Raw genomic sequence first — 72089 nt, forward strand, 5'->3', positions numbered from 1 at the left:
AATGAGCTGGGCTTCTGTTTTTAAGTTTTTAAGAATTTGGAGATAATAAAACTTAACAACTCTATTTGCAAATCCAACTCTTTGTGGCTAAGACTCAAATAGAAACAAATCCTTAATTTTGCTTCTTTCAAGATTTTTGCAGACTTACATTTACTCCTGCTTTTTATAAAATTGTACTTACATGGTACATTTGGCTTAATTTTAAGGACGTTTAAAATAGTCCTTTAGAAGATCATTCCTAAAAGTAGTATTTATCAAATATTCTTGAAGCAAGTGCATTTTTTAAAAGTTTATTTATTTATTTTGAGAGACAATGCATGTGTGCACACAGGGGAAGGGCAGAGAGAGAGGGAGAAAGAAAATCCCAAGCAGGCTCCACACTCAATGCAAAACTGACTCAGGACTTGATCTCAGGACTGTGAGATCATGACCTGAGCCAAAATCAAGAGTTGGACACTCAACCAACTGAGCCACCCAGGTGCCCCAAAGCATGTGATTTTATTTATTACTCTAGATAATCTTAATTCTTGCACAGACTAACAAAGAGACATGCCTGAACCACAAGATTAAAAGCATTTGTGGAACTGCCCTTGTTTGTGTGTGCTTTTGCATTATGCCAATGAGAAACACTGTGGGAAACAATCTTATGAAGCTCATTGTTAAACTTATTGTAAGGATGCTGTTGCAATTGTTGTTTCTTATGATATGCAATGTCCTGTCTACAGCCATACTATCCTGAATGTGCCCAATCTCGTCTAAAATGCAATGGCCTTTTAAAGAGCACTTTAAAGGAAATTTCCCACTGGTCTCTGTATAATAAATGAGGTTCTCCTAAAAACTGATTGCTTTTATTTTATGGACACTTAATCACAATCCAACTATTTTTACTAATAGAGACTTTCATTCCACTTCTATCAGAAGTACAGAAACTTATGGAATAGTTATGTAATTATATTACTTTCTACTAAGGAAGCAAACTTAAATCTGGGCAGGGATTCCAAGGTCCTGAGTACACAGAGAGTCATACAGAAAGAAGGGCATGGACTCCACATGGGCATGTTCTTTGGCCTGTGGACTCCTTGCATTATGGGTAGGGCATGGCTGAAAGAATTCTCTTTAGTGGGAGCAAAATCTGTCAACAGTCAGCTCCTAGCAGCTAAAGGGAATGAGTGCTTAAATCCTGCAGGATAGATCATCTGACTGGCATTCAAGATCAGGTCAATATCAACATTTCTAAAATATGTCTTCAGTCATTGAGAAAACATATTTCATGGCTAATATCCACACCTAGGAAAACCATGGCAGGATACCATTACTAATTCAATCCCCTTAGTGGAAAATAAACAATTGTTTATCTTAGACAATCTCTAAGAGTTAAGAGTTTCAGAATAGAAACTCAAAGCATTTCACTTCTTTGTAAATCTATTTGGATCCATTGATCTAGGTATTAGAAAAATAACCTTGGTATATGGCTGGAGTATTTGGATATACCCTATGGGAGGTGATTTGTGTTAGAGGTATGGAACAAATTTACAAATTTCAATAAGGTTAGATGGAGGCTAAAGGGTGAGTGTATATATTTAATCCACTGAATGTGAATGCTTACCCTTAGATTAAAAAACTAAGATCAGTGAGAGGAGAGAAATACTCTCTTCTGAATGGAAAATAATTAATATAATTGAGGTACACTAGAAGTGTGTTCATTGAGTTTTTTTCAACTCTAACAAATTTTAGTTGAGTGTCTTACTCTATTAAATAATTCAGACAAAGCAGGAAAGACTAAAGCCATGGATAAGCATTTCCGAGTAGCCCCTGAAAAGAATACAAGGGTCAAGTAAGCCAGTCTCTCCAAAATTTTGAGAATAGAGACTGCATGAGATTTCTGATAAAATTTAAGGTCTCTCTCTCTAACACTAAAATATTTTCATATAATGTGCTGGGAGCGTCTACATCCCTGGAGATACTTCCATGGACTCTACCATTTCGAAAAGGCCAGATTGGAACCTCTGGTCTTCTATTATTTTCCATTTCCAGTATCACCATCCTAATCCAGGCAATTTAATAACCTTATTGCTCTATGTTTTTCTCTCCCAATCTCTACTATTGAGTTAACACTTCCTGTTTAATGTCACTATCAAGTTTAAAATTTTAAATAGTCTTCCCTCTACTACTGAATGAAGTACAAATCCCTCAACCCACTATTCAAATCTCTCAATGATTCAATCACAGTTTATCTTTTCTCCCTATAAATTCTACTGTCCTTCCTGCTTTATTTCTTAGATATACCTAATAGAAGTTTTCTATCCCCTTCCAAGTTGTTTTTCCTTTTAATGCCTTCCTTCTTGTCTCTGCTATCAAGTTGAAGGTTCAACTCAAGCATCAAATGCTCTTTAATGTGGCTCTTATGTCTTTCCATACTCTATATGTCCCCACAAAATTTAGTTTGTCTTTTATATGGTATTTGGTATATATTTATTTATACTATAATCATTTGCAGACATGATTTATCTCCTTTTAAGACAGTTAATGCTTTGGGTTTAGGATATGTCTTATATGCTTTTTTTTAACCCACATTTATGTATTTAATAAATTTTTATTGATACTAATCATGTGCTTGTTACGCAGTGTACAATCATTAGTAAAGCATACATGCTTCTTGCTATTATGGAACATACAGATTGGCAGAAAAACACTAACAATAAACTGGCAAAGAAATAAATAATCATAAAATGTAAAATTCTATGAAATAAATAGTTTAGTCAAAAAGTAACAGAAAGGAAACCTACTTACAATGATTGGGAAAGGCATCCCCAAGTAGGAGACATTGAACTGAGAACTGCAGAAAGCTGCTGTAAGAACAGCCTAGGGAAGAACATTCCAGATCAAAGGAAAAGCAGGAGCAAAAGCCTTAAGATAACAACAACAACAACAACAACAACAAAAACCTTTAGAATGTTCCAGAAATTGAATGAAGGTTGATGTGACTGAAGCACAGTGAGTGAGAGGAGGAATTGCATCAGATGTGGTTGTAGAGAAAAGCAGGGACCAGATTATTTATGGCTTTATAGTTCATGATAAGAATCTTAAATTTTATGCTACATGTAGGGAACAGAGGGGAGGCATAAGTCATTTTGTGTGTAAAATTCCTTGTAGGCTCTTGTGTGGAGAATGAGCTGAAGGTACAGGAACAGCAAAGAATCTGGAAAACTAGTTAGAAAGCTAACTCTGTAATGAAGTAGTAGAGAGAGATGATGGAAGCAAGGGAGAGAAGAGTTATGAAGGTAAAATTAATAGACCTTAGCAATGGATCTGAAATGGAGATGAGAGAAAGAGAACAAAGGATTATTTCTAAGCAATTGGATGATTAACAATTAATTCTAGTCTTTTGGAGTAGAAATGGATTTGAACAATTAATAATTTAGTTTTTGACTTCATCAATAATCACTAGAAGGTTCTAGGAAGATGATGGCTTGAAGATGACCCTGTTGACCTCCTCCTAACTCTGGTCTAAATACTAACATAAAACCCAAAAAGAAGCAGCGGGGGCCTAACTACAGGTCAGAAAGTGAGAGCCAAATCCAGGACATCGTAGGTCCTACTCGTAGAGCCCATCCCTTCTAGGCTGAGCAAGAACCTTGAACATGGAAGTTCTTGAAAAAGACCAAAATGCTGAAGAAAATTTATAAATGGTCTCCAAAACAAGGGGAAGATTGTTTCTGAGAAGACCTGTGGGTCTACCTGACCTCAACAGAGAGAATCAGTGTTGGCCAGTGTCCTCCTTACCTTCCAGGCTGGGTGGAGAGGAGTGGATGTTAGAAACAGAAACAGCAGTGTCTGCTATAATAATGAATCGTGCAACCCATATATTCCATTTTGAATTAATAATGTGTCATATGCTAAATAATGACTTTTAAATAGAAAAGAATATCTAGAATTACAAGTACAAAGTCACCTCAGTGAAGACCTAATATATCTAGAATTAAAAGTATTAAGCCACTTCGGAAAGACTTCAACAATTGCACTGTTAGTATCCTCATGTTACAGATACAGAAACTAGGCACACAGAGAGTAAATCACTTGACCAATGTCACATAGGTACAAAGCGGTGGAGGTGATTTTTAAATTCAGGCAACCAAAATCTGTCTACAAGTGGTTTATGGTGATAAAGATGCTCCAGGTTTTGCGGTAATAACTGGTGGCCATAGAAAGCAAATCATTTTATTTTATTGAGCCTATGGTTCATTATCTATAAAGTGTGGTGTATGGGTTCGATTACTCTTATGGTCTTTTCTAACTCTAACATTCCATATGAAGCACATACCAATGTCCTTGAATAAATGAACATGATCCACTTGCACTAGATTTTATAAAATTAAAAATGTCCACTTTTATAAAATTAAAAATGTCTTAAATCAGGTTTTTTGTCTTCTCAATGGAAACAAAATTATATATATATATATATGTGTGTGTGTGTGTGTGTATACATATATATACACATATATATATGACATCGAAAAGTTTTCTATCAGTACTGACAATCTTTAAATGAACCAATACAGAGACATTGTAATTTGAGATTAATGAACCAATTCTTTAAATGAACCCATACAGAGACATCTGTAATTTGAGATTAATATAGTTTTTAAAATTAATATCAGGCAAAGTAAAAGATGAACCGATGTGAAGGTTTAGGTAGCTAAATGTACAAAAAAATCGCCTGAATTAATGGAAAAATATATAAATGTATAAATATTTGGTGTTTATCAAATTGCTTGTAATGCTGATACTGGAAATACCTTGAATTTTTGAGTGCTTAACAGGCTAAATAAGCAATTACACTTATAAGAGCAGAAGCAAAGACCAACTGCATGCTAACATAATAACGATGGATGGTGATATCAATAGGCCGTGAAATGAGCAATGAGTATGCATTTTTTGTATTAGTTAACTTCCTCAAGAGTTAGTGCTTTTGAAAAATTTCTTATTTGGGAATAATTATAGATTCATTGGAAGCTGCCTTTCGCCAACTTTTCTCCAATGGTTACATCTTGTACCATTATTATGCTATATCAAAATTAGAAATCTGACATTGGTACAATCTGTGTATGTAGTTACATGTCATGAGTTTGCTTTAAACCTTGAGGAAAAAAATTCTTCATTTCTTCATACTTAAGATGCCTTTCCACCTATACTTGTGGCTGAAATTTTTATTTGGGGATGAAATTTTAACAGCATAAAGCCTGTTCTTGAATAGTGGGTTTACTCCATGCTCTTGTTGCCATGTTTAGCACTGCTTAAGACATTTTCAGAATTAGCTAAATTATATCCTCATTTTTCCAAAAGCCAGATTTTATCCTATCTTTACAGGTAATGTTGCTGCAAAAAGAAGTATTTGAAAAGTCTGTTAAAACCCATTATTTAATGGTGGAATTAGTTCTTGAGAATGTTTTTGTCTGAAGTCAGAACAGGTATTTCAAATTCTATATACTTTAAATTTACAATTTTCATTTCCTCCAGCTGTTCTGTATTCTTATCTGCTTTAGGATTGTTTGCAGTAGTTTTCTCTGTACACCCTAATCTTGTGACAAGTATTATAAGTTCAATTTATCATTATTGTTGGTCTTTGAGTCTGGTGGAAAAGGCAGTCCCTGAGTTCCCTCCAACACATAGAGAGGTTTACTGACCCTCACTCCCTCCACTGTGTGATGTGGAAAGACTAAATTGCAAGAAGGGCAGACTAGAGCTCTAAACCCAACAATAGAATCAGCTAGATTGTGCTTATTTAGGCATTGCTGAACTTCCATTTCTCCATCTCTACAATGTAAGTTATAAATTCAAGGACTTCTGAGATACTTTCTATGTTTAATTCAATAATTCTGTGATTTCTCCAATTCAGCTAGGTCATGCAAATTCAATTTTGCAGCCAGAAGTCCCTAGTATAGAATGTTATCAGCAGGAGCATGGTATTATTTCTTTGAAAGGATATAGTTGATATGCTTGAGGCATCAATGATAGCTTGGATTATGGGCCAACAAATCTTTTAGGCCATGACAGTCTGGCTTGGCCACAGTCTTGACCATTCATTGCACACTCCAGACTAGGAAGCCTTTGCCAGGTTGTGAGCTGTGCCAGGACATGCGCAGGAACAAATTGAAATTCTGCTGCTCGGTTGCCAAAAATCTAGGATAATGGATGATGTATGGTGCAAGAGGAACAGGAGATTTGGAGCCAGTCCTTGGTTTGAATCCCAACCCACTTCTTGCTAGCTGTGTTTATAGCTATATAGGTGGATCAGGACTGAAAGGGACCAGGGTGGGTGAAATCTGGATAGAATTCTAAGAACAAGCACAGAGATAGTTTATCCTCTACCTCATTTCAGACTGTCTTCTGGCAGAGATGCTCCTGGACTCAGAGGTGTGATCTCCAGCCAAGCAGAAGTCAAAAGACTGAGAGTAAATCCTTCCCTTAAAAAGTGAAGTTAAGAGAGGGTAGGATGACCTCATAACAGGTAAGTACAAACCATGAGCATAAATGAAGACTAGAATACCCCCTTCTTCAGATTTGGGGGGAAAAAAAGAGTAATAATGACCTAGCCCTCAATATCCTGCTATACTCTGACCGGGGGTTGTTGACTCTCTGCTTCAAAATCCCCAATTGTGGGTGATTCACCATCTCCCAGAGTAAGCAGTTTAATTTTCTGCCTTCCTAATTCACCCCTTCCTAATTAAGAAATGTCCTTAATTTTCTTATATTTTTCTTATGCAATGTTTTGAACAGGTAGTAAAAGGGAATATGGAAGAAAACAGCAGCTCTTGCTGAACCTTGGGTTAATAGTTCAACAGTATCCCAATTTCACTGGTTTTATTCACAGGAATAATTTAACCGCAGAATCCATGAATTGCTATGGATAAGCAATTTTTGGTGAGCATTGCCTTTGGGCTTATTTTGAATTTTATCACTTAAGAGAGAACTAGTTTACATTTCTCAGAATTTCACATTATTGTGACCAGGTTTTGGGAAAATTCCAGAATGGTTTCTTTTTTGTATCTATTTCAACTACATGGTTTGATGTTTTCCCCAAGCTCTTGCTTGAAGTGCTAAATCGTTCCCAGAGCTCCGGTAAATCTCCTTAAATTTCTCATTAAAAACAAAATACAAAAGGATACTCTATAGAAAAAACTAATTTTAATGAAAATGGCCAATCTTAGATGAAACCAGACCTACAATCGCTGTATCATATTTGTAACCTCCCAAATGGTTAATAGGAGTCATTTTCTTCTTTCCTCAAACTGCAGTGTTCTTTTCTATCCTTCTGTAACACCACTGCCATTATAGTTTAATATCTAATACACAGCAGAAATTTGCTTTTACTACTCAGCTCTTCAGACTTTGCAGTCCAGAAAAAAAACCAAACACTATTAATTTCTCCACATATGCAGGTATTGGAGAAGGTAACAAAGAAGTTGAAATAGTCTAACTCTTAAGGAATCATCCATCTCAGAAATAAAGATAATTGAAGAGGAATATTTATACATACTAAACAGTGAAGATTATCACAAGGTAATAAAAAAGAGATTCCACTTGTTAAATATGATGAACCTTTTCTAATAAAAGTTACTAATTTTGAGGCAAGAGAACAGAGCAGTGTTGAGAGGGAAGGCTCCAGAATCAGACAGTCATGTATTTGAATTCTGGCTTTGTCATTACTGCCAATATGATTCTGAGCAAGTTATTCGTAGTTAAACGTAAACCTATAATTACATGCTTAAAGATAAGGCTAACACAAATATTTCACCTCATTAAATTCTTGTGATGAGCAAATGAGATAACACACAAAAATTACCTCCTATAGAACCTAACTCATAGCAGTGCTTAGTAGATATAAGAACTATTAATTATTGCTTAACCCTGGATTGTAGAAATATTTATTGTATTTGCTATATTCCAGATTCTGTGTGAGGTACTGAGGATATAAGAATTTGAAGCTCCTGGGGCACCTGGGTGACTAAGCTGGTGGAGCGTGGGACTTCTGCTCAGGTCATGATCTCACGGTTCATGTGTTCATGCCCCAAGTCGGGCTCTGTGCTGATAGCTCAGAGCCTGGGGCCTGCTTTGGATTCTGTGTCTCCCTCTTTCTGCCCCTGCCCGACTTATGCTCTGTCTCTCTCGGTCTCTGTCTCTCTCTCTCTCTCTCTCTCTCTGTCTCAAAAACAAACGTTTAAAAACATTTTTAGGGGCGCCTGGGTGGCGCAGTCGGTTAAGCGTCCGACTTCAGCCAGGTCACGATCTCGCGGTCCGTGAGTTCGAGCCCCGCGTCAGGCTCTGTGCTGACGGCTCGGAGCCTGGAGCCTGTTTCCGATTCTGTGTCTCCCTCTCTCTCTGCCCCTCCCCCGTTCATGCTCTGTCTCTCTCTGTCCCAAAAATAAATAAAAAAACGTTGAAAAAAAAAAAATTTAAAAACATTTTTAAAAAGGGGCACCTGGGTGGCTCAGTCAGTTGAGCATCTGACTTCTGCTCAGGTCATGATCTCACAGCTTGTGGGTTCAAGCCCCATGTAGGGCTTTGGGCTGACGGATTGGAGCCTGGAGCCTGCTTCGGATTCTGTGTCCCTCTCTCACTCTGCCCCTTCCCTGCTCATGCTCTCTCTCTCTCAAGAATAAACATTAAAAAAATTTTTTTAATTAAAAAAAAAAAGAATTCAAACCTCTTTCCTTCACTGGCTTTCAAAATCTAGTACAGTAATAGAGAAAGAGAGAGAGAAATAAAAACAAACAACAGTATAATGTGGAAAGTGCAGTGACGCAAAGATGTGGAAACACAGTCCAGAAGAGTCAAGGCAGACATCACAGATAAGACAACATTACATTCTTAGACAGCTTTTATAAATGCAAGCCTTGAATCGATGCAGACTTCTAGAAATGTTTCTTGATCCTTTATCAGTTATACCAGACTCTCCATGGGTAAGTTTTCTAGGAGCAAATCATGTGCTTCTAAAATCTGCCATAATTTGTTTAGGTTTAAGAATGCTGTCCAGGCATTATTCTAGTGATTATCATTAAACAAGAGCACTCAAGGTGTTTCCAGAAGTGCCAGGAAGTTCTATGGGGTCTCTTGGGATCCTTCACAGATGGGAGGGAATATATAATCTTATATTACATAATGGTTTAAGTGTGGCTTCTGGAATCAGGCTCCTGGGATAGACTTCTGACTCTTTCATGAGCCCTGGTTTGCTGTGTGCAAAATGCTCCATTTCCCTAAGCCTCAGGTTTCCACCCTATATAATAAGGAGCATAATAATGTTAATTTTTTGAAATTTTGTGAGAATTAAAGAAGATAATATATGTAAGGCACTTGACAGATGTTAAATGATAAGTGGAACACCTCTATTTGTAATTTAATTGTATTTCCCTGGATAGTGAAGGGTGAAGGATTCTGTGAGTGTCAAATTAGATAAGGGCTGGTTTCCATTTACATTGTTGTGATAGCTCTGTTTTCTCTGTGCTTGTTCATAATGTTCTCATTTAATGTGTAAATATGTTTTAGGTTTCACACAGTGTGCTCCTGCTTTTATGACCAAATCTGTTGCTATGCTGCCCAGGGTTTTATTTTTTATATTTTAATAAGAATCCTTTGGTTTATCTTTTTTATCAGATTCTTACGAGAATCAGTCAGGGCTAAATAGCAACTCTTTGCTCAATATCCAAGACAATAAAGAAAGAAAGGAGCAAGGCCTTGGCAGGAAGATATGTCACCCATAGAAATATGAATAATAGACTCTGGACACAGGAAGTGGTGGGAGTGTCATTTTTACTAAAATAAACATGCTGATTAATTAAAATTTCCTTCACCATGCCTGGCTTGTAGGCACTTCATTGTTAGCTTCACCAGCAGCAAAGCTGTATTGTCATTCTCTGATTTCTAGAGATTATTGTCTGAAATGTTTTATTATAACTGGAAAAAGCAGCTCCAGAATCTCCAGCCACTCCCTACCACATGAAATAAAAAAAATAACACTTCTGGTGGATTCTAGCAGTCATACATATGTATACCATTTCAGCAGTAAACCAAACTTATATGATTTACTCTTTTCAATTCCTAACCTCATATTCTCATTGCATTCAAATTTGATGGTATTTATGTCAGGTTTTCTGCTTAAGCAGGCTTTTTAAAGCTTTTTCAAAATTGTGAGATATAACACACATACAGAAAATTGCATAAAGTTTAATTGGAGAGCATAATGGATAATTAGAAGGAGAACACCCAGAATGATAAATGAAACCTGCAGCCCTCTGGGTTCTCTGCCTCATGTGTCTCTTCCAGATGCCATTCCTTTTCTGTCCCACATGAGGTGACCATTGCCCTGATTTTACAGTAACACATTCTCTATGGTTTCCCCGAACACGTGTGCCTCCCTAAAAATGTAGTTGGGGGTTGGGGGAGCTACATATGGGAGGAATCATACAAAATGTATTATTTTTGTCTAGTTTCATTTATTTAATGTTGTCTGTGGAAGATTTGGAATAGAGCCAAATCTTTTTGGCTATAAAATATTCCAGTATGTAAATCACGGATACATGATTTATCCATTCTACTATCTTTGGACACTTGACTTCTTTCTACTTCTGGATAACTAAGGGCAATGATGCTATAGACATTCTTTTACATGTATAGTATTCAATCCACATGGGCAAGAAATTTTATGAGTTCTATTCTAGGGTTGAAATTGTAGGATGATAGGGTATACATTTCTTCAACTTTACCAGATAATTCCAAATTGTTTTGGAAAGTGGTTGTACCCACTTACACCCTACCAGCAATGTGTGCAATTCACACTATTCCCATTCTGGCTAATTTTATGGGTGTGTAATGGTATTTTATTGTGGTTTTAATCCACCTTTTCTTAATTACTGGTAATATTCAACACCTTTTATATTTAGCACCAATTTGAATTTCATTTTTTGTGACATTCAAATATTTTGCCCATTTTTTTACTGAGGTTTTTTTTCCTTTTTCTTAATAGTATTTTTAAAGAAAGTCTGGATACCAGTACTTTGAAGGTCATTTCCCCAATTTTATTGAGGAAAAATTGAGAAATAAAATTATAAGATATTTAAAGTGTACAATATGATGATTTGATACATGTAAACATTGTGAAAAGCTTCCCCCTTTGAATTAATGAACACATCCATCACCTCACATATTTACCTCTTTTGGGGGGGGTCAAAACATTTAAGTTATACTTTCTTCACAAATTTTAATTATATAATACAGTATTATCAATTATAGCCACCATGTTATGCATTAGATTTTCAGACTTAATTCACCCTATAACTGAAAGCACGTACCCTTTTACTAACCTCTTCCTGAATTTCCCTCATCCCCCAGCTCTTGGCAGTCACTTTTCTACTCTCTGTTTTTATACCTTCTACTTTCTTTTTTAGATTTCACATGTAAGTAATACCATGAAGAATTTGTCTTTCTCTGGCTTATTTCACTTGGCATATAATGCCCTCTAGGTTTATCTGTGTAGTTGCAAATGACAGGATTTTTTTCTTTTTCAGGGATGAATAATATTCCCGTGTGTGTGTGTGTGTGTGTGTGTGTGTGTGTACCACATTTTAAGCATTCAATACTTAGGTTGTGTCCATACTCTGGTTATTATGAATAATGCTGCAATGAATGTGGAAGTGCAGCTATCTCTTCAAGATACTGATTTCATTTCCTTTGGATGTACACCAGAAGTGGGATTGCTGGACAAGATGGTACTTCTATTTTTAATTTTTTGAGGAACCTCCATACTACTTTCCATGGTGGCTGCACCACTTTACATTCCCACCAACAAGGGTTCTCTTTTCTCCACATCTTCACCAACACTTCTTATCTCTAGTCTTTTTGATAATAGCCATTCCAACAGACGTGAGGTGATATCTCATTGGGGTTTTGACTTGAATTTCCCTGATGATTAGTGACATTGAGCACCTTTTCATGTCCCTGTTGGCCATCTGAATGTCTTCTTCGGAAAAATGATCAATTTCATTCTTTTGCATGTAGCTGTCCAGTGTTCCCAATTGGATACCAATACTCTGGTATAAGCTTACAAATATTTTTTTCCATTCTGTAACTTGTATTTTCACTCTATTATAAGTTGTCTTTTAATAAACAGGAGTTCTCATTTTAATGTAGTAAAATTTACTAATTTGTTTCTCGAATATGCTTTTTTGTGTGTCATTTAAGAAGGAAATCTTACCTTAACCCTAAGGTTATGAAGATAGTCACTTACACAGTCTCTTAAAAGCTTTAGAAGAAAAAATTTGTCTTTTACATAGAAGTCTATAATCTACCTGGAGCTGTTGTTCTTTGTATAGTCTGAAGTAGGGGTACAATTTATTTTGGAGGGGGGAGGGTGCCATATTTCTTAGAGGTAACTATATTGAGAGTTACCTCACTGCTCTTTAGAATAACTTTTGTCAACAACAACAATTACTACAATAATGATAAAGAATATGATATATACTCATTTAATAAAAATGTGGATCTCTGTTCCTAGACTCTTTTGTTCCATTGTTTATATCTTTACCTATTTCTGTACCAGTATTATCGTTATTATTGTAACTTTGTATGTGCTTAAAATGTTTTAAGTAATTATACTATAAACACATATTGAGGGTAGTACAAGATAGTAAAAACTAGGTATCTCTTAGTCAAGTTTCATAATTATTAATGGTCAGTTATTAATGGCCTGCATGGTCAGAATCCATGTCAGATGTTTAAATGTAGTTAAGTCAAGAAGTCATTTTAAAAGTATGAAGAATGATTCTTGATGATCTGAGTCTAGTTTAAGGTAATTTATAATAAAAAATCAAATGGGGAAACAGTGGATCTTAACCAGGGGTGCACATCAGAATAAGTTATGGAAGGCTTCAAAATTTACATATGGTTGCTTAGTCCCCAGGAAGTCTGACATACAGGCAAGGCAGGTATATTTTGATTGAAAAATGCGATTCCAATCATCATTCGTGTTGATTATTACTCCAAAGAGTCAAAAGTTGATTTCAAGTCACAGTTCCACCACTTACTAGCTTTATGACCTCATTTTATGTTACCTAAACTTTCAGTTTCCTCAACTGTAAAATGAGGACACCTACATGAGAGGGTTTTTAAAAGACCTGTAGGCATCAGTAAATTCTATCTCTCTTTCTCTTTTAATCTTGGCTTCCTAATATGCAAAGTGGAGCTAATAATTGTTTAGTACAAAAAGTTGTTGAAAACATCTAAAAGAAGCAAATTATATCGAACTGGTTTATGAACTGCAAAACATTATTTAAATATGAAGTATTTTCAGCTAAAAAGCTATCAGATCAAGGAAGGGCTACGCAACAAGAGGTAGTGAATTTACTTAAAACAAGATATGAATGAAAACTTTAAGAGATTTAGTGTCAGGCTCATAAAGCCACTGAAGTCAGGCTCATAAAGACACTGAAAATTGCCTTTGGGCTTTTTCTGGGACACCATCTTCTTGTGTGTGTGTGGTCATTTGTCAGGTAATATAAATAGCTATGGGACGAGTAGCCAATGGTAGTTCTTTAGCCTTAATATCAAGTCAACCATACTACTGGGTCTCCTTAGTGCAGCTCGCTTGTAAGTTACACCCACTTGAACTCCACTTAGTTTACTTGGTTATTATTTGGAAGCTAAAGTGACTTGAAACTTTTGTCAGACAAAAGTTGGGAGAAAGTCAATATAGTTAGAAATAATAACTAGCTGCATACCCACAGGGTTCCCCAAGACAGCCTCTTCATCCTAATGGTTTTGGTTCCCAAAGCTGATTGTTTGGATAAAAACAAATTTCTGCTTAAGGCAAATGTAAGTGCACATGGGTGTCGCATGTACCTATCGCTCTCAGATTTCTAACTTGCACCATAGATATCCACAGTAAAACCACATCTTCTTCAAGCAACCTATATATATTTAACAAACTCTGAGTCTCCAGCACTATCCTAGGTACTCCTCATGTGCCAACAGCTGTATTCAAGGACGAAACATCCTCTAAACAATTGGACTTGGAACCAACAAGTGAAAAAGAATAATTCTTGAATATGTTAATTACTATTCCAACACTATGAACATTAGCTGAGATTTTATTAACACTTATCTTTGATTAATGTTAGCTCCTTTCTCAGCTAAAATATTTGTTCTTACTAAATGTTTAAAAATAACTTTTTTCTTGAATGCATAAATTATGTATAACATGGACAAAGGGAAACAAAAGCAAAAAATTCTAATAGTTGTATTGTAGGCTGTATGACCTGGATAGATTAAGATTCTGTGTGATTCTTCCTGTCATGTGATAGCAGGCCTTAACACAGCTAATGCTCTTACTCACTTTCCAGGCTTGGTTTAGATGTCTTCAAGAAGCTCCCTTCAGTCTGACTGAGTTAAGTGCCTCTCATAAAATTGTAAATATACAGTTAGGGTTACATTCACCACCTGCTATGTGTTGGAATTTTACATTTCTGTACATGTCTTCCATGAATTGAATGTCTGTCAAGAGCAAAGGCAGTCTTCTTTCATTGCCAGAGTCTTCCACAGAACTTGGCACTATCTTGGTTACTCATTAAATGTTAGTTGAAAGGAATTGAACTGATTCTACCCTTTACTGAGAGCCACAGTTTCTAGTATATGAGCTTACTTTATGTTCATCCTGTTTTTCTTATTTGGGTGACTTCTTTGAAGACACTCTAGTAATGATAAGGCATTTAGAGTATTATCATGGCTATTTAATTATAAATTATAATTTCATTCAAGATATGATTTAAAATTGTTAATACATTATTTATTTATACTCAGGTGCAATCTTTCCCTTAAAAAAGTACTTAAATGGGAAAACAATATGTCCTTGAGAAAAAAAAGACTAGTTGTATGGATGTGCTCAAGCTGAAGGGTATGTTTACAATTTTTAAAACTTCCATTTGGCTGCTAGTGGGAAGTATAATAATCCAGTGTTTAAGTAGACACTTTCTGGAATAACTCAGATGTGGGATTAAATTCAGCCTTTGCAAATGACTGTGATTTGGCGGATGCTATGTAATCTTGGTGACCTGCAGCTTCCTTATCTAAAATGACAACACTATCTAACTTATGGCTTTATGGCTGTTGTGGGGTTCTAAATGCTTAGGTAACTATTGGTAAAGCCTCTGTGAAATAATTTGGAGCACTAGTCACTTGATGGCAAAGGATTTCTTTCTCCTTAAGCCCCTTTCCTTCTTCAGAATGAGGTTGTTTTATTGCATTTGTTATTGTTTGTTGTCATTTTGCACTAGTACTTTTTTTTTCTTTTTTGAGAGAGAGAGAGAGCAGAGGAGAGGCAGAGAGAGAGAGAGAGAGAGAGAGAGAGAGAATCTTCAGCAGGCTCCGCGCTGAGCGTGGAGCGTGGAGCGTGGATGACGGGCTCCATCTCACAACCGTGGGATCAAGAGCCAGATGCTCAACCAACTAAACCACCCAGGCACTCCTGCATTAGTCCTTTCTAACTGAATGTTTTCCAATTTAAAACATTTTATTGGAAAGATAGATCACTTGTCTTCCTTGTAACACTTACTAATTGCTGAATGTCACTATTTCCTTGAACCACAGCACAATCTCTGGCCTCTGTGATCCTATGCTCATTAAGGTCCACGTTGCATCTGAATTCCACCTTGCGCACCATCTGTTAGTTGGGCCAATTTGCTTTCCTCTCCCCCCTTTCATTCATACCTAAATATATTTCTAAATATCTTGCTCTGTTCCCAGTTTCAAAATGTCTTTTATATGACCTTTAAAAATAGTGTCCATTTGGGGCACCTGCATGACTCAGTCGGTGAAGCATCTGACTTCGACGCAGGTCATGATCTCACGGTTCGTGAGTTCAAGCACCGTGTTGGGCTCTGTGCTGACAGCTCAGAACCAAGAGCCTGCTTTGGATTCTGGGTCTCCCTCTCTCTCTGCCCCTCCCCCACTCACAGTCTGTCTCTCTGTGTCAAAAATAAATAAACATTAAAAAATTATTTAAAAATATTTTAAAAATTTTTTAAATTTTTAAAATTTTTTTAATTTTTTAAATTACATTAAATTAAATTATTAAAAAATTTAAAAAGTAAAAAATAGATTTAAAAAAATATTGTCCATTTGGAAAATCAGGTGCGTTCCCTTAGTTGGCTCCTCCATGCACCCGACCTCCCCAGTCTACCTCAATCTTACATTCTGTTCCAGCCAAACTTCTTTCCCTTTGGTCATATATTTTAGCTTCTCCATCTTTCCAGTCTGTCCTTATTTATGGCACAGGCTTCTCTCTTACTTTGCTATAAAGTCTTTCCTTATTTTTCAGGATACCTCCACTGACAAGATTGGTTACAGATAGAACATTTTACCTGTAAACAGTCCCTAACCAGGTATCTCCTTTCTATTAACTCATTCCTAGATTTACTTAAATGGAATCACATAATTTTGGAGCTTATATCTATCTTAGATATCAGATAGAATTAGTCTAGACATAGATATATCATATATAAGATGTAGATAAAAGATCTATCTATATGTATATATATATATGTATATATATATATGTGTATATACATATATATATATATACATATTAGATAGGTATTATTTAGTCTAATTTCTTCATTTTATAAATGAGAGTGCTGAGGCCCAGAGAGATTGGTGCGTTACAGGCATTGTTCATTAATATTTATTTATTTTTGAGAGAAAGAGATAGCAAGCAGAGGAGAGGCAGCGACAGAGAGAGGATCCAAAGCAGGCTCTGTGCTGACATCAAGACAGACTGATGTGGGGCTTGAACTCACGAACTACCAGATCATGACCTAAGCCGAAGTCAGATGCTTAAGTGATTGAGCCACCCAGGTGCCCTGCCCTTAAGTCTATTATTATTACCTAGAAAGATTGCATGTGTAGGATAGACACAACAGTCCTCAAAGTAGTCTTTCAAAATGAAATAAACAATAAAACAAAACTGACGGAATGAGAGAAAATGTTTTATATGGGTGCTTACTCATTTCATTAATTTTTTTAAAAGCCATAAAATACTAAGGCTCAAGATAAAAGAGAAAGCAAAAACGTAAGAAACAGAACAACTAGCAAAACTTAATTAAAAAAAAAGAAAAACAAGCACACTTTTTTTTTAGTCAGTTGGAAAAAGCACAATATTTTGCTTGATTGCATTTCCTCACTTTTCAACCAGTAATATGGATTGCATAAAAAATAAACAAAATAAGTAAACTGTACAATTTCATTCCAATATTTGCTGGTGTAGAGGTATGAAAGAACAATCCATGGATTGTTATGTGATTTGCAATCACATAAATCTAGGTTTGATTCCTATCACCTCTTATGGGCATCAGTTTAATCATTATCATGAGTTGATGTAGAAATAAAAGCATCTGGTAAAATATCTTGAGTCAGATACATATTTGAATGCAACATTCCCAAGAGGCAATTTTAATCAACAAATGTTTCTCTTCTGTCTCCCTTAGGAGTATAAGATGTAAATGCAAAGCCTGACATCAATACAAGTCTGTAGATCAGTGACTTTGTCTCTGGTGGATATTTTGTACACATCCAGTGAATCCATATGAACATTTATACAGCAGCTTTCACTGGAAGAAGTTGGAGGACTGCACAGAATTTTCTCATTAATGGCAAACAGTAATCATTTGATTAACTTTTTCTAGAAAAAAATGAGGGAGGTAATCAGATAGACTGGAACTGACATAAGCCTTAGAGTCAAACATACAATTAAATCCTTACTTTGCCCTTTATGGACTCTAGTGAGTTTGGAATGCTTTTTAATCTGTTTGAGCCTGTTTCCTTACTTATGAAATGAGGATGCAAGAAGCCACTTGCAGATATTTTGTGAAGATCAAACGAGACGATAGATATCAAATTTCTGGCACACAGTAAATATATAGCCATTGTCTCCTTTCTAGCCTTCTGGGTCTTTCCTCCCCTTTAGGAATCATTGTGAAAATGAAACTAGATTTTGATAATAATTCAAATACCTCTTTTGTTAGTTTTCCTCTTAGGAACTTACATTTTAAAATTAAATGAAGAAACAGAAAATATTTGCAAAGCATATACCTCATAAGGGACTAGTATCCATAATATATAAAGAACTGTTACAACTCAAAAATAAAAAGAGAAATAACCCAATTTAAAAATATGCAAAGGACCTGAATAGTCACTTCTACGAAGTAGTTACATAAACGCCCATTAAACACATGAAACAATGCTCCACAACATTAGATATTAAGGGGATGCAACTCAAAATCACAATAAAATACCACTTTACAAGCTTTAGGATGAGCATGATCAAACTGACAGGCAAGAGTGGAAAAACTGGAAACCTCATACCTTATGGTAGGAATGTAAAATATGCAACTGCTTTGGAAAATAGTTTGGCAGTTCTTCAAAAAGCTATACACAGAATTAAGAGATGACCCACTGTCAGGTGTATATACAAGAGAAATGGAAATGTATGTTCACATAAAAACTTATACATTAATGTTCATAGCAGCAGTATTCATAATAACCAAAAAAGTGAAGGCAGCCCAAATGTCCACCAACATATGAGGAGACCAACAAAATATGGTGTATCTATATATTGGAATATTATTTGCAATAAAAAAGAAGTGAAGTTTTTAAAAAATATTTAAGTCAGTGGATATTTTTTTTTCAATGTTTTTTGTTTTGTTTTGTTTTGCTTTGTTTTTAATTTAAATTTTAGTTAGTTAAGCTACAGTGCAACATTGGTTTTAGGAGTAGAATTCAGTGATTCATCACTTACATTCAACACCTAGTGCTCATCACAAGTGCCTTCATTAATGATTGTCACCCATCTAGTCCATTTCTCATCTACCTCCCTCCATCAACTCTCATTTTGTTCTCTATAGTTAAGAGTCTCTTGTAGTTTGTTTCCCTCTCTTCCCCTGTCCCATCCTATATGTTCATCTGTTTTGTTTCTTAAATCTCACATATGAGTGAAATCATATGGTATTTGTCTTTCTCTGATTGGCTTATTTCTCTTAGCATAGTATATTTTAGCTCCATCCACATTGTTGCAAATGGCAAGATTTCATTCTTTCTGGTGGTTGAGTAATATTCCATTATATATGTGTGTGTGTACACACACACACCACATCTTCTTTATCCATTCATCAGTTGATGGATATTTGGGATCTCTCCATAGTTTGGCTATTGTTGATAATGTGCCTATAAACATTGAGGTGCATGTATCCCTTTGAATATGTAATTTTGTATTCTTTGGGTAAATACCTAATAGTGCAATTGTTGGATAGAAATGAAGTATTGATACATATTACATTATGGATGAACTTTGAGAACATCATGCTAAGTGAAAGAATCAAATAACAAAAGTCCACATATTGGAAAATTCCACCTAATAAAATGCCTAGAATTGTCAAATTCATAGAGACAGAAATTGGACTTGTAGTTGCCAGGGGGAGGAATGATAAAGGAATGAGAAGTGACTGCTAAAAAGTATGAAGTTTTTTTTCTTCTTACTTTTTTTAAAAAGACTTTAATTTTTAGACCAGTGTCTAAATTAAGTGATTTAGTGAAAGGTATAGAAATTACCCGTATACTCCTTGACCTACATACTCACAATCTCCTCTCACTATCAAAATCCCAGAAAAAAAGCAGTATATTTCTTACAAAGGGTCTACATTAACACAATATCATCATCCAAAGTCCATAATTTACATGAGGGCTCACTTTCAGTATTGTACATTTTATGGGTTTGGACAAATACATAACGACACGTATCCATCAATATAGAATTATACAGAGTAGTTTCACTGCTCGAACAATTCACTGTGCTCTGCCTCTTCATCCCTCTCCACCCTAAACCCTGGCAACCACTGATCTTTTTACTGTCTCCAAAGTTTTGCCTTTTCCAGAATGTCATATAGAGGCATACCTAGTTTTATTGCACTTTATTTACTGTGCTTCAGAGACATTGTTTTTTTTACAAATTGCAGTTTTGTGGCAACCCTGTGTTGAGCAAGTCTTGGTGCCATTTTTCCAATAGCATTTGCTCACTTCATGTCCCTATGTTGCATTTTGCCAAGTCTCACAATATCTCAAACTTTGTCCTTTTTTTTTAAAGTTTTTATTTTATATTATTTCTTTTATTTGAGAGAGAGAGAGAGAGAGAGAGAGAGGAGAGAGAGAGAGAGAGCATGAGTAGAGGGGCAGAAGGGGGAGAGAGAGAGAGAGAGAGGGTCCATGCTCAGTGTGCAGCCCAACACAGGGCTCAATTGCACAACCGTGGGATCATGACCCGAGCCAAAATCAAGAGCTGGAGGCTCCACTGACTGAGCCACCCAGATGTCCCTGTAATTATTACATCTGTTGTGATGATTTGTGATCTGTAAACTTTGATGTTACTATTGTCATTCTTTGGGGGCACCAGGAAACTGTGCCCATAGGAGATGGAGAACTTAATCAACACATGTTGTGTGTATTCTGCTTCACTGACTAGCTGTTCCTGTCTCTCTTTTTCTCCTCTAAACTCCCTATTCTCTGAAACACAACAATATTGAAACTAAGACAGTTAATAACCCTACAATGGCTTCTAAGTGTACAAGTGGAAGAGTCGTATGTCTTTCACTTTAAATCAAAAGCTACAAATGATTAAGCTTAATGAGAAGGCATGTCAAAAGCCAAGATAGGCCAAAAGCTAGGCCTCTTGTACCAGTTGGCCAAGTTGTGAATGCACAGGAAAGGTTCTTGAAAGAAATTAAAAGTACTACTCCAGCAAAAACATGAATAAGAAATAGCTTTATTGCTGATATAAAATTCAAGTGGGTTGGATAGAAGATTAAACCAGCCACATTGCCTTAAGCCGAAGCCTCATCCAGAGCAAGGCCCTAACTCTTCAGTTCTATGAAGGCTGGGAGAGGTGAAGAAGCTGAAGAAAAATTGTCAACAGAAAAAACCAATACTAGTTGAGTGATACTGGTTAAGTTATATAACCTCTTTATGCCTCAGTTTCCTTGTCTGTGAAATGAGGAAAGCCATAGTACTACTTTGTAGTTTGTGAAAGTGCTATATAGGTGAGTTTTAGAAGAAATCAAGAAATGAATAGCAATGAAAATAAATGTATTGTAGAATATATTTTCATTCTCATACGATGTGTTGCATGTGCACACATACTTACACACGATATATTAAAGGAATCATTAAATTAATTTGTGAAAATTATCAATTTTCCCTAGGAAGCAAGGCTCTTATTCTCATGGGCTCAGACTCTTAAGTTCAACATGCTGTTTGCTGGGCCATGGGGATGAGTAAATGAAGAAAATGAGATTGTGAAAGAGATCACATCTCACCAAGAAACTATAGAACAATTGATTGCTGAGAAAAAGCAATCCTGGCTGTAAGGAAAGATCTACCAGTGCCCATAAACTCACATTTTTTGCAATAAGGGAACAAGGCCAGTTAGCCCCAGAACTCCAGCTTAAATTTGCTTCTTTCTGCTACTTTTACTGTGTGTGGAGAAGTAGTTTCATTGTCAAAATACATACTTATTTGGCTGTCAAGTTTTGAAATTATAATAGAACATGGATTTATATTTCCTTGGAAATTTGTGGAATAGAAAAGGGTTGAGAATACCCAGCTAACTATAAAGAAATAAAACTAATATGAAAAATCAAATTGCATTTTTAAGTATAATTCTCTAATTCAGAAGGGAATTATGACTACATATGATCCTAATGGCCATTTTTTCTCAACTTGTCTTCACCTCATTCTTTTCTGCAGCTGAAGTCAGAAAGGTGAGTGGTAATGTTAGGCCCTAACAATTTAACTTGTAATGAGAACAAAACAAATTATTTTCTAAAACTCTGCCATAGGCTCAGTTCATTCCTTAGCGTAGTAACGCTTAGTTTAGACAGACGTTGGTTTGATTCTGACTCCACCTGTCACTCAGCATGGGGCTCAAATTTTACAACCTGAGCTTGTTTCCTCTTATGTGATCATATTGGCCATGCATCCTCACAGGTAAATACTTGACATAGTACTTGGAACACGCTGCGTGCTTAAAAATTCTAGCTATTATCATTTTACTCCAAATTTATACAAGCTACATTATAAATATGCTCTTGTACTAAAACAGTTGATTTTTGTTCTTGGGCTTAAGAAAACCCAGTGGTTCCATAATATGTGTTTAGAAGGCATACTCTTTATTCTTCCTGAATCACTCTGGATCTGTTGTTGACCCTAGACTTTACCATTAAGTCACTGACATCTATGCATACAAGAGAAGAATTTTATATTCACTTCATTATTTATGTAAAGATAAGGAATCAGCAGCCTACACAGCTGAATGAGAATCTTAGAAATGGCCATTTCAACAAAGATGCACCTACATATTAAGACTGTTCTCAGGTAGCAATTTGTTTCCATAGCACCTAAGTGGAGAAAGACAAAATTTCCCATTAGTCCCCCAAGGCAGAAAAACGTTAAAGATCCCAGGTTTTGGTAAGGAAAGATGATATTTTCCAGTATCATTACATTATCAAAACATTAAAAGTTGGTTTTAGAATTTCTCTGTTAACTAAAAGTCTTCCCTAGGCTAGAATTTGAATTCATGTGTACGTTCAATGTAAAAAGTTTGACATGTGTTTGACTTACAGGACGAAACATGCAAGTTCCTAGAATCTAAAATGTCATTTTTGCTTAGTTTAGAAGGGAAATAACATAATAAAAGAGAAAATATATCTTCAATAAATATGAGTTTAGGAGGAGGACAAAAATGTCAAGATGTAAAGTCCATGTAGTCATAAATGAGAAGGAACACAATTTAGTCATTATACATTCATTTGTTTAAGAAAAATTTTTTGAAAAACTTCTAAGTACCTGGCACTGTGTTAAATGCACTGGGGGCAGTCATGTAAAATAGCTCCTGCCTCCAAGAAGCTTCACGAAGCAGAGGAAGGAGACTGGGACATCAGTAGTTATACCACAGGGTAGAAATGTTTCATTAGTAAGCAGAAATAGGATGTTGTGGGAACATCATGAGAGGGAAACCATGAGTCAAAAAAAAAAATTTAAGCTTGAAGAGAGACACAAAAGAGACTACTCAAAAAAAGCAAAAACAATTTTAATAAAGACAATGTGTGCCTTCTAAAATCAAACACATTTAATACGTTTATAATACACTGAAGTTGTATCTTGTTCTTTAAAATATCTTCTCTCCAAATGACTCTGAGCCTCAATCATGAATACAGGATGCATGAAATTAAGTATATTAATATAACACAACCACTTAGTACTTTATACAGTACATTATTTACAAGACTACACAAGGCACACAGTTCATACAAGTTAAAATGGGCTATATGAAGTGTTCTCAGTTTTCAGGTATTTATCCCTGCCAGCCAGGGTGAACATTCTTTTAACATTATACTTTGGTGTCCTCCTTTTAAAAACGGACATTGAAAAAGTTAAAAATGAGTTACTATATAGGCACTGATGTATGGAAAATACACTCTGTGTTTTTACATATCGAAAGCTGGAAATACCTTTAAGCCACATATATATTTAGGCTAGAAAACTGGACAAACACTGAACAGTTTGTGAAGAATGGAAAGCCTCTTGACCAACAATTCAGATGAATATAATTCAACTATTTGCTGCACTACTAGTTTGCTTGTTTAATTAATTGCTCTGAAACCCTTTGGTTGTCAGGTACCAAAATAGTTTTGAAGTTAGAGAACTGCTTTCCCACTTAATTCTTGTGGGTGGCCCAATTCCCCATGATATTCACAGCTGAGAAGTATTTTTATGCATTTTTATCTTAAGTGATAAATCAGGAGCAAATTAAATCCTGTCTTAAATTTAAAAAAAAATGCAAATCACTCTTCAATGACTTCAGACTGTAGGTATGTAAGACAGAGACTCAGCTCCACATCTCGAATGCTGCTTTTGCTGTCACCTCTGTAACAGACTGAAATGTCTATCATTACATCAGGATTGCCCAATCTATTGACCGTGTAACCTAATGAAATAGGGATAGCCCAATCTAATGCGTATCAGATACCGTGCTTCTAAAGTCAGTCAGTAGTAGTCCTTTAAAGCAATTTTATTCCAACAAGTCAAGTATAAAAGTCTTTGTATTATATGCATACGTTTACAAAAAGCACTTCAAGGATGTCTGGTCAAACTAATGTCAGAAAATTCCAAAGTCCATACATTTTGTCCGAATTTAATTATGACAGTTACAATTAAAGCGGTAAAAAGCAAGACAAACAAATCTTGGTCTTTCTTAAATGATTACAACCTCACTCCTTGGGGGAATAAAAGCATTGTTGTGGGTTGTGCTTGGTTTTAGACAGGTGTCATCTGGGGCCATATGCTAGAGCAGTTTCAGATTTTTTCATCATCATCATTGTTGATTTTCTTAAATGCGACTGGGCTTGCTTGTTTCAAAGAAGTCTTAGAAACATCTGTGTGCATGGTAGACATAGCTATTGTCTCATAGTCATCATCCCGAGACCGGAAATCACAAAAGTTAAAGAAGAACTGTAAGTCTCTCTGGAAATTTTTGTTCAGAAATCCATAAAATATGGGGTTGACACAAGTGGATATCATTGCTGTAAGATGGCAGAGCAAGAATAGTAGATTATGGTTGCACGTAGCAATGATCTGATGATTCCAATCAAACACAGTGTTAAAGATGGTAAGAGGCAGCCAGCAGACCGCAAATGCTACCACAATGGACAACAGCATGATGTTGATTCTTTTGGTTTCACTGGACCTGTACTTATTGTCTCTCATCTTGTCCATCATATTGTTTCTCCTTTTTAAGCGTATATATATCTACAGAGAGAGAGAGAAAAAAAGTTCAAATAGAACCACCAAGTTAATGTGGAATTCTGTGGAAAGAAGGTTAAAATGGAAATGGCAGGGGGAAGTTTTCTTACCTTGAAGTAGCAAATAAATATAAAACAGAGTGGGCCAAAATACTGCAGCATCAAGAGGAGAGTTGTGTAAGACAACCTATGAGAGTCCGATGGAAATTTATCAAAGCACACGTACTTGTCCTTGAACGCGTCAAGTGTCACGTTCTGGAACGGTTCATCGGTCAGTACTTGATAGATGAGAAAAGGTAGAGAAGAAACCACAGCAAGGACCCAAATGACGGCAATACCTACGTAAGCATGTCTGTTATTTGGTCTCCACCCTCGTGGGTTGATTATCAGCTGATGTCGCTCCACGGCGATGAGAACCAGAGAGAAAATGGACACAGTGATCGAAACACATTGCACAAAAGGATTCAATTTGCACATTGCCTCACCAAAAACCCAGTGGTCCATTAATGTGTAGACAAATGTGAAGGGGAGACACATGATGGCAACAAGCAAGTCTGAGAAGGAAAGGTTCACTATCAGGATATTGGTAACATTTCTCATCTCCTTTTGTTTCAAGATGATTATGATCAACGCCAGGTTTCCAGAGACTCCAAGAATTATTACAGCTCCATAAGCAAGAGCTAATGTAAATATCATGGCCAAGGGCAGATGGCAATCATCACTTTCAAAAGCCAAAAACTGGGAATTCTCTGAAAAATTACATAGGATTGAATGATTTTCAACCTGGGACATTAATGTTGAATTCATTTTGATTGGTTTGGTTGTTATAGATTATTCTAGACAAATGGAAAATATGTTTCTTCAAAGCAGATCAAATATTCAGCTTATTCTTATTCTTCATATTACAATCCATTTATGAAAATTATTCTGAATTCTTCATTCCCTTGAACTGAACAATCTGTAAAGAGAAAATGACCAATGGCATTACTAATTTCACCGAAGGCAGTCAAAATGACTTCTGACTCACAGTGCTGTTTTAAGTGAAAACACTGAAATAAAGAAACAAAATGTAATCTCTATAAACACCTTTTTTTTAAAAAATAGCAGAAACACTGCCAACATTTTGAGGAAAACCTCTTCTAATATTTTTAATTGGGCTAGCAACTAGCAATTGACTACATTACTACATTTTGACTCAGCAAAATACAGTAGTCTGTAAATCAGTAAGGTGTGTGTAAATCTCATGCCCAAAGTCTTATATAAACCACTGTCAACAGATTCCTAAATATTGTAAAAAATGAGCATGTAACAAAAAATTTAATGTATGGGTTAAAACATAAGATACGAAACAAAGAAAAACAGCAAAAAAAACCACATTTCCCTAATTCTTCCTCTTATATTAGAGAAATGAGATAATTCACTAAGTTGTACTAATAGCTCCGCAATACACTGAACTGCTCTTGAAGGCAGACATTATTTGGCACAAGTATATTCCAAAGGAGATGACCAATACAGTGCAACATGAGAACTTTGTCCTATGAAGGACTGTGGAAGGGAGATGTCTAATCCAGAAAAGAATAGGCATGGTATAGACGTCTTCTCATATCTGAATGGGTAGCATGCACGTTAGCAAACTGGGCTTAGAATATTATGTCTGACTACATAAGCTAGAAACAGGACCAAGGGAAGTATATTAGTGGGTATTAAAAACAAAACCAATTTCACATCACTATGATGTGAACAGAAGTTTAATCAAATGAAATCAACTGCCTGCAGAACTATGGAGCGCTCCATACACAAGAGTCTGTAGCTACTACACAAAAGACTTCTGGGGAGCTCTTGCATTGTGTAGGAAGGAGATTCAACTGGATAACGCTGAAGTTCCTTCTAACTTTTAAGATTCTATGATTTTATTAATGTCAGAAGCTTTCAAAGGATTTCTAAGGTTTTATACATGTAAATATCCTCCCTCCCCGCTAGACTGTATACCCACACAATGCAGGGGTCTACATTTTAGTGGTAATTTTGATCTTTCACGGCATTTTGTGATGCAAAGATTCTTTTCTCACCAACAGGACAAATTACAAACAATGGTGGTTTTTTAAAGTTAAAAGCTCCTTTAAAAAAAAAAAATCTGATTTCCTCTAGATTGTTAAATACATATAGGAGATTAGGGATTTCCTATGTTAATTAACAGGCCATTGTGCTTGTGTTAAGAAGGAAATTGCATTTGTTTCTTTTTTATGTGAGAATAAAGAAAAGCATGCAGATTTACTTCCATTTCAAGGAGGTAAGAATTTAATGAAACATTTGCCTTTTAAGTGACACCTCTAATGAACCTTTTTTTGAGTGTTTCTGCTTTCTAGAACATGAGGTGTTTTTTATTATAAAACCACAATTTGGCTTTATAAAACTGAATAAAAATAAAGATTTCCAACATTTAGAGAGAATGAAACTATTAAGACGAGGAATGATTTCAAGTGTAAATGTTTTTAGAAACATGGCTCTCCCCTCCTCTGTGCAACAACCAGTAAATAATGACTCTTAAACTTAATGCAGTAAATTCGGTGCCTGGGTGGCTCAGCTGGTTAAGTGTCTGACTTTGGCTCAGGCCATGATTTTGCAATTTGTGGATTCAAGCCCTGCATAGGGGTCTGTGCTAACAGCTCAGAGCCTGGAGCCTGCTTCAGGTTCTGTGTGTCTCCCTCTCTCTCTCTGCCCCTCCCACCCCCCCCCCCCAAAATTAAAAAAAACATCAAAAAAATTAAAAATAAGTAAATAAAAAATAAACAAACTTAATGCAGTAATTACCATTTTTCTCTCAAGAATACCAAAGGCAGAGAGATAACCTCTGTCTCTTAGTGTCTGAGAACAAACATTGGAGAATAATCTAATCTAAATAATTATCTAAAATATCTAAATCTAAATATCTAATCTAAAATAATTATCTAAATATCTAATCTAAAATAATTTCTTTTTTTATTTTGGATAATTTATCATTTTTTTAATATTCATTATTTATTTTTGATAGAGAGACAGATCACTAGCAGGTGAAGGGCAGAGAGAGAGGGGGGACACAGAATCTGAAGCAGGCTCCAGGCTCTGAGCTGTCAGCACACAGCCCAACACGGCGCTCAAACCTAGGAACTGTGAGATCATGACCTGAGCTGAAGTTGGACGCTTCACCGACTGAGCCACCCAGGCGCCCCAATAATCTAACATTTCTTTGAAAATTCCTCACTGAAGAATGCAAGAAAATTTTGCGTACTTCATATTCAGTTTGCTATCGTGATAGTCAACATGACTTAGTGAACTGTGAGTTTCTCTTCATTATTTAAAGTGAAACTCGCATGATAGAAAAGTGTATCCTCTTTATCCTATGACTTCTCTTGGTTCCCTGTCACTAAACACCACCAGAATCCTGGACTAAGACACATGTGAGTACATCCCTCAGCCTGACACTTGACGACCTCTACATTTTGCCTCCCTCCTTGTTCCAACAGCCCCATTGTGAGTGCTCTTTTCCAGGTCCTCACAGCCCACCAGGTGCCCCCCAGCCTGTTTCAGCCTCCACATTCATCTTCGTCTCTGCCATTGCTCTTTCCGGCTGTTCTTTCTCACCACCAATCCAAACTCTACTCATCTCTGAAAGCACTCTGAAAGTGCCCTTGAATCCTTAACTGGCTCCTCCCAATTATGACATAACCTCTTTTAGATAGGCAGTGTGTATACCTTGTAGGACTTTGCAAATGTTAGATTTAGAATAAAAAACCGTGTTGACTGACCTAGTAGGTGCGTGGCTGAAATAGCAGGTTCTTGGGTGAATTAATCCTAACATCAATAACTCAATTCTGTCATAGTCCTTTTAACAAGCAAGATGGATGCTAATTATAATAATCATTTTATTAGGTCAGGTATATAGGGGAAAATGTTCCACTGTGTGTTAAAAAAGGAATTGTTTCTGAAAAAATTCATTAATCCAATAAATGTTTATTGAACACATTTTGTTTTTGTTTTTAATGTTTATTTAGTTTTGAGAGAGCGAGGGCATGAGTGGGGGAGGGGCAGCGAAAGAGGGAGACACAGCATCTGAAGCAGGCTCCAGACTCTGAGCCCTCACCTCAGCACAGAGACCCACAAAGGGCTCAAACTCACCAACGGTGAGATCATTACCTGAGCCGAAGTGGGATGCTTAATCAACTGAGCCACACAGACACCTCTTGAATACTTATTTTGTATCAGGCATTGTTTTAGTGGAGACAACAGTGACCTCACGGAGTGAGTTTCCAGTCTTGTGGGCAAAGAAAGCCAAGAAAAAATAAACTGGTAAAAGGGATAGTATGCCAGATGATAAGTATTCACGCAGAAAAATAAAGCAAGGAAGGGGTTCTGGGGTTGTCGGGACCTGTACTTTATTACTGGGTGGTAGGGAAGGCCTCGGTTTGCCTCAAAAGGTGGCATATGAGCTAAGACCTGAAAGTGGTGAGTGGGGAGGCCATGTTGATATGTCAGCGACTGTATCCCATGTGGAAAGAACAAAGGCAAAATCCTTGAGGCCAGAGTTTACCTGGTGTATTAAACACCAATGATAAGTAGGATAAGTAAGAGAGAGACTAGTAGGAAAATAATTAGGAAGGGTAAGCAGAAGAGGAACAGATTATGTAAGGCCTTATTCCATGGGACAGTCTGACTTCTTCTCTGAGAAAAATGAGGAACCAGTGGAGTCTTTGGCAAAGGTGTAAAGTCACAGGATTTGTTTTACATTATTACTGTAGCTGCTGCTTTCAACAGATTTAAGACAGGAAAGAGAAGTAGGGAGATTCATTAAGAGGCTAATACAATAATCCAGATTAGAGCTAGTGGAGGCCCAGACTGAGGCGTTTACAGTGCAAAGGAAGAAAAATTGAAAATTTAAATCCATTGACTTATTTTGACAAAATTCCATACATACTGGAATTAATGTAAAAGTTTTCAAATTATTACAACTACAGGCTACAGAGGCCACTTCCTGCAGATGGTTTTAAGTGAATATACTGAAATTCAACTCTGAACCCTCTGGAATTATATTTGATGGACATGCTCTGTGAGGAATAGCAGTCTTTCTATTAAGTAGATGCTAATTTAACTATACAGAAAATGCAAACTATTTTTTAAGTGTTTGCAAAGCCTCCTTTTCTAAGTGCATGTTGGGTAGTCATTCCAGTTTGGTAAAACCCTTCTGCACTGGATAAAATGTGTATTTTCGACCTACCTTAGTATAATTTCAAGAAAGAACGGTTGTCAGCAAATAATACTCAGAGAGAAAGCATTCACATAATCTTTGCAAAAGAAAAATAATGACATTCACTATTCTGATATTTAAAATAAGATATGCAACTAAAGACACTGCAAAAATTAAAAGTTGTTAAATCTCAATATAGCTGTCATGAGCAATTAGAGACAAAATAGAAATACTACATACATCATCAGATGGAAAATTGGCCCCCTTCCAAAGGGAAATTTCCTTATCCTTTCCAATTGGAATGCTGGTCTTTCACTGCTTGCTGTTCTTAGTGCTGTTACTACCTGAAAATACAGGGTTTCTGGTCATAACCTGCAGCAGATAAATTTTTTTGTATACTCACAACTGGCTGTTCACCTTATGTGTTTGGAAAAGAAATGTCAGCCTTATTACATAGAGCCTCCCAAAGTTACTGCTAGTTTATCTACATGAGTTATATAATTCTCTGTTCCTTCCTCTCCCAGGAGGGCTGGTTCAACAGACAGCTGCCTTAAAACCATAAGGAAAGAGACTAATAATGCAGTAGTCACCCACCGAAAAGCACTTAGTCTTTAGTCATAGGTGGGGTACTGGGCTGGACAGCTTTCTGCTCTCTTTACCAGGAAAGCATTCTAGAGTCTTGGGACTGACAGATACTGTTTCTCTGTCCAGGTAGTGACAAGCAGGCTTTCCATTTCCCCCTGCCTGGGGGCCACCTAGTGAGATATGCTTTTTTCGTAGGACCCAGGTAAGCATGGCAAATCTGAACGATCTGGAAAAAAAAAAAAAAAAGAAAGAAAAAAAGAGAAAGAAGAAAGAAAAGAGATGTCAAAACACACTCCCTCTTTGCCCTCCCCTAACTTTTTCCTGTGCTCCAGCAGTTACCAAAGAATGAAATGGGCTGGTTAAATCAAAATTCCTGCTGCCACGTTTACGTGCCCACCTTTTTTCATACAGTGTAGTTAGGTGAACTGCTCCCGATTTTCCTCATTCTTACACTTCTGGCCCCCTCTTCCATTTGCCAGCCATCTATCAAGGTCTCTCCACCCGTGATGAGACTGGCAAACAAAGCATCCAAACCAACCAAAAATAAAAGAAGCACAGCCAGTTCTCTCTGGACCAACTTCAGTTCTTAAGGCATTCGCCTGTCTACCTGGAGAGACCAACTGAACACTCTTAAGCCACCTCTATCTACCTCCAGTCCATGCCCAATCTCCTAACCCTGCCGGGTTCCATCATCGCTGTTCCAAAAGGAGCTAAAGAGTTGGATGACTGAAACTCAGAAATAAAAGGCTAGAGCTCAGAGTGTCTACCGGGGCGCAGCGACAGACTGGAAGGGCCCAGCACCGACGGAGCGGGGCTCCATTCCAGCCCAGACGCAGGGAACCCACAAGTGTCCGGGGGCGCCGCGCCTGAGCTGGGGTCCGCGGGCCCCCCGCGGGACACGTGCGGTGGGACGGGGACCAAAGCGGCGAGTGGTCACTCGCCAAACCCACCCTTCCTCAGACAATCCCAGCCACCGGTTCCCTCCGCTCAAACTCCAGCGCAGCCTCTAGCGCAGCCAGCTCCAAAAAACCGTGGAAGATGCGCGAGGTCAAGGGAAGACAGCCTTACGAGAACCCGAAGAGGCAAGAACTCAGATCCCCGTCCGGAAATCCTCGCGGAGCAGGGTGCACGGATGCAGCCAACTCCCGGTTACGAACGTCGGCCCCCACCCATGGGCAGGGCTCTTGGAGTTGTCCGATCATCTGCAGCACCTTGCGACCTACCTGCACCGGGAGCCCAACTGAAAAGCTGACTCCATGCCCCACCTCAGTTTCCCAGAGTCAATTCCGGGCACTCGGCAGGTTTTTTTTCCTTCGTCTTTCATCCTCCACCCCCTCAAAAGTCCTTAACAAGGTGTAAACTTGAAACTTACCCTCTGTTGGATTCGTCGTTTTCGCCCGTTTATTAAAGCGGGAAGAATGGTAATGGCAGGGATAGAGCCGGGAGAAAAGATCCGCTGGTATTTCTCCTGCTCAAATCCTAAAGATTGATGAAGATAGGAAGAGACGCCCCCTTAAAGCCGAACTCCACCTTATCCCCGGATCACGTGACGGCGCCCCGCGAGTAGCGCCTGCTGCTCCCCCCACAAACACCTCAGCTTGGGTATACACTTCGGGGGTGCGTTGCCTAGGAATTCTGGAAGGAAGAGAAATTAAACATATCCACACGTTGTTAAACACAGACGCACGGTGCAAAGGAAAGTAAGCACTCATCCCCACAGTCCTGGACTCCCAGGAAAGCAAGACAATGTCACAGGGCTTTAGAAAGTCAGAGCCACTGTTTTCCTTTGTTTGCAGGTCAGTGCCATCTTGTGGCCGAACTTCTACCCGGCTGAAAAGCTGGAGCGTCAGCCCAAGTCAAGACTGAAAGGGGGTGTTATTTAGGAGAAAAGGAAATGTGAAATTCACCGCAACAATGTTACTAATATGTTCCTTGCTTTTTTTGGTGACCTTTGTATATTTCTCACACCAGTACCGAAAAGTTTTTTGTTTTTTGGTTTCTTTTGCCCCCATTTTAAAAGCGAACAAAGAGAAGACCTTAAAAAGCAAAAGTAGCAAATCTCGGATGAGCTAGCCTGGCCTTTGTCCTTCTTTCTTTCCACTGAGAAAATGCAGTTAGGTTTGTTCCCAGTGCCTAGCTGCTTTTTTTAGGGGAGCACGCTGAACGGAACATTTCCCTGGTGGTCAAAAAGTCAATGCCACTTCCTCGGTGCTTAATCTACCCTTGTACTGAACGTTAAGAAGAAAAGAATGGAATGTACACAGAGTACATTGACGGTAGCAAAGCCATCATGGTGCCGGGTGATTCAGGATCACTACTGATAACACTGATCTCAGATGTTGTACATAGTTGTATTCCACTCTGAAAAACCAAAGTTGTGTATTTCACTCACACTCACACACACACACACACACACACATTATTTACTGGTGAGGATGAATAAAACTTCTTCCAAATCAAGCTGCCAAAAAAAATAAAAAGCGCTCCTAATAAAGATACAAGATACTGCCTAGGATATGCATAAAAGTTTTGTTACATAACAACTATGATTGCATTCTGTCTTCAAACCAAAAAAAAAAAAAAAAATTCCAAGACAAAGGGAATGACCTAAACTTTACACTGTTAAAATATGTTTTCTTTCTCTGGCAAAATAAACAGTATTTAAAGTTCAGTATAAGTCATAGCTCATTTATTTGTATAGTGTGGTAAACATCTGGTTTTTTTTCCAGGAAATCTTTCTAAAATATTTGTATTTAGACATTTTTATATAGTTGAAAAGGGATTATGATCAAGATTTAAAATATCGTGGTCATGTAATAAATAAACTACAATAGTAGATGGGAACATACATTTTACAAAATCCTACTACTGGTTAAACAGGGTAAAATGGCAAGTATATTTTCTTTTATTCTTTTTTTTGTTTCAACTAAGGATGAAAATATAAGGCATAATTTAGGAATTTAAATTCTTTTAAAGAGCCATAACTCTAGGTTTCTAATCACCTGTCTACTCCATTCCCTCAAGTCACATTCTGAGAAGCAAGTTTGCCCCAAGGTTTTGATCATCAAACTGGCTATTTTTATTCTGCTCCAAGCATTACAAATGTAATAATTTAATTCTCCATGAAGAATACATTTTCATGTAAACATTTGTGCCATGTCAGCAAATATTTTGGAGCTGAAAATACAATCTGGACTCATTAGACACTTTCCTTTCTGTATTTCCCAACAATGCTAAGAAAGTCATGTCTGCAAGAATGCCCCAAATAAACATGGACATTGTATTTTACCTTTCTAACTGAATTGCCATAAAGTGTCCCCCATAAGGCAAATTCATAAAGCTGCATTCTTGAAATATTAATATTAAATACCGTTCTTTGACAGTTCATTGGTCTCAAAGACTTTTCTATGTCAAATTCTGTAATGCAAAAATAAGTTTTGAAATGCTCACCAACAGCAGCAAATTGTATAATTCTCCAGGAGTATCATTTACTAAGTACTTTTTCAAAGTGTAAAATGTAAAATAAAATTAAATTTTAAAAAGTGTAAAATCAAAAAATTCAGGATAGTATAATAACCTAATGCAACAGAAGATCCTCTTATATAATGTAATCTTATGGAAGGTTTCAAATAACATAATCTGAGTTCCTCAGAAGACATGTGTTAAAGAGTAATGTGAATTCCTCAAAAGATGTATTAAAGAGAAGATATGTGTGAAATAAAGAAATTCTTTTTCTACTCTTAAATGAACAGCCAGTTTTATACTTTCTTATTTGGAATTCAAACTAGATAAAACCTCTTCGCTAGGGAGAGAGTTTTCCATTTTGTGTATTGCCTTCTGAAATTTCATAGCATTCTGACCTATAAACCATGACTAGGAGAATTAAATTAATGACCTGTTCTCATGTTCTCTTGGGCAAGTCTTTTGTTCTGTCATTTAAACAGAAGAATAGGCTTTCCTCATTAAATCTCTGTAGACCTTAGTTTTATCATCCAGAAAATGGTCTGGCCCTTTAAATTGCATGATTCAATGACTGCCTAGATAAAAGTGTATCACTCTACCTGCTGCTGGAATTTATCCATTGTAACTACTTTATTGGTCTCTTGATGAATTTCTGCTCCAAGAGTTAATTAAAGTTTCTAAAATGCTATTAGGCCTTGATACAGGAAAATTGTCATAAATTATCGCTCAGCTAAATCTTGATAGGCATTAACACTACATAGGTAAACTAGAACGTAGATGATATTGTAAGGAGAAAATTCCACTGGGGTAAAACTTAATATGAACCATGCTGGTGAATCAGTTCATAGTCTATGCATTAATTAGGTGTCAGTTTTTCCTTCTTTCTGTAACTTACCTATTGCATTTATTTGAATCGATGATGTCACAGAATATAGATTGCAACATTATTTTATGGACCACTGAGAAAGAGAGAAAATGCTTCCAGTAAAGCAATGACACACAATCGATTATAAAAGAATCTCAAAGTGAGAGTACTAAAATATTTTTTTAATAAAGTCCTCATCTTAAAACCAATGAAATATAGGGGGTAAAGAGTTTTGACTAAATTGGTTAGTACAATCAAATAGTCAATACAATCACTTAATTCAATTGGATTCATTGGACTAACTAATTAAGAATTATTAATTGTTTTTGGGACTTAACTAGCAGAAAGGAGTGCAAATTTTCTTTAAAATGTTACTATACAAGTATGTAGGCAAACAATTCAATATATTCCTTGTGTAGAGGAACTAAGTAATATTTATGGATTTGTTCTTGATTAGAAACGGGAATGCACTTCAAGAAAGTTCTCATTCAGTCACATAGCCCACAGACTGAGAGTATCTTTTTTAAATCTGTCAGAATAAGACTATAGAGGACTAGACTCTTAAAATTATTTAGTAAATATCCAAACATTTTACTGTAGATCTCACCTCGTCAGACACCCTTCAGACATTCAACAAAAGTATAATGTTATTTTACAAAAGTGTCACATTATGTATTTATTGCATGGTATAATGAACAGAGCTTGCCATTGTTACTATTATTTGTTTTGATTTTTGTCACTATTCACTTCATATCTCCTCTCAAAGACATGGAGTAGGAATAGCTGGTGAGAAGGACAAGTGTGAACACCACCTCTGAAACTTGTATCGTCTATGACAAGTATGTCTGACAGTTCATCTTGCCCCACTCCCCAAATCTCAGGCTTAACATTAGACCTTTTCACAACACTTTGCTTAGGTAAGTATCCCTTCTTCATTCCTTTGTTTAAAGTCTAGCTGTTGCTTTTCTTTCTCCAGATACATATAAATCTACAAAGAGGAAAAATATCTAAAGATGGGCTGGGGTATAATCGGACTCTTCTGAACCCAGGAAATTGCTTGGCTACCACTCTCTACTAGCATAGCACATAGGTGAAAATAATGCAACTGCATAGATTATTGAAACTACACACTCAAAACTTTCGTTGAACCTTAAATATCACCCCAAAATTCTTGGGCTTGAGTGACTTCCAATGTCTCTCCTTTTAGAAGATATTTCAAATTGTCACATTTCTCCCCTAGTCTCCTACCTCATATCCCATTTTCAATGGACTCCCCCTTCCTTCTGAATTAAGTAAAAATGATAGCGTATTTACTCCCTAAATTCCATATCCCTCATTTCAGCAGTGAATCCTCTCTCCCAGCTGTTTCAGCCCCCAGGCTTTGAGTCAGCCTAGCCCACTGAGTTTTCCCAGCTGACACCCGAAACACCAAGTGACAGCGACAAGCCACCACCATTGTGCTCTCCCACTCAATCCATGAGAATAAATTCCATGAGTGAGTTGTTGTCTTATTCCACTAAATTTGGGAGGTTTGTTACACAATAATATAAGTATAACACCTGTTTATTCAACAACTCCGTTTTCTTGGCTCAATACTAAAACGAAAACAAAAATAAAATTGCTCACTCTTTCATTGTAACTCCCTCACCCATGTCATTGCTTTTGTAGTTGCTTCTCTTTCTGGTAACTTCTCCCAAAATAAAAAAAACATTTACTGTCCTCTCATTTGCTCCTCAAATATGGCCCACCTACCCACCTCTGCCCATAACACCAATGACCAAAGCCCGTGGACACAATTCAGACTTTATTATATTTATTCTTTATGTTGCATTTGACTCTTTACACCATCCTATGCTCTTGGAATCTTCTTTTCCTTTGACTTCATGAACTCCACACTGCAGGCTTTACTCATCCCCTCCTGGATGCTCCTCAGTCTCCTCTCCCAGGATCTGCTGTCTCTCTCTACTTCTTTAGCTGTTTTCCTTCCCAGGACCCTACTATATAAATCGGCCCAAGATGGCACATGTGTATTAGCTTAAAGTGGCCCCCATATTGTTTTCTTCTTCACAGCAGGCTACGACGATTAGCCCAAAGCCAGACAGCACCAAACTCAAATTCTCACACATCTAATTGCTTTAAATTAATTTTAATATGTATATTTTTAACCAGTTAGAATCCATCTACTTTTCATACTCTGAGAAGCTGAACCCATCATGTGTAAACCAGAGATGAAACAAATCCTATCGCCATGACAGATACCAAATTGTTGCTGCCCTTTGGAGCTTTCTGAACCAAGTCTCCCCACTTGGCCACTGAGGGATGTCACCTAGATAAATAAGCCCACTCTCTATTTTCCCATTCTCCCCAAGAGTCCCCTGTCCTATCTCTCTTCTGGATGTAGCACCCCTGGATGAGCTGTTATCTCTGGAGGCACTGTTGCTGGGAGAGACTTCCCATCATGCAACTCTGTCCAAGACCACCACCCAAAAAGGCTTGTGTGTTACTGCCTTTTGTGGTCTTGTCTCTTCCTTGATTGACCAGACAGCCCCAAATTTATCATCTCATTCTTAATCTTCTCCTTTTTTTAAACCCTTAATGCATAATCATATTCTTTGCCATCAATTACATGCTTGTATACTCATAACCCTAAATCTCTCTCTAGAGGACAGATCTCTCTCAGGCTTCATTGGCAAATTCTCTTCTCAGTCAGTAGATGGGATCTCAGTCATTGTCATCATCTCTATCCCTCAAACCAGAATCTAAGAATTGTCCCGTGTTTCTCTCTCACACCCTCAAATTCAGTTGCTCACACATTCCCATTGATTTTACCCCCTAAACATGTCTCAGATGTGTTCTTTCATATCCATCAAGCTGTACTTCTTTGTCTGCAAAATGGTCTCTCTGCCTCAGTGGCTTTCACAGCCCTCCAGTAATATCCCTCCCCAGCTTAAATAGTCGAGTTGCTCTCTGAACCCTTCAAGTGCCATGTCCTTTTAACCAATATTTTCAGTATCATCCTCTACCACTTCCCACATACTCAGGCATACTGAACTATTTGTATTTCTCCAACTGGAACACCCTCTCTCGCCTTGACGCTATTTCCCCACTTCGTACTTGCCCATCCCTGCCATTTGGAGCTTTAACTTTCATCAATTCCTCCTCAAGCTTCAGTTCAAGGATCTTGTCTACTATGAAGCCCTCTTTTATATCTCTCAATCTCCCCAAATGCCCCCATACGCTGAATGTGTCTTATTTATATTCCGGCAGGACTCTAAGTTTATTTCTAACACAGAATTTAGTACGCTATATGTAATTAATTATTTATTTGCACACATTTCTGGAAGGTAGTGGCTACTCTTTTCATCTCCTTAAACGCACAGCCCAGAATTCTATCTGGTGTATCATAAGATACTGACAAAAGTTCTCCTGAAGGGCTGAAGAACAAGGAATAAAGTAGGATAACGCAAACTATGAACATCACAAACCAAACCCATTTGTTCATCTCATTTAAAAATGTCTTGGGAATTTTAGTTATGGTGGATTATTGCTATTTTTATACATACACATATTACATGTATACATATACTTTACATATCTGTAAATATATATTTTATACATATATATCTTACTGTATACTTGTCTTGATTCTTCTCATATTCTTTATTTTTTTATGTATTGATTCTGCTTTCCCCATTAAGTGTAAGCTTGAAAAATGAATCCTACTGCCTTTAAAAATGCATATAATGTGTAATGAAAATGTCTCATAACTTTTTCTACTTGCTGAATAATATACTTTTAAAAGCTGAAGTACCTGTGAGCGTGATAAGAATAAGAATACGGCAACAGATACATTTTTGAAGAGCATATCATTTAACCGCCATTTAATCAACTTTTGATTCTGGGCTTTTGCTTTGAGCACCTCTTTAAACATTCTTTTTAAAGACTATTCAAAACAAACCATCAAAAACAAACAAACCATTTCTCTTTCATTTCCATTTAAATATAGTAAAGCTATATTTAAACTTGTAAGTATGATTTAAAATACTAACCATGAAAATTTAGCTAAGAAATGGAAATTTATATTAAAAAGCAATATTGGGGGGAGCTTATCAACACCACCACTTCTTGTTTTGATTTACAGAAGGGAAGAATATATGGCCTATATATGGATTTACATGATAGAAATATTATGTCTTCTTCTTCTTTTCTGTATCTTGTGCTGAAATTTTTAAAATGATATAATTAGATAAAGAATCATTTGTTGGGGCACCTAGGTGGCTCAGTTGGCTAAGTGCCTGACTTCCGCTCAGGTCATGATCTCACAGTTCATGGGTTCGAACCCTGCGTCGGGCTCTGTGCTGACAGCTCAGAGGCTGGAGCCTGCTTCCGATTCTGTCTCCCTCTCTCTCTCTCTGCTCCTCCCCCATTCACACTCTGTCTCTCTCTCTCTCTCCAAGAAAAAAAAAAAAAAGAATCATTTGTTCATATGTAAGACATCCACATTTTTTAATAAGAATGTATCAAGTATCATTATATAGTTATTATAGCTGCAGGGAAGAGAACGTGCCAGTATAATGGAAAACTATCAACAGTATTTTCTTCTTCTTTTTTTCTAATATGGAGAGGAGAGAAACAATTTCTATGACCATAACATTTTTCTGAAGATCCAAAAAGTGTCTTTTTCTACACATATGTCTATAATGCATACTTCTTAAAGGCATAAAGTCATAGGTAGTCAGAGCTCAAAGGGGATTCCATATCTACTAGTCAAAGCATTTCATTTTACAAAGAAAGTGAAGACTAAAAAGGTCAAGTGTTTCGTCTAAAGCCCGGCCAGTAATTTGGAATAAAACCTGGATGAAATCCAGGTGTTCTGGTTGTGTCCATTATACAAATACATTTGTGATTTGTGATTGTATAACTATATATATATGTGTATCACATATATGTGTTTATGTATTTTTAACATGGCAAATTTATTTTAAAAAAAGAACCATACATCTTGTTTGGAAATCAGTCACTATTTTATGCTTAATGATTTAATCGTTAGAAAATCAAAAGGAAAGATAAAGTGTTGCTTAAGTAGCACAGTGCTTGTCAGAAGAAGGCAATTATGTGTTTATAGTGCCCCCTTAGGACCTCAAAATTATCATCGAATTATCTGGGAAAATGGCTCTATGCACTCGACATTTTGGATTAATATTTTTTTTGTTTTCGTTCCTTAAAACAATTGCCTGTATTTCACAATTATGTTAGTTTCTTGTTTTAAGTCCTAAATATTGATTATATGACAAACTATAACAATTCCAAAGAAATCAATGCATCAATCAGCATCACAAAAACATTTTTGGTAATACCCAGAAATGGCCCTTCCCACATCTTTTAAGAATTAAGGATTTAAATTTACCATGATAGAAACAGTGGCAAAAGAAATGTTCTTTATGAATGTAACATTCTTCATGAATGTAACATTCTTCATGAATGTAACAAAAATCTTCACAGAAATAAAATGCATCACATAAAGTAACACTATTTTTCTACTTTATTTGTCACCACTATTCCTATATATTCCTATATATCAACATTACATATCATTTGAGATTATGTTAAAGCACTTTAGTATTCATCCTTCACAAATGGTCCCTGTTATTAAAATACAGCAATAACTTTGACAAAAACAACAGACATGTTCCTCAGAGAAACGTCACTCCAAGCATTGTTTGGAGAGTGTTTTATTATTCAATAATTTGTCTTAGGAGTCCGAGTGATTTTAACTTTCACCTTTAGAGATATGCTTTCTTTCATAACTGATGAAGAACCATGAGAACTGGAAAACACCCAGTTTAATTTCGTAGCATGCATAAAATCCAACTTAATTTCCCAAATGAGTATTTTATAAATAGTGAGTAGCAAAAATATATAGAGCAGAAGTGGACATTACTATCTGTGTTCCCAGAGGTAGTACTTTACCTGCTTCAATTGACTCCATAAAATAGGAACAAAATTACTTATTATGGTCTACAAAGAGTGATGATGATTAGTTTTGAATCCCTCCTGGGAACTTTGAAGATAAAAGCACACTGATCTTCATATCTTCCTCTTTATGTAGCATACTGTTGAAATTTCAAGTTGACAGTATCTTAGAAAAAAAAAGATTCTTAATAATTTGTTTATTCCATGTATGTTGAATGTGTATTTAAAGAAGAGATTCTGACTCCCTTTTTGAGGCTTGCATGTTTGTGTATGCAGTGGGAAAGGAATGGTGGGTTAATCAAAATCTCCATCTCAATCACATGTTGGCCTTTTATTTTTAATACTCTAATAATAACAGTTACTTCAACCTAAGGGTTGATATTATAAAAAAAAAACAAATTAGTGGAAAAGAAAACAATAAAATCCATCTTGTATTTTTAACATACAAAAGCTTGCACCATAGCTAATATTTTAGAAGACAGTCACAATGGGGTTCATTTAGAAGTTGTTTTAAAGACAATGCATATTTGAAGAAGGTATGTATTATAACCGTGCAACGGATGGAAGCATAGACATTTATGTGGCAATGTGTAGTGCAGTAACCATGCAGATGTTGGAGTTAAGAAAGTCTAAGAACCAAACTTTGTTTTCTCACCAGTCCCCCCGTGTTGACATTACCATCCCTCAGCTCACCGACTGCAGGATCCAATGGGCCTGCTCAGACTGACTATTCTGTCAAGCATTTGGGGAGAATGTACTAGAATTCTAGAAATAAAACAGAAAAGAATGGAATAGGAACTGGATTTGCCTGAGGTATTTAAAAGCTCTTGGATGCCTTTCTAGCTGACACAATGACAATGTATAGATCCCTTGGGTGTCATATGTTAAAATTCAGCAGAGAAGAGGCACAAGAATTTTGGTCGACTTCTAGGGAAACCACTAGGGTTTGCTGCCCCCAGAAATTACATTTACAAATCGCCTTGCTCCCAAGAGACATGGTCCTCTCCAGTTTACAGAATGCCTGCCCCATTGGATTGCTCCAAACACCAAGCACTCGATGCTATGATTGTCACATAATCATTTTCAGTTTTGAAATATACAACAAATACAATCTTCCTCCTGCAAGGCCATGGTCAAAAACATAGGGATCTCTACCTCCAATCTCTTTCTCCAGTGTGTCTCTCCATCCCTCTCTCTCGCCACTCCCTGCCTCTTACACGCACACGCGCGCGCACACACACACACACACACACACACGTACACGCACACGGGGCAGAGAAGCCTAAAATACCTGCCAACTAATGACTGACAAAAATAAGGCCAACCTGCACCACAGATTGGGAAACACTGAGGATGGGAATCACATTGAGGAGAAACAGAGGGCTAAGTTTTGTGGTGTTTTTTGGTTAATGAGTTGGGTTTTTTGTTTTGTTTTGTTTTTTAAGAAAAAAACCTATCACAATTCTTTATTCCCGAGTCTTCTTTATGTTACTGAAAAGCCCTGGGAAACGTGGATCCCATTTCACCCTCACTTCTCCGCTCCACGCCGATTGCCCACTCCCACAACTACTTCTCCTTAGAAGTGGGAATAAATCCTTTTTCCTGTTCTCCGCGATGGATCAAATTGCTGACCCCTTTGTGTCCCCTGCCCCTCCAGATCAGCCTCTCCACCTAGACTTCTCCCTTGCTCACTCCAAGAGGGTGGGAGAAAGAGCAGCATTCTGTTTTGGTTTTGGTTTTCATTTTTTCCGAACAAAGGGAAAACCTGGGCCTTGAAGCTTTTTCTCAGGGAGCCTAAGCTCTGAGAGGTACCCCTGCACTCCCACATCAGCTCAAGCCTCCGAGTTCACTTCACCAGGCTGGGGACACAACCGGCAAAAATCTCCCAGCTCGTCAAGTTAACTTGGCCTCGGCCGGCAACCAGAGGCCAGTGTGACGGGGTACCCTGCCGGGGGCCTGCAGCTTCCTCCTGGGGCCCCAAACAGCAAGGTAGGAGCTGGGATGCCCCGACCCCGGGCTTGGGGAGAAGCTGGCGCGGAGCAGGCGCCCTGGAGCAGGGTCTCTGGGGTCCCGGGAGCAGTCACGTGTTCCCGAGGCGCCTCTAAAACCCCCGCTGCTCCCCGCTCCTTCCTCCCTACCCCCACCACTTTCCCACCGCCACCTTCAGGTCCTCCCCCTGCAGCCGCCGCTCGCTCGGGCGCAGGAGCGACCGCGTTCCCGGGAACCGAGGCACCAGCACCGGCCCGGGAGCCCCGAGGTATGGGGTTCAGCCTCTCCCCGCCGCTCCCTTCCACGCGGGGGTGGGCCTGCAGGGAGGGGCCGAGGCCGTTTCTGGCTCGCGCGGCTAGTCCGCTCCGGGCCCGGGAGCCGCACCCCTGTCCCCGGTCCCCGGTCCCCGGGTGTATTGGGATCTCCCGAGATGGAGGGTGGGGAAGCCCAAGGCAGCGCGGTGAAAAAGTGGGGATTTGGGGGTGGCCGAACAGTCAACTGTTAGGCTTGAAGGGAGAGCAGGGAAGGGACCAAGCGGAATTCTTTAGTGCGGGGCAAGTACTCACCCGGGGTGGAACTGGCGCTGGCCGAACCCAGGAGGAGTGTCCGGAATCCGAGCTGGAGCTTGGTCAGGAGGAGGCGGGAGGGGGGTGCGCGGGGACCTAGCGCTCCCCCTGGGTGCGAGCCCCGGGTGCAGCCCGGCTGGCTTCCGAGGCAAGGGAACGGCAGCCCGCGGGGTGCTCGGCTAGTGCACAGCCCTAGCCGGGCTCTGGCGAGGTCCCGGGGCGCAGTCCACCGGGCTCCACACGGGCAGTTCCACCTGCCGCGCGGTCCCGCAGCTGGCCGCAGACCCGGAGGCAGCCGCGCGCCTGGATTTGCGCTCCTGTTTGCAAGGTGGCCTCAAATGACAAATGCGAGCAATACCAGACATCCATACACCTCGAATTCCACCAACAGGGAATTTTTATCCCCAAGTTCACAGACCTTTAGTTTATCTTTTAAAGAAACTGAACCATTGTGTTGGATCAAAGTCGAAAGACTTGGCCACAGATCATGGAATAGCCTGAGGCTTTCAACAGAATTTTGAGTCCGAATGCAATTTAAAATTTCAGATTTCTCAAGGGAAGAGAAACTCTGCTGTTAGACTTGAGAAGGGAGGGTGGCGCGTGCCTGCGTGTTTGTCAGCTGAGCAGAGCTGTATTTATCTTTCCAACTCAAATTTTGCCAGACTCTAGCTTTAAAAATAAATCATGGGAATATTGGAGAACATGGAATCTCGCCATTGTTCCAGGATGATAGCAAAATCGGCGATAGTTGATATTCTATCATTGCTAGAGGAAAAAAAAAATTCATGTATTTTATTCTTTTGTGTGTGATTGGCATCCTCTGTGCAAAGATGTGCATTTTCATAAGACAGGGAATTATCTTAACAAAGGAACCTTATTTAAATATATAAGCTGTCTTTTAGAATCCTCTGAGTTTCCCCCCTATTATTCTTTTTAAGAGCTATCTACCTCACATACTTAAAGTCTATTGGGAAGATTTCATTTGTCTCGGTGTCAGATATAGATCGATTTTTATAAGAAAATTACAATATCAGAAAATTACACTAAGTCTACAAAGACTTTTTCACAGTCACCACACTTTGAGGAAGAACTTATATTTTTCCACTTTTTACTGTGAGGGTTGAAGTTGGATGTACAGCCCTGTGGAAACTGATGGCGAGAGAGAAAACTGGGTACGAAAGAAGAAAAGCTCATAAGTAAGCACAACAAAGGTTTCACACAGTCAGCATCAAGCTTCCTCTAAAATAATATTTCACTTTTCAAACATTCTTTCTGGTTACATCTCATAATTTGCTTAGCACTCTGAGATGAAGGAAAGTACACATACTGCATTACTTTTATTATGTGTAAAGTATGTTGCATAAGATTGTACAGTGTTCATTATAACACTTGTTGAAAAGCAGATCATTATTAAACAGATTTACATTTCCATTATATGTTTGCTTATTGTGCTTTTCAGGGAAGTGAAGGGGTAAGTTTAAGAAAAGAAATCCTTTGTGGTTTTGGGTTTTTTTTTTTTTTTTTTTTCATTTTAAAGTAGTTCCTCTACCTTTGATTTTTCAATTAAAGAAAAAAAAAAAGACAAATCTTATTGGACAACTATTTCCTACTGTTTAAAACCTCCCCTGGCTATTGTCAGGGAGGAAGAAATTTTTCTTTGTCCAAAGTTCTTCTAGTTGGACTAAGAATTAAATTTCCCTGAGACAGATTAACAGGAGAAAATCAAATTTAGTTTCCTACCTATGGGGAATCTACACAGACATGGAAATTCCAAAGACAGGCAAAATGAGGCATATGTGTCATCCTAGGCTAAGGAGAGGGGTAAGGGAGGAAAGCTACTAGCAGGAAGGTAGGAGATGTTTGGAAAACAAAGGTTGCCCTGTTATACAGTTAAGTTTCTTAGGTAAAAAGGAATCTCTATAAATAGCTCTTTTGTGGGTACAGGTCCCCTATCTAAAATTTTTTAGGCAGTTGGTGGGGAGGTCAAAGTTTCTTCCTGAGTCTTTTGGGTCTTGATTATTTTCAGCTCAAAATAATCTGCATGCCAATGTGTGGTCCATTTTGGATAGCCTGCCCTGGGTGGGGGGAGCCCTATAAGAGGGCACTTTTAAAGAAATAGCTCTGCATCCCCTTTCTTCTCCCCCTATTTGCAATATCTCTCGTGAGAAGTCATTGGAGCAAAGATTCACAAAATGCTCATTTAGTGCAGAGCATCATGTTAGGTGTCATGTGTATTTTTATGTTTAGATGGGATGGATCGGTTTGTGTTAGAGGAACAGCAGCACAGTCACACTAAAATAAAATGAATGTTAAATGAATGAATGTTAGGAGAGGGAAAAAACATAAGAAAAAATGATAATTTATCAATCTGTCAATAGGTACAAGTAAGCATCCATGATTTTCAGCAACAGTGTGTTTGTGCCATAGTAAAAAAGTATATCACTAGCAATCAGGAGAATGTCATTCATTCATTCATAATCCATTTAGGGCCTTTTATATCTCAGGCACTTGCAGTCTATAATTAATTACTTGTTGTGTAGCCTTGAATTAACCCCTGGAAATATTACCACATAGTACCTTGTATTTGTTACCTTTATGCCAGAGCCTAGCAGAGCACCTAGCACGTCAGCTGTTCAGTAAATGCTAGTTGAATGAATAAGGGAAGGAACAACTAATCTTAGCTCTTCATTAGTAAAAGGAGCCTCCCCTTTAAAATTGTATTTAAAGTAGAGTTTTTTAAGGAGGGCAAGAAGTGTTGCCCTCAGTGTTTCCCGTGTCCAGTGAATACTTAGGACGACATTTCCTTCATTTGCTTACTGATAAGGCAGTGGTTTTTATAATGTAATGAACTGAGGATTTTATGGACATGTATTGTTAGAGAAAAATTTTAGTGACAGGATGCAATCTGATGTATTTCTTTTACATTTAAATAAAAACATGTTATAAATATTTTTTGCTATTTTAGTTTTATGTTGCTTATGTGATAGCCTTTATGACTGAAGATGCCTCATTTAAAATTTTAAAGTGCTAAACTATCACCATTGTCTATGGATGTATCTCCTCATTTCATTTTAGGGCCATTTGAAAACCTGTCTAATTTCAGTGGTTCCTATATATATGTCTATGTAAAAAGATACACACACACACACACACACACACACACACATATATATAGACCTATAGTCACACTCTATCCTGAATTTTCCTATATTCCCCAAATGATTCATTTCTATTATTTCAAGGTTGGGAAAATTAAACTATTTTCTTAAGTGATAAATAGCAAGTGTTTACTTAGTATCCTCTATGTACAACATAATTCTCTTAAGCACCATTACTATCATAAAAAGAATTAAGATGTTTCCTTTATCTCCATTACAGTCCAATGGAGAAGACTGACCACTGCATTGGAGACAATCTGAAGTTAAGCCTCAAAACCCCATTGTTTCTATTACCTCAAATTATGTTGCATTTCCTCTTCCTTCAAAAAATTGTGGAGAGTAATATTTTACTTTAAAGGAGCATCATCCTCCAGTTACATGCCCCAAGAAAACACAAAGCCATTGTAGAATCATCTATGCAACTTCTCTTTTGTCCTTACCTTGGTAGTAGAAAAAGCAATCAGTAACCACAGATCTACAACAAAAAAGGATTGTTTCAAGAAAGCGAGTCAAAAGAAGAATGAATAAGCAGGATACAGAGGAACAACCTGTACACGTTATAAGTACAAATAGGATTATAAACAAGGTAGATGAAACCAGGGGTTATCAGAACCCAGGAAATTAGGCAAAAAGGCCAGTCAAGGCTACTTTGATTAGAAGCTCACTAATCCATTCAGAGTAGTTACTGGGAGGCAATTATCTGATAATATGATGAATAAAATGATTCAGTAGGCCACGTGAGTAACTTTTTTTGTTTACATTTTTTTTTTAAGTTAATTTATTTTTGACAGAGACAGAGTGCGAGCATGAGCTGGGGAGGGACAGGGGGAGAGAGGGAGGAGACACAGAATCCTAAGCAGGCTCCAGGCTCCAAGCTGTCAGCACAGAGCCCGACGCGGGGCTTGAACTCACAAATTGTGAGATCATGACCTGGGCCTGTCTCTCTATGTCTCTGAAAAATGAATAACCTTAAAAAATAAAAAAAATTAAAAAAATTAAAAAAGAGGACAAGAGGTCCCTTTTGCCTCTTACTGATATATTATAGACAGTTTGTGTTTCATCAGGCAATACTGTCAAATCTCCAGTATGTAGCAATAAATAAGAAATACCATTGTGCTATTAATAATATTACATTATTAATTTTGTTTGAAATGAAAAAACTTATTATGGGGTATGATATTGGTATTACTTATACATTTAACTTTAAGATATAAATTTTCATTCGGCCGTATGAATGTATTCAATCTTTTTAAAGCTGAAAATTATTTTCACTTTTTAACTTAAAAAGTAAACAGGTAATTTTTTTTTAAACACTAGCAGACTGCTGGCCAGTGGCTATCCTAATTCATGATAATCTGGCACCTCTTAAAGGACTAAGAATTGATCATGGAATGACTGCCATCCAGTATTGTGCACACGGAGTCAACAGTACAGCTTGATAAACACTTATTAAGTGCCCACTGTATACACCTAAGTCCTGGGGTGATCTTTCTACACTTGAGAAGCTTAAATTTGAACAAGATAATATTTAAGATACTAGACACTTGTTTGAATTTTTCATTTTTCCATAAATATTTATTTAGCACCCACGATGGTGAAGTTATTGGGCCATGGATTGTGGTAGATGCCACAGTGAATAAAGGACAATTTTCTGCTTTTCCATTGCTTATAAATAAATAAGGGAGGCTGCTATGCATTTTAATTGCATAGCAAAGCAAATTGTGACATTCGCATCAGACAGCTATAAACAGAGCAGTATGGGGGTTCCAAAGAGGAGATCACATCCAGTTGAGTAGACTAAGGAATACTTTAGCATAGGTGACTTTTAAGTTTGACCTTGATTGAAGTTGGAAATGAAGGAATGTTTAAGGTAAGATTATGTGACTACCCCATGAGTAGGCACCGTGACAGGATAAATGATAGCAATGAGCTGTTGTAAATTAGGTATCTTGAAGTTCTTACATATATTTGCCTTTTCCTTCCCTTTCGTCATATCTACATAAATTTAAAAAACAAGGTTTGCTATTTTACAACACATTAACACACCACAGAAGTGATGGTAGGCTTAGATTTACTGTAATTGTTATTGGCTGATATTTGCTGTGCTCTTAGAACCAGTTCAAGACCTCCCAAAACTTTTTTGGGAGATTAGTAAGGTAACAGGAGCAAATTGTAAAATTTAGTTTCCCTCTCAGTGTATTAATTTATAGTGGTCACGTAACTTTTTTTTTTTAAGTTGGTAACTAATGTCTTTTTATTCCAAGCAGGACTGTGATATGGATTTAGAGCTCCAGGACTTTTATAACAAGACACTTGCCACTGAGAACAGTACTGGGGCCCCTCGGAGCTCTGATTTCCCAGTGTGGGATGACTATAAAAGCAGTGTAGATGACCTGCAGTATTTTCTGATTGGACTTTATACATTTGTAAGTCTTCTTGGTTTCATGGGGAATCTCCTTATTTTAATGGCACTCATGAGAAAGCGTAACCAGAAGACTACAGTAAACTTCCTCATAGGAAATTTGGCCTTCTCTGATATCTTGGTTGTGTTGTTTTGCTCACCTTTCACACTGACCTCCGTCTTGCTGGATCAGTGGATGTTTGGCAAAGTCATGTGTCATATTATGCCTTTTCTTCAGTGTGTTTCAGTTCTGGTCTCAACTTTAATTTTAATATCAATTGCCATTGTCAGGTATCATATGATAAAACATCCTATATCTAATAATTTAACGGCAAACCATGGCTACTTCTTGATAGCTACTGTCTGGACGCTAGGTTTTGCAATTTGTTCTCCCCTTCCAGTGTTTCACAGTCTGGTGGAACTTCAGGAAACATTTGGCTCAACACTGCTGAGCAGCAGATATTTATGCGTTGAGTCGTGGCCATCCGATTCATACAGAATTGCTTTTACCATCTCTTTATTGCTAGTTCAGTATATTCTGCCCTTGGTGTGTCTAACCATAAGTCATACCAGTGTCTGCAGGAGTATAAGCTGTGGGTTGTCCAACCAAGAAAGCAAACTAGAAGAAAATGAGATGATCAACTTAACTCTTCATCCATTCAAAAAGAGTGGGCCTCAGGGGAAACTTTCCAGCAGCCAGAAATGGAGCTATTCATTCATCAGAAAACACAGAAGAAGATACAGCAAGAAGACAGCGTGCGTGTTACCTGCTCCAGCAAGACCTTCTCAAGAGAACCATTCAAGAATGCTTCCAGAAAACTTTGGGTCTGTAAAAAGTCAGCTCTCGTCATCCAGTAAGTTCATACCAGGAGTCCCCACCTGCTTTGAGATGAAACCTGAAGAAAACTCAGACGTTCATGAAATGAGAGTAAACCGTTCGATCATGAGGATAAAAAAGAGATCTCGAAGTGTTTTTTATAGACTAACCATATTGATATTGGTGTTTGCTGTTAGCTGGATGCCACTACACCTTTTCCATGTGGTAACTGATTTTAATGATAACCTTATTTCAAATAGGCATTTCAAGTTGGTGTATTGCATCTGTCATTTGTTAGGCATGATGTCTTGTTGTCTGAATCCTATTCTGTATGGATTTCTTAATAATGGGATCAAAGCTGATTTAATTTCCCTTATACAGTGTCTTCATATGTCATAATCCCAAATGTTTATCAAGGAAAGAACAAATGTTGGGATGGTCTAAAACACATTCACAATAACTATTTATGTATAGTAAACACGTTTTAGTAACATGAAATTCAATTTATGTATAAGAGTTCTGGATTTGAATGTCAATTCATAATATATGGAAGATAATTTTCATGTGTTATATATAATATGATGAGTTCATTTAGTTACATAAAGTCAATGTCAGTACACTCTGTAATTTCATTTTAAATATGGGGCACCTGGGTGGCTCAGTCGGTTGAGCGTCCGACTTTGGCTCAGGTCATGATCTCGCGGTCCGTGAGTTTGAGCCCTGCGTCGGGCTCTGTGCTGACAGCTCAGCTGGAGTCTGCTTCAGATTCTGTGTCTCCCTCTCTCCCTGCCCCTCTGTCACTTGTGCTCTGTCTCTCAAAAACTAAATAAACATTTAAAAAAATTAAATAGTAGTTATATTAAGTTTCATTTAATCTTGTCTTGTAAACGAATAAATTGTAATTTTTATTTAAATAAAAGTTATATCGAACCAACTCAGTATTTTTGGTTGAAAATTATAATAAGCAAAAATATTTTTCCTAAGGATCATTTAATTTCAAATGTGAGGAATATATATTATCTATTTATCTTCAATTCCACTTCACAGGCTTCTTAATATTTAGGTTGTGAAAATACCAAAAACATTTAGGATGCTCAGCAAATCATAACAAATGACACATGTATGCCCAAGTCATGATCAAAATTGTAAGCACTGGGTACACTTTTGGCAAGAAAACACTTATTTCCTGTTATTGATAATTGGTCAGATTGTTCATTTACTCCCACTATCCTAGTAATACACAATTAATTTACCAAATAAAAGTGGATTTTAAATCTTTTCTAGTCTTCTACCACATTGACACTATCGAAGAAAGATTGTTTTCATGTACATCTTTTATAATCTAAAATGTGAAGTGTAAATGGTATATGTATTTCCAAATATTAAATAACTTTTTAAAAATACTTAGTGTCCACAAGAAAAAAAGGTTAATTTTTTTGGCCAAGATACAGAATGATTCATATTACTTTGTGCTATTTCAGTAGTGAGATCTCATATGCTATCTTACTAAACTTTACAATTGAGACTTTTTGTTTATTTCATCCGGTTTTTTTAAAAAACTGAGCCCCTGAAAATTGAATATTTTCACATATGGCTCATATGTGCAAAATGACATTGCTGTCTTCATTTCGTACAACTGATTTAACGTCCCTTGTAGTGATTTCTGTTCACAAAGGAAAACAACAAGACAGGAAACATTTTAGGTTTGCAAGTAGGTAATTCGGGTAGTTTTTTAATCTATTGAAAATCCAAAACCTCTATGGCGGCTTTCTTTCACACACCCTCCGCCTCCTTTGCTACATGTTGTCTGCACATGGGGGAAGCTGAAAATGGTGCTAGTCCACGTGGTATCCCAAGCTCACTCCTACTGAACTCCAGCTGAGGAGTAATTGTTTTGCCCGGTCTCCATGTTATGTACGCCTGTGTAATTGTATGGTCCGTCCTAGGCAAGGTCAGGAGCTGAGAGTCCAACCCCACTATCCTCCACCCCTGCTGACACTGCATCGACTGTGCGGTTGCATAGACACTCCACCATGCCCTCCATTGTGTTCTGAGCCCGGGCTCTCCTGCTCTATCGGGTCTTGTACCTGCCTAGTATGGCGACTGCTGGGAAACTTTAAATTCGTGACCAAGAACGCTGCAGGAGCTTATGAAATTCTGTTCCTCACGTAGATCACTGAGAACTGAAGCAGGCAGCATGGATGTACTGAGTTCTCTGCCCACACACTATGAGCTGCCATATCTACATTGCTGTGCTCACCCTATGTTGCCACAAAAGCACTCTGCTTTTCAGTCTTTTTCGAGATTTTCAAATATGAAACTGTGTACACTCCCCTCTACTTTTAGCTTCTCTCTGATCTATCTGATGCTATATTAATGTCCTCCCCAAATTTTTATATGGCCACAGATAGAAAAAATGAAAGAACTTTGGTTCACTTTTGCTTTTCTTTTTCTCTCCTTTTTTTTTTTATTCTAAAAGCCTCTATTTCTTTCTACCTACAAAGGTTGTTCCCTACTTATAATATCTTCGTTTTTCTCTTCACTATGCCTTACAGTAAAATTATGTTCAGAACATCAAGGTTGGCTTTTGGAAAAGGAAGCTTTTGTGATTTAAAACCTGTTTCTCCTCATCAGTGCTTAGATTCAAGTGTATTAAGCAATAAACCTAGACCAAAACCAAAAAGTCTAGGCTGAAGAATGACTTCTTATTTCTAAAAGCAACAGGATACATAGATAGATAGATAGATAGATAGATAGATAGATAAAAGCAATAGGTATTTTCACTTTCACTAGGGCAGTCAATTTCAAGGCATAATTTTAGTGGCTAGAGCGGGATGGGGGTGAGGGGGAACTCACTGATAAGTGCAAATATAAACGTATAGGGAGGTATTTTATCATGTTAGAATGAATTATATTAGTAAATGTACAATACCTGTCAAACTTCACAGATTTTATGGTTGCTGAGAGATGAGTTTAGTTAAACTGCATAAACTAATTTGGAGTATTTATTTTAAAGATTATTTATTTTGAGAGAGAGAGATCGAGGGAGGGACAAAGACAGAGAGAGAGAGAATCCTGAGCAGGCTCCATGCTGTCAGTGCAGAGCCTGACACAGGGCTTGATCCCACAAACTGTGATATCATGACCCGAGCTGAAGTTGGTTGCTCAACTGACTGAATCACCCATGCTTCCCTGAATGTTCTTAATAATTGTAAGTTGAGAAGTTTGACGGTATTGGTGGATAGACACCATAATGGTTTGGGAAGTTTATTATGAATAATAATTTCTCCCATGGAGTCTTGGTTAGAGAGTTAAACAATTTATGTTCAATCAACTCTCTATTGCTCTGGAGCTGATTATCTTAACTCTCCTATTCTTTTCTGGTGTCTGACTTGATCACTTATTCCACAGCATCTTCACAAAGCATGGCTAGGGGAAATAAAGAGATGAAATTATAAACAGTCAACCTCATTACTTTTAACAATTATTCTTAAATATTTATTTCAAAAAGAGATGTTAAATTGAGTTTTAGTTGTTATTTAAATTCTTCCTGCTAGCTATGTTGTCCATTACTGTGGGTAATAAAACACTAAAACAAAACAAAAACTGAGAAGTCACAAAGAACAACTAAAATAATTAAATGACGAAGCAATGTATATGAGGATTACTTCATTCAGATAGTATTGAGTACGTACTGTGTACCAGGAACTCTTGTAGGTGCTTTGGGATATAACAATGAAAAAGATCCGAGCTGTTCTTTGTTTGCCTTCTGGGAGAAAGGGGTCAGTGGCAGGAGGTGGACAAACAATAAACAATAAGACAATACAAAGTGAATTAGGTAGTAACGATACAGTATATAGATAGACGCATTCATTTCCTAAGGCTTCCTTAACAGAATGCCACAAGCTGGGTGACTTAAAACAACAGAAAATTATTGTCTGACAGTTCTGAAGGCTAAAAATCTGAAATCAATGTGTCCACAGGGTAACACTCCAATGAAAACTTACAAAGGAATCCTTCTTTGCCTCTTCTTAGCTTCAGGGTTAGCCAGTGGTCTTTGGTGGGTTTTGCAGGTGCATAAATGGTCTCTGTCTTCGTCATCACGTGATGTTCTTCCTATGTCTGTGTTCAAGTTTCTCTCTTCTCTGTAAGGACATCAGTCATGTTGGAGTAGCCCACACCCATGCCCCTATTCCAGTAAGACCTCCTCCTAATTTAACTAATTACATCTGTTAAGGATCCTATTTCCAAATAAGGTCACATTCTGAGATCCTGGGGTTAGGGTTTCAGCATTTCTTTGGTGGGGTATGTGTGTAGAGGGAGTGCAGTTAACTCCTAACAAAATGGTAGTGGATATTAGTAATGATAAGAGCCTTAGAACAATAAAGAGCAGAGTCAGAAGGGGTGTGCATTTGTCAGGAGAAGCAAGAGAGTTGGATGTAATTTCTAATGGGATGCCTCCATCATCCTTATTGGGAAGATAACTTTTGTGCAAAGATTTGAAAAAGGCAAGAAGCTGTGTGGCAGTAAGGAAAAAGAGCACTCCAGGCAGAAAATATGGCCAATGCAAAGGCCTTGAAGTTGGAGCACATTTCAAGTGTTAAAGAACAGGAAGGAAAGCACTATACCAGGAGTATAGTCAAGAGAGAGAAATTAGATAAGGAGCTAATTCAAGGACGGCTCTTATAGGTTCTTACAGGCATTTGGAAGGACGTTGATTTCTACTCTTCAGAAAATTGAGAGCTATTGTGAATTTTGACCAGACTTAGGATACAATATGACTTACATTTTGAAAAGATCACGCTAGCTATGAGAAGAAACTATGTTCCTCTGTCTTCTTTTATGATGTCAGCAAACATGAATGCTTAATATCTATCTATCTATAGATATACACATTAAGGCATTAAGTAGAAGTATGTGTGTATATGTACATACATAGGCACTAAGCATATTTATGTATGTGTAAAGAAAGAGACATTAAGCATTCCTTTTTTCCTAAAATCATATATATACGTATGTGTGTGCTTTAATTCCATAATTTCTTTTACACTTTTTACATTAAATGCATTAATGGAAAGATACTTTCCTGTATCCATCATTTGGCTACCCAGTGGTATAGTTCTTTCAGGAAAGACAAGATGAATACTTACTACTACCTCTTTATTTTCTGGATATCAGAAAATAAATGATATTTTATTTAAATGAAACATATTCATGTAAACACATTTGATAGGTTTGGATACATTGCCTTTATTGTTATTATTAATAAGAAGCTCAAATAGTTTCATCTTTGGCTGATGGAAGTCTCCACAAATCGGCTCTGGGTCATTTTTTTTTTTTTGATCTAGTATTTGTAATTGTTATCTGTGGGAAGATCAGGTCCAATAGCTAGTCAGTCATCCACATCTGATGTGGAACTTCATTATGCACATTCTAAGTCATAGGTGACGAAGAGGAAATCTGAAAAAATGATAATTTCTCAACCATGGGATTTCAAATCTCTCTTTCTTTCTCTCAGAAGGTGTACTAAGGCATTGGATTTCAAGAGCTAGGCAGTATAATGTAGAACTTAGATAATTTAGGAAGTAACTTTTTCACATACTGTGGTGGCCAGGGTCCTGCACCACTCTCAAATTTACCACAGAAGTATTTTTGAGGATAGTGATTTAAGGAAAACTGTCTCTCTACCCAAAGAATATTTTGACACCAAATGTGTGGGGTTTTCCCCCACACCAACCACCAATTCTCCAACTCTTGGGATAATCGTTGAGTGTTCAATAACTTAATTCAATTCTGACACTAACTACCTGGAGTTAGCACAGATCTCACAGGCAAGGTCTCAGTCCCAAAAAACTGCTCCTACTTCAGACACTAGTCAGAAATCTCAGGTTGTCAAATAATTGACTATAAATCTCGGGTTCCCACAATCCCTCCTCAGGAAACTACAGGGGTTTTAGTAGCTTTGTGTCAGGAACAGGGGGCAGAGACCAAATATATATTTCATATTATATTAATATTACTTTACAGTGATAAAAGAATGCCAAGGGGTGCCTGGGTGGCTCAGTCAGTGAAGCCTCCAACTTCGGCTCAGGTCACCATCTCGCAGTTCATGAGTTTGAGCCCCTTGTGTCAGGCTCTGTGCTGGCAGCTCAGAGCCTGGAGCCTGCTTCAGATTCTGTGTCTCCCTCTCTCTCTGCCCCTCCCCCATGCGCACTCCATCTCTCCCAAAAATAAATAAGAACATTTAAAAAATTAAAAAAAAAAAGAATGCCAAGATATTATGACTTTACTCTTATGCATCATACATTAAAATCTTATTCCTAGTACTCCATTCTAAATAACATGTCGACAAATTCTTATCTACAATTACTGACCTGATATGATCTAAACTTACATAAAGCTATGTATAGGCTTTATTTATACCACTTAGTAGATATATTCATGCATTTTGCTCCAGAAATATTCATATTTTTGATTGTAGAATGCAACCCCAGACCATACTGAAGGTAGTAGATAATAGGTGGTATGATATCCTAATACTAAATATTTTTCTAAATACACTTGACTTCAGAGTTTTGGATAAATGCTTGTGGTTATATAATCTATATATGTACTACTTATTAATTCCCCATCAACCACATTTTAGTAAATAACTTCTTTGAATAATCTCTTTATCCCTTGTGTATATATGTATGTATTTAAAAGGATTCACCGTGGGTTTGTCACACAATTCTAAATGTCCTAGTTCTCTCAAGTTCTAAGCTTCACATCCTTTCTAGCTCAGGTAATCTACTGCCATTTAAATTCCCTAGTCCTTGAGATAAGACCTCTAGGGTAGCAATAGCTTTTATCAGGCATAGCAAAAATTAGTCTTGGGTGCTTGGACACCATGTAGTAAGGGTTGTAAAGTCTCCTCTGGTCTCTGGAGGGAGGGGTACAATCACTGGTGATCACTGTCATCCCCAGAGGAAGAGAAGCCAGAACACAGAGCAGTGTTATTTTTGACCATCTCCAGTTGATTCTCTAATCCAGGCACGATCTCTAGTATGTCTTAAAAAATACTGAATTGAAACAACACTGCTGTAGCACTGTGCTAGTAAATAGCAAGATTAAAAAACTGACTGGTCGTGTATATCATCTTAATCATCATCAACAATAGATGCTTATTATTTGCCAGACACACTGGAGGCACTTTACATGAATGTTCTCATGTGCAACGTTGCCTTCGAGGACAGTGCTATCTGGTATTCCTTTGACCCGGTGTATCCTTACTGTGGTCTGTAGACCTTCATGGAACTCATGGAAGGGTTTCAGGCCATTGAAATCACTGAAGATACAAATAAGTGCTGTTTAAGTGTCTATTAAGATAATATTTATTACACTGTCCACTTTCTTTTAACAGACAGCTTTTAGAGATCCCGAATGCATACTGAGCCAAAGTTCATGTTAGGCAGTGTAAGCCAGAGGAGCATGCTGGTAACACAATTAAGTCTGTTGATAAAATACTCAGCGGAACACTGTAAACCACAGTGGTACTTTTCACCATTAAAAAGTTTGTAACTCTTTAGTCTTAGACTCAAGTTGTTTCATATGGACTATTATTTCATAGGAAGCATAAGGAACACTGGTGTTAAACTACAAGTTAATGAGAGGGATGAACATGAAATTTTGCAAATTTGTCTCAAGATGCTCTTCAACAGTTTTAGAAGTTGCATTATCTAGTTAAAAATTTTATGTAGCAAATTAAGATGTCTCTATAACTAATAAAAACATTGTTAAAATAGAAAATAACCGGGTCTATTTGGTGTTTGATTTATTGGGGGATAATGATTATCCAAATCCATGATAAAGTGTTGGAGTGAAGTGATCTAAATAGAATTACCTAGAATCAGATTGCTAAAATATTCTTATTAAAATGTTGAATTTATTAAGTGCAAATTGAGACAATTTGAAACATCAGATTACAAAAGCAGGGATTTTTTTTTTGTATATGATTGACTTCACAAACATTTTGTTGTATCTAAATCTATAGGTTAATATTCATGTACCATTAAAAGTAAAATTTTGGGGACACCTGGGTGGCTCAGTTGGTTAAGTGTCCAACCTTGGTTCAGGTCATGATCTTGTGGTTCATTAGTTCGAGCCCCGTGTCAGGCTTTCTGTTGACAGCTCAGAGCCTGGAGCCTACTTAGGATTCTGTGTGTGTGTGTGTGTCTCTCTGTGCCCCTCTCCTGTTCATGCTCTGTCTCTCTCTGTCTCAAAAATAAACAAGCACTATAAAATTTTTTTTTAAAGTATAATTTTCATTTGTGAATTTGTGAAGCTATTCTGACTTAAAGTAAGTTAAAATATGTGTTAAATATAAAAAAATCTAAATCTCTCTAGAGATATAGTGGGTATTGTTAAAGCCCATCAAAAACAATACTCGCCTTTCCCATAAAATAAAATAAAATAAAATAAAATAAAATAAAATAATAAAAGTTTACCTTGAGCAGTAGCTTTGGCAGTATCTATAAATATTTTTGTTGTGTACATGTTCATAGTGCTGAGTTAAGAGTTTTGGTGGCAATTCAGGAGATGGGAAGGAAAGGGGCAACGTGGCTCACTATAATTTTGTGCTTTTTGATTATTTGCTTTTTTTCTCCATTCAAGCCCACTGACTCAGGCTTCCCACACTCAATAATAACTGATCTGAAGTCCTCTTCCCCAATTAATCTGTCTCACCTCTCTTTTCTCCTAGAGTTACCCATCTTTTGTCTCGTTTCCTGTTACTCTTCCTACATCTTTTTCTCTTATTCTATTGTGCACCCTGACTAAAGCTGTGACAGGCTGCTCCCTGCCCTGATTTTGATGACTTTCCTTAAAGAATAGGATTCTTACCAGAAAGAGTTTCCTTCTTCGACTTATTAGAACGTTATAATGGAAGGATTTGATTTGAGTTGAATCTAGCTCTGTTTTCATAGGAGATTTTGGTCAGAAACAGTAACTCTTTTGAAATAACCATACTGATGATCTCAGAGTTTAGACAGCAGACATTTGAATTTAGATTCTCCCTGCTTAAAGGAGTATATGTCTACTCTTTGTAGCTACACTTTAACCAAAACCAAAGTGTCTTTGCTTCCTGTCTTTCAACAAGACAGATCATTTCAGACATGCATAAATAGCTAGAATTTTCTCATCCGATTTGCAAATATTTTAAAAGCTATAGCAATTTGATATGTAATCAGAAGTAATAGAGATGGGGGAAGGATGACATAGAGACACAGATAATCCAAAGATCATGTCCATTTGACTTTGCTAAGACTTTTTCACTTTGGAAAAATTATTTTTTTTTAAATGTGTTCACTTAGACTCTTGATAAAATAGGTATGTTTATTAACTTGAATAAGTTCTGCCAGGTTGCAGTAAGGAGTAGTAAAGAGAAGTCCTTCTACTGCTTATGTGGATGATGAAGGGTTTGTGGTGGTTAATACCAGACACTGATATTTCCACTATGTTATTTTCAGGTAGCTACAGAAAGCTATAACTACCTGATAGAAAAAAGTCAACTCACCAGGAGTATACTCATTTTACTCCTATCCTAAAAACCAAATTGAGATATGTTTTTTAATGACAACATTTTTGAGATGTAATTAACATGCTGTAAAATCCATCCTTTTAAAGGGTACAATCTGGTGCCCAGGCTGGCTCAGTCGGTAGAGCATGTGACTCTTGATCACAGGGTCACCAGTTGTAGCCCCACATTGGGTGTGGAGCCTACTTAAAATTAAAAGAAAATTTTTTTAATGAAATAAAATTAGATTTCAAATAAATAAATAAATAAAGTGTACAAGCCAGTGAGTTTTCTTACATTCACAGAATTGTGCAACCATGACCACTATCTAATTGTCGAACATTTTCATTATCCTAAACATCCCTGTACCTATTAGGGGTCACTCCGCATTTCCTCCTCCTCCCTTCCTCTGGTAACCACTAATCTACTTTCTGTTTTTGTTTATTTGTCTTTTCTGGACATTTCATATAAATGGAATCATAAATGTAGTCTTTAATGATTGGCTTCATTCATTAGTATATGTTTTCAAGGCTCATCTGTCTATGTGGTAGCATGTGTTGGTATTTCATTCACTTCTATTGCCAATTAATATTCTTCTGAATTACTCTACCACACTTTATCAATTCATCTTTTGATGGACATTTAGGTTGTTGGCATGAAGTAGTATCTCCTATGATTTTAATGTGAATTTCCCTCATGACTAATGGTGGTGAGCATCTTTTCATATGCTCACTTGAAATCAGTCTTAGGAATAATGTCTATTCATTATTTGTCTTTCGGTTGACTTGTAAGATCTCTTTATATATTCCAGTTAAAAGTCCCTCGCAAAATATAGGATTTGCAAATATTTTTTCTCATTTTGTAGGTTATCTTTTCACTTTCCTGATGGTGTTCTTTGAAGCACAAAGTTTTCTAATTTTGATGAAGTACAATTTATCTACTTCTTCTTTTCACTTGTGCTTTTGGTGTCATTGCATAATCCAAAGTTATGGAAATTTATTCCTAGATTTTCTTTTAAGAGTTTGTTGGGTTTAGATCTTACATTTTGTTCTATGATCCATTTTGAGTTTGTATTGTGTATGGCTGTGAGGCAGAGATCCTTCTTCATTATTTTGCATACATACATCCAGTTGTCCTAGCAACATTTGTTGAAAAGACTGTTTTCTCCCCATTGAATTCTTTCTGTACTCTTGTTAAAATCCATTGACCATTAATATAAGTATTTATTTCTGGACTCTGAATTCTGTTCCAATGATTTGTAATTCTAGACTTAGTAACACACCATCTTGATTACTAGCTTGGTAGTAAGTTTTGAAATCAGAAAGTGAGTTGTTCAACTTAGTACTTTTTCAAGATTGTTTTGGGTCCTTGCATTTACATATGAATATTTTGCTCTCTCTTCTCTTTCTGGAACTCCAATTATGCCCATTTTGGTCTCATGATAAATTAAATTTGTTTTAGAAAATTCTCTATATTTTAATACATTTGCAATTTTTCCCAGGCAATTTTTATTATTTCATTTTGTTATGAAACGATATTATTGCTAAATTCTGAATGCTTTTAAAAATTATTACTTTTTAAATTTTTGTTTTTTTCTTTGATTTATGCTTTAGATAAGTTAGGTGTTGCATAAGCATATCATTTTTCTCTTTTCTGGTTATAGTAAATAATCTTCACGATCACTTCTTGCTCAGGGTAAGCCTGCCTTTCTGATGTGATGACAAGGTCAGGAACAGCGAACTAAATAACAGACTCCCAACCCTAGATTTCTGGCTAGTGTAACACAAGAATAAGCTTCTGTATTTTTCCATACCACAGTTCTTTCCATATATCAGTGTCAACTACATCATGAACATGTGCATTTGACAGAACTGCCTTGAACCAACCAGAGAGCCTAAGAGAAGGAGGAATTCTCTAGGACCTAGAAACACATGCTTGGATTTACTTTTTTTTTTTTAATTTTTTAATGTTTATTTATTCTTGAGAGAAAGAGGGGGGAACTCTGAGCTGTCAGCACAGAGCCTGATGCGGGGCTCGAACCCACAAACCATGAGAGCACAACCTGAGCCAAAGTCAGACGCTTAACCGACTGAGCCAACCAGGCACCCCCAACTTGGGTTTACTTTTAACAGTGCTGCCTATTTCAGTGCTCAAGTTTGGACTTACAAATCCATAGCTTATAATCAATGCCATTAAATATAGAGAGCAGTAGAATGTCTAATGTCAGCTGATTTTCTTATAAGTGTGAGAAAACCATATAAGCAGAGAACTGGATATTTGTTTTCATTATTATATAGAAACCACTGGATTATTATGTTGCCCCATCTAATTTTTTGACTTGTAAGATCTCTTTATATATTCCAGTTAAAAGTCCCTCACAAAATATAGGATTTGCAAATATTTTTCTCATTTTGTAGGTTATCTTTTCACTTTCCTGATCCTTGTGATTTGTTTCATCCAACTTTCCCCACTAACATCAAGTTTGTATTTTAAAATGTTATTTGAACATTTTTGAGAACATATTTTGAGAGACATATTTTGAGAGACATTTTTGAGAACATATTTTGAGAGAGAGAGCATGAGGAGGGGAGGGGGCAGAGAGAGAGGGAGACACAGAATCCAAAGCAGGCTCCAGGCTCTGAGCTGTCAGCACAGAGCCTGAACCAGGGCTTGAACTCACAAACCATAAAGCCATGACCTGAGCTGAAGTCAGACGCTTAACTGACTGAGCCACCCAGGCGCCCCCAATGTTCACAAAATTTTAAGGAGGAAATTTTTTCATACAGTAATCTTCAGATATAAAGAAAAAATATTTTTTAACCATATGAAATTGCCAGCAATCATTTTGACCTACAAAAAAAAAAAATGAATTCCTTAGCTTCAATCTATAAATAAAAATCCAGAAGCTGTCCAACATCAGCAAGGCACAGAGGTTTAAGACCAAATCTCCAAGAAGTAGATTTAGTTTCTTCAACATTTTTATCTTTGTCTAGTGTTTTAATTAAGTTTATTAGCTATAAAAAATCTAAGTTATATTGAGCTCTATGGGGTTGAATGTAAAGATCTATCTGACAAGAGTGACCTAGGGATTCTTGAGAACATTCCTTAAAGTATGAGCTCCATGAGGGTAGAGATTTTTCTAAATTATATCAGTATAAATTATTCGTCAGTATATCCCCAGAGTCTGTTACAGTGCCTGACATAGAACAGGTGATAAATAAATAAGTGTTGAAAGACCAAATCTATGAACAGATATATTGCAAGTTCTCACAAAGAATTAAATATATTTTGAGAGTTGAAAGTTTCCATGAAGCACTGGGGTGAGGTTGGGATGGGGGGATTCTCTTCACAAGACAATATGAAGCTTCAATCTAGGGTTCTGCCACTGAGATGATTCAACTATTTCTCACGTGTCTGCTTCTCTCTGTGTATTTATAAGCTCTGTATGCATTCAGTTTCCATGTATATTCCCTTACTGCTTCCTCCAAATTCAACTGGCTATGACTGTCTTCTTCCCAGCCCCAATTTCACCTGAGGATCCCAAATGTAATATTTAGCATCTTTCAATTGTACTCTCTTAGCATTACTTATGTTGCTAATTGCTTCATTTCTTTCATAATTGGGATCGAGCTTAGTACCTGTCTAGCTACATAGTATTTTTAGACACAGTGGAGACTGACTTTAACTACACACACAAAAATAAGAGATAAGAGGGCCAAAGTGGTAAGTTCAAAGATGAGGAGAGAAAAAATTGGCCAGCAGGAAAGTCTCTTTGGCAAAGGTATTGGGAAACTGTAGGCTAATGATCATCATTCTCAGTCTTCTATCGCCAGCTCTGCTGTGCTGTGATGTTACCTTCTTCCTTGTTATCACCTCCCCATTTCCTGAGAAAAATCTACAGAACACTAGTCTTGCTTAAGAGCTCACAGAGGGGATAAATGAAGTGGAATGATATTCCTTGTCAGGGGGATCCCAGACGTAGAAAGAGAATAGAAGCTACAGGAGCAAAGGACATTGGTTAGAAGACAAAGAGTAATGAGAAGCAATGTTCTGTATGTATTAACTTGGGAGCAGATAGGAGTGGGAAAAAGCAAATCTTTCCCCCCAAAATATTAGATGAAATTGACTCTTGTAAAGGTTATGCTTAAGACCATATGCTTCTTGTGTTTCTCTCTGATGGCTGATACAATTTTAGTCACTCCTTTGTCCTAGTTTGCTTCAGCTTTCTCCATTCTGCCTTACTTCTGACGTTGTTCTTATTGGGCAAAACAAAAATAAAATGTCCTGTCAAGTTAGTGAATCCTTCCTACGAGGCAGAAAAGAATTTCGCAGTTTTATTACTGAATAAGCATTAGACTAGACTTAATGAGCTTCACAGGCAATTTGCTAAAAAGATTGCAAAGACAGAAGGAAATCTCACCCTTTTATAAAAATGGTCAGACAGATGCAATCCATTACCTACATGACCTTAAGATAAATGATAATTTGCCCATGGGTAAGAGGACTTGACAGAACCATTTGCCCTACGTAGTTCATCTTTTTTTTTTTTTTTTTATTAAATTTTTTTTTTTCAACGTTTATTTATTTTTGGGACAGAGAGAGACAGAGCATGAACGGGGGAGGGACAGAGAGAGAGGGAGACACAGAATCGGAAACAGGCTCCAGGCTCTGAGCCATCAGCCCAGAGCCTGATGCGGGGCTCGAACTCACGGACCGTGAGATTGTTCATCTTAAATTCACTTGGTATTGGCGTGACATCTGTATTAGATAATTGTTTTTAACCAAGAGAAAATAAAATGCCATATATCTCTACAACAGGCAGGTAGTGACTACTTGGAGCCAGGCACCTAGGGTAAACTCTCACAGAGATTGTTGATAGGGTGCCAACTTCCTTGATGGTTTCAATTCAAAGAACGGGCTCCAAGGTCTTTAAGAAAAACTTTCCTGGGTTGTAGAATTGGCAAGAGTTTTTGTTTTTGTTTTCAGTTTTTAAAAAGCCTTACACATTAAAAAGCCTTATGACATTCAAATTTTTTAATGTTGTTTATTATTTATTTTTGAGAAAGAGAGAGACAGACAGAGCGTGAACAGAAGAGGGTTAGAGAGAGAGGAAGACACACAATCTGAAGCAAGCTCCAGGCTCTGAGCTGTCAGCACAGAGCCCAATGCTGGGCTTGAACTCACGAACCATGAGATCATGATTTGAGCTGAAGTTGGATGCTTAACCGACTGAGCCACCCAGTTCCCCCTACAATGACATTTTTAAAGGAAATAATCTAAGAAAATAGAACGAGATCTCCTTCTCTTTGGGCATCAAAGAAAATTTTATTTTATTTTATTTTATTTTATTTTATTTTATTTTATTTTATTTTATTTTATTTTTGGAATTGTTTTGACCCTTAGAATGCATGACAGTATCCTCAGAAGGGGTGATTTTGCCCCCACCCTGGATTATTTAAAAATATCTGGAGACATTTTTAGTTGTCATAACTGGGGTAGAGAGGTACCCTCTAGAGCCCAGGGAGGCTGCTAAACATCCTTTAGAACAAAGGACAATCCCCCACAACAAATAATTATCCAGCCCAATACATCAATAGTGCTGAGGTTGAGCAAGCCTGCTCTATAGAGTAACCACATAATTTATCCTCTAAACTGGAATGTTTTTTAGAATGAAAAGATGGCATCATTAATAATAAGTCTAGGATAGCAAATATATGTGTGTGTGTGTGTGTATATATATATATATATATATACATACACATATATATATTTACACACACACACACATATGTAAAGTATACATGTATATGTTGATGTAAAGTCACCTTGTCTACAAAACAGTTGTCAATGATGTGGCTGTTGAGAATTATTCTCAGAACACTTGTCATTGACAGAGTCTCTCAGAATATATGCTGGTAAATAGTTAACAATTGTCTTCCTGAAAGGAGTGATTTAGGGAGTATAAAGATCATCCACTTGGTCAGTTTCAGGCTACCAACATGACCTCACTAAATGTGGACTTGGGGAGAAATGTACAATAGCACACCACTTGTATAGTATTTTCACCGTACAGATACAAAAGACATAAATAACCTTAAGAACAAATTGTAAAATTGTTAGAAAGTGATGAATTTGGAATACTTACACCTTTGTCTTTAATATGATTTACTTAATTATGAGTTTATTATTTTTTTAAAATGGCTATTTTTAACAACTGACTTGCAAGTTCCCATGCGAATTTGACAATGAGCTTTCACGAGACAGTACAGGCTGACTCCAAAACCTATTTGTATAGATTCTTGTATGATACTGGAAATAAGAATTCCCTCTGGGGGCACCTGGGTGGCTAGTTAAGTGTCCTGACTTCATCTCAGGACTCACGGTTCGTGAGTTCGAGCCCCATAGCAGGCTCTGTGCTGACAGCTTGGAGCTTGGAGCCTGTTTCGGATTCTGTGTCTCCCTCTCTCTCTGACCTTCCCCTGCTTATGCTCTGTCTCTCTCTCTCTCTCAAAAATAAATAAACATTAAAAAAAATTAAAAAAATAATTCCCTTCTGAGCTCTTAGGGTATATAAAATAAATAAAGAGGGTAAGGGTTTGCTTTTGCTTTTTATCACACCAAGCTTTTTATCACCCCACAGCTCAGATCCTTCCCATTCACCCCTATTCCCCCTCAAATGAGGAGAATTTACTAATTTAATTGTTCAGATGTCACAGTAGTTGTTGAACCATACTCTGTCAAAGGAGAAAGTTTTCCTCAAAAGCAGGGATTTCGGCTCCACATGGTCTGTGTTGCATCTCGCCCCAAGGTCCAAATTGGTAAGTCCAGAGATGAGGAAAGAAAAAGTTGGCAAGTGAGAAGGTCCCAGTGGCAGGATCCAAATTTTACATTATTTGGAACAAATCTTTACAGTCTGTATAATTAAGTTGTGACCACTTCCTGATTTCATCAAAAGACGAGCTCGGCATTACCATGGTATATTAATATTGCCAAACGTGATTTGCTAACATTTCGTTAGGCTTGTCACACTCGTGTTAGTTCCATTTTAATTTTATTTTTGTTTCAATCAATGTGATGTTTGGCAAAAGAACTGTGAAAACATATTTAAAAGATAAAAACGAAATTTTTATAATAATATAAACTATATTATTAATTTATTGATTAATTAGTTGTAAAACTTTGAATAATTTTCTATAAATTGAATAATTTCTATAATACTTTCAATAATTTCTATACAGCTCCTTTGGGAGCTGTATTTTATTATTTTTTTTAATATGAAATTTATTGTCAAATTGGTTTCCATACAACACCCAGTGTTCATCCCAACAGGTGCCCTCCTCAATGCCCATCACCCACTTTCCCCTCCCTCCCGCCCCCCCTCAACCCTCAGTTTATTCTCAGTATTTAAGAGTCTCTTACGGTTTGCTTCCTTCCCTCTCTGTAACTTTTTTATCCCCCCTTCTCCTCCCCCCTGGTCTTCTCTTGAGTTTCTCAGGATCCACATATGAGTGAAAACATGTTGTATCTGTCTTTCTCTGCCTAACTAATTTCACTTAGCATAACACTCTCCAGTTCCATCCATGTTGCTACAAAAGGCCATATTTCATTCTTTCTCATTGCCAAGTAGTATTCCATTGTATATGTAAACCACAACTTCTTTTTCCATTCGTAAGTTGATGCACATTTAGGCTCTTTCCATAATTTGGCTATTGTTGAAAGTGCTGCCATAAACATTGGGGTATAAGTGCTCCTATGCATCAGCACTCCTGTATCCCTTAGAACAAGCATCTTTAAAGGGACTAATTTTTTACCCCCTTGAAAGAGTTGATTTTTTACAAACTTTCATATTTTTTTCTGGTTTTAGACTATTCAGATTTTGTCCCAAAAATATTTTTTAAAATGTCTTATTTTAAAAAATATATTTAAATAAGGCATATATCCTAAGAATACAATTGCTGGATCATAGGCTGTACCCCCAATCAACTTTACCTGATATTGCTGAAGAGTTTTCCAAAGTGTTTACACAAGTGTACATTCCCACCAGCCCAGCGGCATAGGAGAGTTCTATTTGCTCCAGATCTTTTCCTGCACTGGTCATTGTCAGGTTTTTTATTTTTATGTTTTTGTTAAAAAATTTTAGCCATTCCTAAGGGTATCTAGGGGTATCATCTTGCGGTTTTAATTTGCCTTTCTCTGATGATTAATAGAGTTGCACATTTAAAAAAAAATGTTTATTTATTTATTTTGAGAGAGAGAGAGAGGGTGTGCAAGCAGGGAGAGGGGTAGACAGAGAAGGAGAGAGGATCCCAAACAGGTTCTGCACAGTTATCACAGAACTTGATGCAGGGCTGGATCCCATGAACCGTGAGATCATGACTTGAGCCAAAATCAAGAGTCAGACACTCACCCAACTGAGCCACTCCGGTGCCTCGACTCGCACATTTTTAAATATGTTTATTAGTTATTTGCATATTCTTCTTTGTGAAAAGCTTATCCAAGTGTTTTCCATTTTTATGTTGGATGTCCTGTATTTATTATTGATTGAATATTCTTCATATATTCCTTATATGAATATATACTTTCTTTATTCTCTCACTGCGGCTTGTCTTTTCACTCTTTTACTTATTAGAGGTTCTTAATTTACTTAATTTGAATTATTTAATCTTCTCCTTTATGGTAAGTTGCTTTTTATGGTCTGATTGAGAAATTTTTCATTAAGGTCACAAGGTATGCTTTCCCCATAGCTCTGATAAGAGTTGCTGTTCTGAAGTTCTTCAGATTTGTTTCTTCCTTGATTAGTATTTCCCCTTTGTGTTTATAAAATAAATTTTATAATTTCTACACTAGAATACAACAATAACAAGCTTTATTATGTTGTTTTTGAATAATGAATAGGCTTGCAATCAATCTACAAGTCAGTTAAGTTAGAATTGACATTACAACAGTATTACATTTTCAAATTCATAAATATTTATTTGATAGTCTTTAAATTTTCTCAACTATGTACTATAGTCTTCAGAATAGCAGTTTTGCATATCTTTTAGATTTATTTCTAAGCATTTGGTGTTTTTCAATATTATTTTAAATATTAAAAATTGTAAACATTTCATTTTTGAAGTGTTCATTGCTAGTGTATAAGAATATTATTTTTATATTGGCTTTCTTACCAGTAAATGTACTAATTTGGAATATAAATTCTAATGATTTATATGTGAATTATTTTGAATTTTCTACAAATACCATCACGTGATCTGCAAATATTGATGGTTTTATTTCTTTTTTTCTCATCTTCATACATTTTGTTTATTATCCTTGGCTTATTACATTGGCTAAGTCCTCCAGCATAATATTAATAGATTTAGTGATTAAACACCCTTGCCTTGCTGTTAACCTCAGGGGAAAATAATTCATATTTATTTTCTATGTACACAGCAAACTCTATGCCAGACATACAAAACCTAAAATTAGATGAATAAATGAAAGCTTGCCACGTTACTCCTGTTGTTACATCCTAGGGTCCAAGGTATCCTTCTGATAAAACACAATTTAGGTTCTATTCAGCTCACCTGAATTATAACATGAACCTTGAGAGGTATTTCAAACATACTCAGACAAGAGTTTTAATGACTAATGGCAATGAAACAGGGCCTGATTAAAGCATTAGTGCCAGCATTTTGGTATTTTCTTTATCTTTGTATGTCAGTACAGCTTACTGATTGCAGTCAGTCTTAGATATGTATCTCACACTTGTTTTAACTATAGTACTAGATATCTGTATACCTAAAAATGATGCTGTCACTCTTATTTTAGTTTGTTGGTTTCCCTGGGTTGATTTAGCAGTCAGGTTGTGTGGCAACTATAGACTTTCAACCAGTACAAGCCTGGATCAGTATCTCACTAGACTTATTCAATTGATGTGTAGCCTTAGCCTGAGGGACTCATTTCTCGGAACCTCAGTATCTTCATCTATTAAATAGGGATAAGAGCAATGGTATATAGGGAAACATGAATATTAATCAAGATAGCAATAAAATATCTAGTATAATGCTTGACATAATAAATAGGTCCCAAATAAAAATGATCTATTATTAATGGCAAAGGCAATAATAAAATATGTCTGAATTGATGCAATGTAATATAATGATAAAAACCAAGTGCACTAATGACAAACTGTGTAAATACACAGTATATATCTACACCTTGGAGAAATGACTTAACAGCTCTGAAAATAAGGTCGCATATTTATAAAGTAGGAAATAATACTAATCTCATAGACTTAAAATTGAAAATTAAAGGAGATTGGATATGTAAGAAACAGCATGAATTCTATACATGAGAAGACTGCCATCAATGCTAACTGTAGAATTATCAGTGCAGTTAAACACTGTGAAGATTAAGGCAGGGTACAGAAAGCCCTTAACAGGGTGCCCGAGCTAGGAAGTGTTAAAATCGTTCTCTACTGCAATTACCACCGCTGCTAAAGATCGACTTTGCGACTCCAAACTTCTAAAGGTCAGAACTGAACAAATGAGAACAATGAGTGGAGGATGTGAATAAAGAATTCCCGAAATTTTCCAGAGTCTCTGCACACTCACCTGTAGCATGGGGATTAACTCTTCACTGATATGCTTATCTTCTCAAAACGCATTTGTTTTTGTTTTTAAGCCTCTATACAGAAACAAGGTCTCATGTGTTTGTCATCTCAGAAATACGAAGTGGGCTTTCTACAAAAAAGCTCTTCAAAACTGGCTACCTAGGTGTACTCACCAAAACACAGCAAGACTGTGACTGTTACTGGTTGGAAATTTGAAAGCCCCTGCATTTTCTTCTTTTCAGCATCTTTAACCTGCTGGTAATCATATTGTCTGGACTCCAATAAGCTTCCCTGCCTCTTATTTAATGATCTAGGACCTTCATTTCCTGAACAGGAGTAGACACACATGAATGAATTGTACCCATTAGGACACATTGAATTATTTTCCTAAGAAACAGCTAGGTTCAGTATTGGAGAGAACCACAAAAGACTTCTTCATCTTTCATGCTGTGAAACTAAATGCGTACTTTTATTTTTTAACAATAAATTAGAAGAGGGCTTACTTTTAAGAGTGACTAAAGGAGAATCACTGGCCCTTACAGGAAACAGTGTGTCCCCAAGGGCACAGAAATGGACTGGGACGTGGGAGATAGACTTTATCTTTCTGGAACCTACCTGATCATCTGAGTAATCTGATTAAATCTGTCACTGGCGATATGTAATATTATTTTCTTATTGGTAGAATGGGATTAATTGGAAATCTGAAGAAAGGGACAGAGATTAAGAAACAGATGAAGATGAACTAGAGATTTTAACATCTGTTAAACATGTCTAACACTGTTTAACACTTATAAAAATGTTAGCATTTGTAGCTCTAATCACTACAACAACTTTATGTGGTGTTATCTCTATTTCAGAGATGAGAAAAGTGAAGTTAAAATGAAATTATTTACACCTGTCAATAGTTCGCTAGTAGCAGAACCAGGATTTCAGATTAGTTGTCTGAGTTCACGGTCACCATTACCTTTTGATTCAATCCTATATTGTCTTTCTTTTTTTAAACCTGGCATCTCTGTGTCTAAATAAACAGGTGACTTTATCCACCTCTGCATCTACAAGGGATGATTAAATTCTGTAAGGATTATAGGCAGAGCGTGAATAAACCCTATCCCACTCAACTCTACTTCACATTCCAGGGAGAACATGCCGGAACAAATGGACAGAAAACCACATAGGTGGGTTTAGATGAACATTGGGGGAGTTTTCCGCCCAGGCCAAACACACCCAACTCAAGCTCTAATTTGTAAGGGCTGCAGTTTACCTGATATACTGATTCCTGGGCATGAGAATCTTGATTGCTATTATCAGTTGAGGCCTGTTAAAAGTATAAGTGCTTTTATTTTTATTTTTTAAAGTTTATTTATTTATTTTGAGAGACTGCCACCCAGGCACCCCAAAAGGTTAAGTACAAAGTGTTTACACAAGTGTACATTCCCACCAACCCAGCGGCATAGGAGAGTTCTATTTGCTCCAGATCTTTTCCTGCACTGGTCATTGTCAGGTTTTTTATTTTTATGTTTTTGTTAAAAAATTTTAGCCATTCCTAAGGATATCTAGGGGTATCATCTTGCGGTTTTAACTTGCCTTTCTCTGATGATTAATAGAGTTGCACATTTAAAAAAAATGTTTATTTATTTTGAGAGAGAGAGCATGCATGTATGGGCAAGTTGGGGAGAGACAGAGAGAGAGAGGGTGAGAGAGACTTCCAAACAGGCGCCACACTGTCAGCCCATGCAGGGCTCTGTCCCACAAACTGTGAGATCATGACCTGAGCCCAAATCAAGAGTTGGATGCTTAACCGACTGAACCACCCAGGCACCCCAAAAGGTTAAGTACTTTTAAAAGAAGTACTGCTAGGAAGGCATTAAACCCAGATGGGTTCCGTATTTTGAAGTTTCATACCAACATGAAAGATTTGTGGAGCTGAGCAGCAGTCTGTGAATGTAGATCTTTTTGCTCTGGTTTTATACGATGCTCATGCAGAAGTATCGGCTCTTCTTAGGATGATGGTCTGTGAT

At 37.0% G+C, this 72089-nt stretch overlaps 2 protein-coding genes across 6 annotated transcripts; one reads left to right on the top strand and one right to left on the bottom strand.

The window, feature by feature from the left end:
- Positions 1-23197: 23197 nt before the first annotated feature.
- On the bottom strand, positions 23198-43655 carry NPY1R (neuropeptide Y receptor Y1). 5 transcript variants are annotated; one of them, XM_081795583.1, is made up of 6 exons: positions 43549-43639; positions 35051-35114; positions 32066-32328; positions 30349-30452; positions 24999-25845; positions 23198-24894 (listed from the first exon to the last, which is right to left on the bottom strand). In XM_081795583.1, the coding sequence occupies exons 5-6, from the start codon at positions 25692-25694 to the stop codon at positions 24442-24444; spliced, it is 1149 nt and encodes a 382-aa protein (XP_081651709.1). In that variant the 5' UTR covers positions 25695-25845; positions 30349-30452; positions 32066-32328; positions 35051-35114; positions 43549-43639; the 3' UTR covers positions 23198-24441. The 5 variants fall into 5 exon arrangements, with proteins under 5 accessions (XP_081651709.1, XP_060509833.1, XP_060509835.1 ...); XM_060653850.3 differs by lacking the exon at positions 35051-35114 and having other exon boundaries at positions 43549-43655; XM_060653852.3 differs by lacking the exons at positions 35051-35114; positions 43549-43639 and adding an exon at positions 30703-30919 and having other exon boundaries at positions 32066-32358.
- NPY5R (neuropeptide Y receptor Y5) lies at positions 43143-50772 on the top strand. The gene is made up of 2 exons (XM_060653849.2): positions 43143-43250; positions 48974-50772. The coding sequence occupies exon 2, from the start codon at positions 48983-48985 to the stop codon at positions 50321-50323; it is 1341 nt and encodes a 446-aa protein (XP_060509832.1). The 5' UTR covers positions 43143-43250; positions 48974-48982; the 3' UTR covers positions 50324-50772.
- Positions 50773-72089: the final 21317 nt, after the last annotated feature.

This window comes from Panthera onca, chromosome B1 (genome assembly GCF_046562875.1).
Source record: "Panthera onca isolate mPanOnc1 chromosome B1, mPanOnc1 haplotype 2, whole genome shotgun sequence".
NCBI classification, from domain to species: Eukaryota; Metazoa; Chordata; class Mammalia; order Carnivora; family Felidae; genus Panthera; species Panthera onca.

Coding starts and splice junctions, on each gene's coding strand:
- NPY1R (XM_060653850.3), bottom strand. CDS start 25,694: ATGAATTCAACATTAATGTCCCAGGTTGAAAATCATTCAATCCTATGT. Junction 24,895..24,998: donor TATTTATTTGCTACTTCAAG/GTAAGAAAACTT, acceptor CTCTCTCTGTAG/ATATATATACGCTTAAAAAG.
- NPY5R (XM_060653849.2), top strand. CDS start 48,983: ATGGATTTAGAGCTCCAGGACTTTTATAACAAGACACTTGCCACTGAG.